Below are 59,529 nucleotides of genomic sequence, written 5' to 3'. Positions count from 1 at the left end.
TTTTAGTTTTTGCTCTTTGTAGCTTATTTTGTTGTCTTTACACGGTGTTGTGTCACTTCAACTTCTATTCTTCCTCTTATTTTCTTTATTTTTGAGGCATATAATGCTTAGATTTTATAATATTATGAAAATGAAAGTTACAATAACCTCGTGGTGGGGGTTGGGGAGGAACAATCCCGAGACATCAAATATTGATTGTGATCAAATAATAATTGAGAGCGTTCAATTTTTAATTAAAGATATCAAGTCTGAAGTTTTTTATTAGACGTCGTCTTAAAAAATAGATAACTTTACAATGCGTAAACATAAATTAGTTAAAATTCAATACGAATATTGTATTTGAGGCAAATAATTAATCCTCTTCTAAGAACACTCATGAGCTAGGGTGTAGCTAGTTCTTAAATAATTAATCATCCTATAAGAACTCATAAAGGATGAAGCTAGTGTTTGAATTCCAAATTCAATTAATTTAAATAATTTTAAGTCAAAATTTGTACTTGTTTCACGAAATTTATTTCGTTTAGAAATTCATGACTAAAATTTCAAAATCATAAACTTCAAATTAATTCAGACTTTACTGCTCAAGATCAAGTACTATAATATTAAGAAATGACATTACAAGTTAATCATTTATGTCAATATATGGAACTTTATACGAAAAAAAATAAACCTTATTCTCACAAAAGATACTATCTATAAAATTTTTTAAGTAAGATCGTACAAATAAATGATAAAAATACTATTTCTTTCGTTTAAAAAATGATGACTTAGTTTGATTTGGAACGGAATATAAGAAAAGAAAGAAGATTTTTAAATCTTATGGTTCTAAATTAAAGTTATATCAACTGTATCAAATTGTCACGTGAAAAGTTAAATTTAAAGTGTTGCAAAAAAAAAATTATTATTTTTGAAAAATACTAAAAAATTAGAGTCATTCCTTCTGAAACAAAGTATATTATTTTGAAAAAAAAGGGACGAAAGGAGAACAAGACGAAAACGTAACAATATCAATTAGTTCATTTGGAGCCACATAAGGAAATTTAAAATTTGAACTTTTAAAGCACGTATAGTATACGTTTGAAAACTGGATTGCAAAATGTCAAAAAAATATTTAATTTATTTTTTGTGACATAAGAGTCAAAAAAATGTTATTTGTTGGACACCTTTAACTTGACTTTGTTGACAAGAAGAATATTTTGCCAAAATTTTATATTTTTAAAAATTCTTCTTACAAATCTCCCTCCTACTAACTTGGACAAAAAGATTTGTCTTTTTTGATATATTTAAACAAAATGGAAATATTAGCATGCTTGTAAGATTTTTTTTAATTTTTTTTGTGTATGTGGTTTCGTTTTCTTGCAGTAATTGATAATGAATATTTGTATGTGTTATTAGTTCGATAGACCTAATCCTACTTAATCATATTACTTAATTAAGAATTATGTTATACGAAAATCTCATTTTATATAATAACTGACTAATATAGTTGGATTGTTATAAATTAATTTTGTCCTCGCTTTACTTTTTTATTATTTAATCATTCTATTTTTTTTATTTACCTTTATCTTTTATTTTTATATATATATAATAACTCTAGATGATCAAAGAGTTGCATTCATCAAAATAATACAACATATCAAATTAGGCTTTGGGAGTTGAAGTTCGTGTGAGAGCACAAGACAAAATGTTGTTCATGGTTCCTATTCTCATGCTTTAATAACTAACCGAAAAGAAAGAAGAATTGTTAGAACCTTATTAAAGTTTGAGATTTTTATTATTCAGTAATATACACTGCACTAAAAATGATTATTAGCGGTAATTAATTTCTAATTATCGCTAAAAATATATTTTTAGCGGCAATTAGCACTTTTTGTATATGTCTCTAAAGTCTTAATGACGTTTAACTAATGACGGTAAATACTTCAACACTCTTTATTTATGTCGATATTTAATGCCGCTAAAAGTTATTTTTGTTGTAGTGATAAAATTTACGATTCCATTCATTACAAACACAATGCTAAAGTTATGAAATGATGTGTAACAACAATCCAAACAAGTTGCTAGAGATTTGATTTGCTTACAACTTTTTATCTTAGAGATTTGATTAATTTGCTTACAACTTTATATCTTATAATTGTGTTCGAATTAGCGTGTATATTTGAGTGTTGGTCAAAGCAAAATTTAAGACTGTTTGTTTCCATTATTAGTTAAGCTTTAATTTTGAACGACAAATAATACGTTAATTGAGGGAAAAAGACATGCACAAATAGACGAGTAAGAATTTTAATAAATCTAAAAAATGGGCCAGGTCATACCTAATCCTTCATCTGTGTTGGAGATTAATCCAATACTCATTATCATCATCACATGCCTATTTTACGTGATTATAATTATGGCACGAAATAGAGAATTCAAAATATAAAAAAGTAAACATGCGTTTGAAGAAATTAACAAGTTCAATATTTATTATAAATGTGAATTTAACTTGATGATGCAACTCTTTCTAAGTTTGAATTCGTTATAAATTTGAGTTTAGTATTAAAGACACGACTGTTGAAAATTAAATATTATATAATCAAAATATATATTGTGACACAAGTGACCAAATGGATGTAAGGACACTTTGAGTTGATTCCCTTTTTGTTTGAGATTTAAGATGACACTTTCCATTGTCATGTGCTTTGGCTAGCTTTAATGATGGAACATCATTAGTCATTAGTGAAGGAGATGGATGGACCTTCTGATTATTTCTGACTGCATGTGAATTCTCCTAACTTGTCCAACAATCTTCACAAAAAAAGTGTTCCAAACTTCCCATTTGTTTTTTTTCCCTTTAAGTTGCAACTTTATCTCATTCTTTGCTTCTTCTCTCCTATCTATTTGGTGTCAATTATCATTTCATATTTATTTTTCGATTGCTTATTTCATATTTACGTTATATTTTTGATGAAAGAAATAATAAATATATCAATAAACTATCGTAAATGAAACGTTCATACACTCAGTCGCACTTTTGGGACATTGGTATCTATGCCATTCACTCTAACGGAAGACTAAATAGTGACAAGTGACGCAATCTTATCCGTCGATAAATGTGGGATCATGGATAAGATTATGTCACGTGTATGTCCGTTAGTATAAAAGGTATATATGCTCTAGTTTTTGGATACAAGGACACCAATGTCCCAAAAGTATGACGGTACCAATTACGATAATTGGGAAATATATGTTTTCTTTTTCCCTATATTTTACAATGAATTTTTTCATTTTAGAATTCGAACACAGTAAATATCGAAAAGAATGGTAAAAAAACAAAAGGGAGTTGGTGTTAGTTTTGGGCTTTCATAATATTGGGCTTCCCAAATTATCTTGTGGACTAGTTGAAGCGAATGAGCTGCTCCAGGCCCATTATGTACTCTTTGACAATACAGGCTAGAAATTAGAATTGGGATTTTCTGAACCCTAAATCCTTCCGATTTTGTGTTCACGTAGCTATGGCGAAGAACAGAAACAAGAAGAAAAATGGCCTAGCTGCCATGGATGTCTCCACTGACCAGACGGTCATGGATGCCCAAGGTAATTGAGTAATTAACTACTGTAATTAAGTGTCTTCGTTATCATTTTATTAGAAAAATTTGTTAATTTCTGTCAATTTACATGTCTGTTTGCTTAAATTCAGCGATGGATACTTCAGAATCAGCTGCTCCAAAACCACATTTAGGTGGATCACTTAGGTAACTTGTCTAATTTTCATAGTTTTATCAATACAGTATACTTAATGATTAGTGAAAGTGAAGAACTTATCCCCAAGTTGAGTTGAGGTGTTCTTTATTTGAGAATATTAGGAATGAGATGCTATGAAATTTTGTTTCTATTTTTATTCTACATTTTGTTGAAATTTTAGGATGTATTTTGAATAACATAATTGTTAGAATGCAAGTTATGTGGCCAAATTCTTTTCTTTTTCGCAGTTGCTATTCAAATTGGTGTTATTTTTAGCTTTGTTCTTGCAATAGATATTTTATTTTGTGGTTACTATTATTTGAGAATTTCTCATTTGTTTAACATGTTTAACATAGTAGGGGTCCAGTTTGAGCAGTTTCTATCCATCTGTTTTCCTAGACATTTTACTCCTCGGATGAAGTTTGATCCCTAAATCTTCTATGTCCTCAGAAAGTGCAACTAGGATTTGAAAACTCGATAAATACTTGCTTCATATATGCTCTATATGCACCTGACTCGGATATTCTATCACTTTAATGAGGAAGTTTCGCCGACTTCCTGAATTCAGATTGATCAGTAGTCCACTTCATGCAGTACATCTTAAAAGTAGGTCTGGATAATATAATTTACCGAATGGTCAATGACTATTTGACATTAGTGATTTTCATTTGTTTTCACATACTATCACACTCATTACTCATATAATGAAGATCGTAAATACTGAACCATCCTTGAGACTATTTGGAGAAAAAACTTTTTATCGAGTTAAGTTATATTCCTTCATAGGGATTCTATTCTCCTGTGATGTAACATATCAATAAGGATTGGCCCAATTTAATGAGCAGTGCAAGGAAGGCGGAGAGTTTATAGATGGTAGACAGAGGCATCTGAGATGTTCTTGTACAAAGAAAATGGAGAGGGGTAGTAACATTGACCTTAAAAACTTGTAGTAGTATTTATATCAGTTTTTGTTTCTACTGTCATGTCGTAGTTTGTCCGTACATGTATTAGAACTTAGAAGTTAGTGGTTGGTTACAATCTATTTATGTATAGCCCATCCACCATAATACATCAACTGCCGGTCATCCCGATTTGCTCAATGTATAAGAAGCTCACACCTCTAACTTCCTCCCTTTATCCATGCTTGTCTAGCTCCAATGTCTTGAAGCAACCCACTAGCCGTCCATAATTGACTCAAACCAAACAATCCCCTTCATTTTAGTGTTACTCTTAGGGTCTGCAAATAACCTTTATGAGTTCTTGTAGAACCTTTTGTCAAATATATGAAATGTAAGTTAAATAAGGAGTGGCAAATAAAGCTCCCTGTACATGTTTCTGGGTTGCAGGCATGTTTACGCTTGAAATTCATGGTCTTCTTTATTATTCCCGTTCCTCCGATAACCTCCATCTCCCATCTTACAATTCCTCACTTTGTTTTTGCTAATGTTGGATGCTTGATATTGCAGAAAGACGAAGGGAGTACAAATGAAAAGGACGAAGAATGTCAGGAAAAAGAAGGCCATGGCAAAGGCTATTTCAAAAAGTGAGAAATTGGAGGAAAGAATCACTAGGAGTGAAAGCAAGATAGAGAGAACTAAAAATGCCAAACAGTTATACGAATGAATGGCTGAATGATATATTTTTCCCTTTTCTGATTACTTATGAATGAGATGATTTTGGTTTGTTTATGTTCTCCCCAACGGCGTATATATCATATTATATATATTATCATAGGTGGGAAGCGTAAAAACTTAAATTATCATTTTACCAAGACTAAATTAAACATCTAATTAATTAAATAATTTATTTTATTTTAAATTGTAAGTTATTTATTAGAATGGGAATGTAGAAAATAAGAATAAATTAGGATTTCTGGAATTTTAAATAAGTACATGAATTAAGATTTTTTTTCATTTTTTTCTAATTAATTAAATAATATTATTCTTTTGATTATTTTTTGACTTGTAAGTTATTTATTAAAAAAAAATTGAAAGAACAACAGTCAATTAGGATTTATAAAATTTTAAATAAGTACATGAATTAATGTTTTTCCTCTTTTAATCTTAAATTAAAGAATATGAAGAGTTGTAGTTAAATCAATATGTACCATTATCGAATTTGAAGATATAATACATAAACATGCATGACCATTAACTTGACTTCAGCGGACAACTAAGCCCTCCAACTTTGATTGTGCACAAGTAGGCACACATATCTTACATGATATAATACACGCAGGACAACACATAAGACATAAATTTGTAATATAGAGTGTCATGAAGGACGATATCTATTTATTAAATTTTATACAAGTTTAAGTGTCTTGTGTATATTTAAAGTTAAACGTCATAATTGTCCGTTGACACCAAGTTTAGAGTCATATTTATGTATTATGCCAAATATAAATTTGTCATCTTTGTTGCACTTTAATTCTTTAGTTATTTCCTTCTTAATTGAAGTTGAAAATATTTTTAAAAAGCAAAATTAATTTTTTGGAGGGGGGCTGACCGGTGGTGGGTGGATGGGTGGGGGTTTAGGGATCAGGTGAATAAATAAAATTTTGAAATTGAAAATATATTTTTAAAATTGACATGTAATTTAGCATTGGAGGAGAGTTTTGGAAATTGTTTTCGTTAATTTTTGAAGGGAAGTCATTTTCCTCAAAATTGAGGAAAATGAATTGATCTGGAAAATATTTTCCAAAACTTTTGTCCAACCAAAAAAAAAAAAAAATTTGAAAACATTTTCCAGAAAATTTTTTCATACCAAACACACTCCATATTTTTAGTGAGTTAGGTTAAATAAGTTGGGTTATTAAATAATTTAAATATATATATATAATTTTTAAATTTTTAATTATAATAAAAATTTGATGTAAGTAAATTTTAGTAAAAAATAATAAAATTATCTGCATGACCTTTTATGAAAAAAAAAATAAATAAAAATCGAGTTTTGAAATTGGAAATGAAAATTAAGTGACGAGTAATGAGTTTTGAATTGAAAATAAAGTTAAGTGACGAGTTATCAACTCACGGGAAAAAATAAAAAAATATCAACGTTCAATCGGCAAACCAAGCTCACTGTTTCTTCTTCTTCTCTCTTTCATGGCGCTCCAGCACTCGCCTATTGGCACAATTACTTCTTCAGCTCAAATGAAGCTGGCTGTTAGCAGTTTGAGGTGCTACGAGCACCTTCGTCCTATCACTATCTCAAGCTTCAAGCGTTTTCCACGAAGAATTCAGGGCAAGTAAATCCTCTTTTCGAGCCTCTCGAGCAATTTGTCTTTCTTAGTTTTTCTTCTTCATTTTCTTAGAAATTTAGTTAATCTGATTACTGTTGAGGTCAATTAGCTCAGAAAATTTCAGTTATTTGGATACAAATTCTGGTGAATGAAGTTTTTCATAATTTTTTGGAAATTTATTTAATTTGATTACTGTTGAGATCAATAGCTCGGAGATTTCAGTTATTTGTATACAATTTCAGGTGAATTCAAGTACTTCAACAGAATTTTTGACTTCTGATACATGTAGTTTGTTCCAATTCGATGCAATAATGTCTGCCTTTTCTACTTTGATCCATAATAAACCAAGCGATTTACTCATTTGATAATATGTCTAATACTGTGTATTATCGACGTACTTTATGCTATTCGTTCTTTTAGGTGCGCATTGTAGTGTGGAGCAAAGGAAGTTGCTTAGCAGAAGTATTTCGTCCAGCAAAGAAAAATCGAAGGATCTCCATGAAGATGTTTTTTCTTTGTCAATGGCTTGCACTAGTGCCCCAATTAGATTCACAATGCTCTCAACTGCTGTCATAGGTATTCTCCTTAGATGATCTTGCTAATCATGAAAAAATTTGGAGAGCTATATTGTGAGCATTGTAGTTAAATTTCCAGGGATTAACATATGCATGTTGTTTATGGCCTATTTTTTGCTTTGCCTTAGTAAGTGGTAACTTGTTCATACCTTGAAACGTGATTACTACAAAGAGCAATGAATATTGAAGTTATACACAAATAGGAAATCCTACACTAAATTATGGCTTACTAGAAAGAGCAACCAATCATTTTTGCGAGAGGACTGCTATATATGCTCCTGAAATATAGAAAGCAGAAGCTATGATCGTCTTGACTTTAGGGGCGGAGAAAATATTAGCTATGAGTCTGGATGGATCCTTTAAATATGTATAAATCTTTATTACAAACCCCATAAATAAAATGAGCTATGAGTTTGGTGGCACGTTTAGGATTCATAAACTTCAAATTCTAGCTTTACGCTGCTCTTGAAGCCTTGCAGTTCCTTCCCTCGAGACTATCAATCGAGTGCTAACGGAGCAAATCTTCCATATTGCTCAATGCCCTCGCAGCACATCTCCTCTCACTAAGGGTAAATCCTTTGCAGTGGAATCAGATTCCTTCAATCCCAAAAATGTCCGAATGGCAATGGAGAAATAACTGATTGACCAAGTCTATAATCGAGGCATAAAATTACTCATGTAATGTAGTTTGGTTTGTATGATTGCCTTCATCCAAATCAAATCCCCTCACTTTCATTGGCCATCTTGAATTACCATTGAAGAAGACTAGACTCACTTGAGTGCCCCGATCACACTCATCACTACTGATGCTTTTTTATTGTAACTTGCTGAGGCGACCTAGCAGCAGGAGTCACTGTTTCTGTTCTTAAATTGATTATGTATTATATGAGCTGTTTCATGAATTTTCTTTTCAGAAAATGTTTGTAGACTTGAGTTGTGACATCTGTCAAAATCATTCAGTAACTGGGGCTTGCATTTTGTTTTGGCTTTGATTAGAATGTTTTGTTTTCTGCTTAGTAAATGCTTTTGCCTGATTTCATAATTAATTCACGCTTAACAATAAAATAACACTAATTATCTGTCTTCACATTTAGCCACAAATTTGGTTGCAACACATACCGCAAATGCTTTGACTATGGATAACATGATGGTGAGAATTCCTTCGTCAACCTTAAGTTTCTTACTATGTTGTTTGGTGTTTTTTTTAAATGTTTTGCATATGCTTTTGTAAAACCATCATGACACGTGATAACATAAGATGACATATGTAGCATCTGTTTGATCTATGCTTCTTTTTCTTTCTTCTGCTCTTACGGATCTCAAATTTATGTTTCATTGACTAATCATGTGCATGTATATTTTTGTATGGCCTGTTTCCCATGAATTAAAGAAATGGTTCCTTTCTTACTACTCTGTTCTGTTTTTTTTCTTTATGAGATAACATTTACTGAAATAACAACAGCAGATTAAAGTAAAAGAGTTCATAGCGAACTTTCTCCTAGATGTTCTCTTGCTAAGCTGAATTTCTTGTAATACTTTCTGCATCAGTTTGTATGTCTATTACTGGCTTAGTGGGGGAGATATGTGCTTAACATCTTTGTGGGGATGATATGCGGAAATTTTAGTCTTCTATTTACCAGTGTTATAGACGACACATTAGTTTGAATCTTGGTTAGATAAGATGTGAGACCCTTGTTCAAATCTCAAAAATTTGAGGGGAGCTATTGAAATTATGTACACTTGGATGGAAGCTTGACCTGCTATCGAAATGTCTTATTCCAGCTAGCAACATGTTGATGAAGCCACTTATAACTTGCAGTGTCGGCCCAATTGATTTGTATTTTCAGTGTTTAATTGCATTTTGTTGAGACCTTTTTTGTGATTCTTTGCAGTTTGAACTAAGTATTCATTTCCTAGTGGAATGTATTTCACATAAAACAGTGGTAAATTTTCAACTGATTATATGTTAAGGGGACTATACTTGTCTTCATTGACTTCAGGATTTCTCTAGCGCTGTCTATACATTAGCTGATGGAAGCATTGGAGATCTTTTTGGTGGCCTTCTGTATTCTGCTGGTCAACAAGCTAATGAAGCTGTTCAGGGCCAGTTGACTGCTCTTAGTTTTACTAGGTCTAAATCTTAATCATGAAAATTTCATCTGGTACTCATATAATGTATTCATAAAATTTGGTGCTTCTGATTCTTAGACTTTCCTCCTTGCAGTTTGGCCACTATTTTTGGTGCCGGGCTTGTAACTAGTCTGTCGCCTTGTACACTCAGCGTACTGCCTCTGACCCTTGGTTATATTGGTAGGAACTTTGAAGTTGAATCTTTTCTCTCTAAATATGCAGCATATATTCTCTCTCTCTGACGATTTTACGTTCTTTTGAAATGATCTTAGGGGCTTTTGGTTCTGGGAAAAGCCGAGTAGCGGTAAAAACCTTACTCTTAAATTTAATTTTGTATTGTTTCTTCTTTATCCTTGCACTTTTGATGTGCATTGTTCGCAATGAAGGAACTTAGATTATAGATCATACAGAAAATTTTGACAGGTTTATATGTGAATCCTTTTACCTCAAATTTTTTGAATCTCATATAAAGGTTTACTTGCGAATCCTGTAAGTGGTGAATGAGGGTTGTTTATTTCTTGATGATGAGTCCATTTATGATTTTCGTTATGATAAAATTCTATCACAACAAATGTTTATTTAACGGATGCCATGATCGACTTCCTCAGTTCATTACACAACTTGTAATGTTGCTTTTAGCTCTCTCCCAACATCTGCTTTTTACTGTCGTGCATCAATATAGACAATTTACTGATAAAAACTAATAATAATCAAAGTTAATGTTTTCTCCATCAAACTATTTTTTCAATTGGTACTTCAATATTTGTACTACTGTTTATATAGAAGTCATACTGATATCTTCTACTCCGTGTCAACCAAAAGGTGTCGTATAGAATATGAAAGGAGTATTAGAAAATAGAAAATTATTTTATGCACAAAGCTTTGCAGAATTCTGCATTTTCCAGTTGGAAATTTACCAGAGGCCAGAGCGTAGAACTAGTTCAATTTTCTCTCTTAACACTTGAGCAATCCTTGTGTACAGGTTGTTGGAGATTCAATTGCATTTGCACTGGGATTGGCAACCACACTAGCATTATTGGGTATTGCGGCTGCATTTGCTGGAAAGGCATATGGGCAAATAGGACAAGGATTGCCCGTGGCTGCTTCCTTTTTAGCTATTGTTATGGGGCTAAACCTGTTAGAGGTAACTACATATGTTGAATGCTTCGATAGTGTAGTAATACCCTTTTACTTCTAAGTTTTTGTTTTGAGACTTTGTTGAGTACTATTGTCTTTATTCTTTATTGAGCCCATGCTAACATTTGCTTTTTGTCTGATATTCAGATATTTTGTTCTAAAGGAATTACATCGCTTGTCGTTTTGATATGTTAATCACTCTTGCTTGCATAAATACCAAAAGAGTGATGTTCTATGCAGTACCAGATGCCCCACATCATCTTTACCATAATGAGAACCTGTGAAACAAAAGAAGAGAGATCCGTCTAGGCATTTCGATAGAATGATGACTGCTACTTTTGGTACCTGGATAGTGAAAATTGTGGATAAAACCATCGGATCTAAGTAAAAATTGTATGTCTGGATTTAGCAAAAGCTATGCTTTTATCTTTTCGAGGTTTCTTGGTATCAAGACATTGAACATAAATACAAGTCATATTAATGATTGGTTTGGAAGTAGGCCTTGTTTTGAGACTGTCCATCTAACCTATGTGCCATATATACATGTATATTCCATTAAATTTGTAGTAGCAATCAACATATTCCATACTCAGATACTCTTCCTCCATTTGAAAAGGTCAAGAAAATCACCAGAAGTGGGGGAGCTCTTTAGATTAGCAATGTCTTGTGTTTCAACTTTTAACTAATAGAGATAACTGAATGATATTGTTTCATCGACATTTGTGAAAGCACTTCATATATTAAATGGTACACAAATAATATTTTCCCTTTCCTTTTGCTTTTTTGGTTCCATGTTAATACTCATGTACTTGTGGCCTTCGTTGTATGACAATGCTGCAGGTAATAGAGTTGCAACTTCCCTCATTTTTTGACAACTTTGATCCTCGCTCAGCCGCTGCTAGCTTTCCGTCCAGTAAGTGTCTATTACTGTTGCCCTACACTCTTGTTAGGACGTAATCTCTGTTTATTTAGGTATGGGAATGGTCTCAATAAGCCGGATATTATGATTTGACATTTTATACATTTGATTGCCTAGGTGTTCAAGCTTATTTGGCCGGTCTTACATTTGCATTAGCTGCATCACCATGCAGTACACCAGTCCTCGCAACCTTGCTCGGCTATGTTGCTACTTCTCGGGTACTGCAAATTTTGACTTTTCGGTTGTCATGATTCTCTTTTAGCTCTTTGGAAAGGTAGTCTTCCAAGAAAAAGTTAACCTACAAAAAGCACCAGCATATAACCACCATCTGTTGATTTGCTTAATCTTGTAGGGAATTATTATGTCATCAGGATTTCTTTCAAACAGAAGTATTTTATAATGCATGCCTTAAATCAAATAGTTCAGCACCTGGCTTTTGGCCTTTGACCATACGAATTCTGCAGTATCTTTATGTTATTTATTTTGTTTATAAACTACATTGGATAGGAATAGCTTCTTAATAATCTTCTATAACAGGATCCAGTTATTGGGGGCAGCTTGCTATTGACATACACAACTGGCTATGTTACTCCCTTACTTCTTGCTGCTTCTTTTGCTGGAGCATTGCAGGTATGTTGTATGTTCCAAATGGTTGTGATTATGATCACAGCAGCTTTTAGATGGTTCATGGACCTCTTGTCACAGCACCCATTTTATGTAGCTCTACATTTTAAATGGGAAGATATTGTTTTAAGAATTCTTTCTCCAATTCAACGCCATTCATGCTGCTTCCTTGTCTTCTGTCATGTTTCCTACAGTGACCGCTCGCTATCTGTGTACAAGAAAAAAGAAATATGCTTTGATAGTTGGGGTTTACTATAGCTTAAGTTAACTACTTTTGCCTAGAGTTGTTGCTTGCATATGTTCATTATAATATTTCACCATTTAAGCACTGAATAACTGCACGTGTCATCTGCAGAGTATACTTTCATTCCGCAAGTTCTCAGCATGGATTAATCCAATCAGGTAATTGTCTATGAAAACTAAATACACTATTAGTAAGAGAAAGCTTAAATCTCTTCTGCAGCAATCACTTCATCTCTATTACCATCTTAAACACGTCCTTTAAGTACTCAGCCAGATATTTGTCTTCTCAATCATTTATTTTGCAGTGGTGCGCTACTACTAGGAGGGGGTGTCTATACCTTTCTCGACAAGCTTTTTCCGGTGACGATGGCTATGTAGACTAATCAGTTATTCACATAGCAATAACTGAAATGGGAATGAGCTCACCTTCTTTTCATTAGTGTTTGAGTTGCGAATGCTCAGGCAAAGCACCAGGAGTTACATAGATCAAAGTTCCAAACTAGTGAGGAAGCAAAGGTACGATTTGTTCACACGACTTCCACTCCTACAACAGGTTGTAAAACCTAGATCATATTTATTGATACCATACTGGATAACATCTTTCAATAGAAATAAGAAAAACTTGAATTATGTATGTATGTAAATGTAACGTCCATGACACCACTTGTGTAAATAGATTAAACCGTATAACCAATACAACCTTTCAATGAACTGTAATTTGTTGTGTTAATCATCTGCTATATTCTTGATACTTAGTTTGGATGAGAGAAGTTAAATTTGACTAGACCCCCAAAAGTAAAAAAGTAAGTATGTTGAGAATAATATGTTAGGAGGAAGCAATTAATAAAGAGATGGGTATCCAGCTTCATGGTTGTATCACAAGTATGGCTTTGGCAGAGCCTGTTGGAGATTGAGTTTGAATGCAATGGTTTAATGAAGAATGGGGGATCATCTGCAAACAAACTTCTTGGACCAGCAAGTTCATTCACATTCATGATTTCATCATAAATAGATAAAAATATTGGTATTTCAATTGACATCCATACTTGGGCTGTGTCCAATTTTGTCAAGCTTGACTAAATAACGACATTCACTCTTGTGTTTGGGTAAATGGTCTCAACACATTGTCATGACATTCCCTTCAAGGGAGTAGAATGACCCTACCAAGACGTTTGTATGTTATTTTCATAGTTTTCATATATAAAAACCTTTAGTAAAAACATCCATAATAATACCAAGTGTGATCTCACTGCTGCTGATTGTGGAGGTAGAGAAACTATTTTTGATAGACCGACTCGAATGAAGCATATAGAAAATAATAAAAAAACAAGGATCACAAGGATTATAAATTGACCCTTGGACGAACTATTATTCCCTACCTCACATTGGTCATGCAGCAAGTCTCATTACGGAATTTGAACCCATCACTTGTTGTGATTAAGCATTAATAGCCTCAACTAACCAAGCTGTTGTTTCTTTCATCCTTCATTCTTATCATCTAGACATATCCCAAAAGATGGTCCTACACTGTTTTAGTAACACAACACTGTTCGATCACATGTTAAAGCCATATAATATCCACATGAAAGAAGTTTAACTGGATTACAGCTTCCTTTAGTTTTTTTTTTTTTTGGGTGAATTTCTCGATAAAAGAAATATGAATAAATAACAAAATGCATTCACTATAAGCCATAAAACATGAAAAAAGAGAGAGCTTCTCTATTTATATGAAAAGAACTCCTAATGTGAGCCTCGATTGATCATCTGAGTATACTGTTGCATCGACTGCTGCCTCTGCAATCTCATATCTTCATTAAACTTCTTAATAAACGCTTCAACTCGCCTGTTCAGCTCGTCTTGACTTAGCGATGGCTCTTTCTTAAGTTTCCCTGAACCACCCGGGGACGGAGTCAGCAATGGCGAGGAGTCAGGGGTAGTTCTGTCATTGAACGTCTCAGATTTCTTCATCTTCTGCTGTGGTGGTGTAACCGGGTTCCGACCACCATGTGTCTCCCACGTTTCCGATTTCCTCAGGTGCCTCGTTAGTGGCATTGCACGGCCCTCCGTTATCGTCTTCCATGTACTCTCCAGCGTGTCTTGCCGTTTAGGCTTTGATACTCTCAATGCTCCCTTTCCACCTGTATTAACACAAATTTAATCAAATCATACTAATTTATCACGATTAAATCACGATAATGATAGGATAATAAAAAAAAAATACATGTCATGTATTTTGGATTAGTTAAAAAAAAATGGATATACACGACTTATTGCTGAGCTTATCGGTGTGGAAATGTGAGGAGGTGTCAGTATTCAGTTACGCAATTTTAAAAAATCACGTATTTGTCGTTTTACGTTAATTTTCCACCGTTTCTTAATATGAATTATTTTTGGAGTTAAGGTGAACAAATCTGTGATTAATAAGCTGCTTTATGCACCATTAAGGGAAAAGTGTCCATTAATTAGGGTCTTAATGATTATATTTAAATTTGAATTTAAAATTTAATTGCTTAGGTATAGGACCACTAGGTTCTACGGTCTGACAAGCACCTAATTATCCAGCAGCCGAACCTACTCCAACGGTAACAATCCCAAGAGAATTTGAACCGCAAGTTACCGTTACCGGCTAATTTCGCCGGAGATGCAAAACAAATTGAGAACTAATTTAAAAACTTCTAACTGTTCCGGCGAGCATAGTAGTTAGTCTGACTGAATTGATACACATAAGGAAAATACAATTGAAAAAAAAAGTGAGGAATATAGTTTACCTTCAGGAGTGGATTTGACATTTCTCCGGTGAGAGAATCTGGCAGAAGCAGGAGGTTTCTCAGCCGAGTTGCCTGAAATGGAATAATCAATAGAGTCCTGTCTCATCACCGGCGCCCAAGAAGATTTCGAGATTACGAAATCGTCCTTTTCAGCAACAACATCGTTAGGCTCCGGATAGGTGTTGAACGATGTACCTTTCTCCGATATGTACGGATTAACTACTGGAAGTTTCTCGACCTTTGCATCATAAACACCAGCAGTAGGATACTCGTAAACTATCGGTCTAGCCTCCGCCTCCATTGCTTGATTCTTCAGCACGGAGCCGTTTAAGTCATGAAGGACCGGAGTATAATAGTCTGTAACCGGCCTTAAATCCTTAATCGGGTGAAACTGGGACGAGTTCTCCGGCGAAACAACCGCCGGCACCGGAGATGAGTTCTCCTCAAGCTTGTTCTGCAACTTAGAAGAGGCTACAATCGTAATGATAATGCAGTTGATAACAAGGTATAGATACGGAGGTTTAAGCCACGAAACGACACCGTTCCAGATCGACGGAACTTCACTGACCGCGAATTCAGTAACAACAGGAGCAGACACCTTTAACATAATAGCAGCAGATAAAACAGTAGTCGAAATCAGAAAAATTTTGATAGATAACATGGAGCTACTTGAACTTTGAAACAAAATCGCCATTTTTTCTCTCGCCGGCGACAAGCTCCGAACGTTGTTATCAGTTTTTGCTTTATGAGTTTGGGGATTTAGGAGAAGAGCTTAATGAGAATGAAGAGTCACACTTTATTTTATAAAAATAGGTAGATAAACGAGCCGTTACTTATAAATACAAAGTTTTTTTCCCTTTTTCATTATTAAACCGTGACAAGTCTGGAAAGGTCCTTTTGGCTTTACACAAAACAATTCATTTTAAGCTAATCTTAATACTACTTTCATTTAATATAGTTTTACTCTATAAAAACTTTTATAAATATAAAAATTCATAACGTTTAAAACTATATGTATATTTCCTTAGAAATATTGATTGTATCATTAAACAAAAATAGATGTCTTTTTTATTTCAAGTGATTAAAAAAAATATTTTGATTTAATTAGATAAGAAAATTTGTGGTAATTTATCTGAAAATTATTCTCCCAACCAGTCGATCCGATCGGCCGGAATGTAAGGTGATTTTCATTTGGCATTTAACGCCATTTGAAGATTTAAAAATGAATTAAAAGAGAAAAACTAGTGTGAACTCTTGAGAATTGAAATAGTTTCATTGGAAGTTACATGGTTTAGTTGGACGATTAATAACTTTAGGAATTTGACTTTACAAAAATGAATTTCCATATTCTAATCAAAAAAATAATAATAGTATTTTAATCATATGTTTCAAGTGAGCTCTCAAAGAAATTTTATTTGGCCAACAATATTTTAGCTTAAATATACCTAATCTTTAGTGAATTTAAATTAATTAACGTTTCAAAATGAATATCGAATATAAAATAGAGAAATAGAAAATGATTGATAAAATAGGTAAAATAAATATATTTTAATGTGTAGGCATATTAAGAGACACAAAAATATACTAGCAAGATGGATAGCGCAGACAAAATTCAATGGATGATATCGAGATAACTTGAGTATGTAATAAGGAGGTATATAGATATTTCGATATAAAATTATAAAAATAAAAAAAGATAATTGAATAAAATATAATATATATCCGATTCGTAATATATATATATATATATATATATATATATATTATGAAAAAAACAATGAAGCTAACGTTGGCTCCGGAAAGTGTTAGCAAGAGAGTGGGCATGTGACCAAATCAGTCGGTGTGCCGCTCCCTTAACCGACCATTCTGGACCATCTCCTATTTTTTTAAAAAAAAAGAATTTCAGTTTATATTATATATGTAAAAAAAAAAATATTCAGTATAATTTTTTTTTATACAATATCTATATACATGTTAACACGTAAAATCCAACATTCTTAAGAAAATTTATTTGTAATTATATTTTAGGTGATTCGAATCTAGAGGGTTCAAACCCTCTTTAGGATGGAGCTAAATAAAATCAAAGAGTTTTAGATTCTTTTTAAAGTAAAATTACTTCTGTTTATATAATAATCGTAGATATTAAATTCTTTTTATCATTTTCATGTATTTATCATTTATGTTTTAACGAAAATTTTAATTTTATTATTAAGAAAGAGTCGGTTAGTGCGTTGTATACTAGCACATGAATAACTTGATGCTCTCACATGCTCAAACCACATATACACACTGACGATATATTATTACTCTTATATTACTAGTCAACACATTTGTGAAACTGTTTCAATTCTTTTTTTTTTAATAAATAGTCAACCATCGAATCGATCCATCTAATTATCTACTTAAATATTTCATGTCCACGTTAATGTTTTGTTAAAATGTCAATACGAGAGATTAAAATATCACTACGTAGTTCGAATTCTAATATAAATTAATATCAATCTTGTCTTTTATTAATATCACCTTCACACATAATCCAACTATATATGTATCAAAATATATATTTAAATAGCTTTGCATTTATGAAAGAGTGTGTCACGATGGTAAAGATAAATAAACTATTTCAATTTATAAAATTATTGTGTTCGATATGTATACAAAATCATTTATTCTAAAATTTCTTTTAGAGTCTGATCCCAACTAAATTTCGATTTAGCATAGTACCAATCAAGTTCCCTTAGTAGGTAACAAGACTATAAAAGTCAATTATAAAGTTGTATTTTAATTGACTTTCTCGTTTTTAAGGACAAGAGTGGCAGTTTCCTTTCAAATACATTACACATTTGAGTTGTGTTTGTATACGAGAACTAAACTTCAATTTCATCCACCAAACTAAGTAGTGGCAGCTACTAGCTCTTGAGCACTCCAATTTTTTCAACTATATTTCATGGCTAAGAGTCTCACAACGATCAAATTATATTTGCTTTAATTTCAAACTTAAAATACGTAAAGTTTTTTACTTGGAATTACGTACACAAATTTAAAACTTTAAAACTCCTTCACAAACTGTAGACGAGTAGATTTATCAGAGTAAAAATAGTACTATTTGTGTAGTGTGTACTGTGTCTATGATTCACTTCGTGGGGTTGAGAATTTCTCGATGGTGATGATCATCGAGGAAAAAAGTGGTACATAAATGTTAATTCATGAAAAACTTCATTCACTTTTTATCTTACTGGAAAGTAAATTTATAAATACCTTGTATTACTTTTGTGTAGGCTTAATATATCGATAATTTTTCAATTTTGTCGATAAATTTTATTTAGACATTTGAACTATGATTTGTATTAATTGAAATTGTAAACACATAAAATAGTATCCTGTTAGACTGTTTAGTTCAATCTTCTTTTAAAAGAAATATGTGTTTTCTTCAAATACTCGTTATATATATATAAGATAACCACTTAAAATATGTCAGGTTTTTAATTATATGAATTAGCCTTAATAAGCCGTAGACCCTCATGCTTGTTTCATGTTTCAGTTAAGGATGATGAACACTTGAAAGATGCACAAAAATAATTTTAAATTTTGTGTCAAAATTTTCTAAATAGATGGATTCAAGTATTTAATCGAAACAAACTATAATTTGAGTTTGTAAATCTACTAGGATGTTGATATATTGAGCTTTTTGAGTGTAAAAACAGTCATATATCTTGTTACCGTCCATCAAATGGATAATTGACACGTGTTTTTCTACTTACCATTTTCCATGGGCAGATATTTGAGTGGATTAGTATTTTGAATAAAGACTTCAATTTGTAAGGTAGTCTTACACATTAGTGTAGTCTAATCAACTTCAAAATGCTATATAAAATAATTATTTCCCGTTGAATTTATAACAATTTGACAGTGCTAATCTCTATGGGAGGATTCTTTAATCATCTTATTCCAAGATACAAATAGAATACAGTAGTATATTTTAATCAACCCCAAAGATGGAACTAAACATATAATTGTTAATGCTAAAGAAGATCACTCAGAATATTAGAATTAGAAACATGAATACAAAGCAGTAAAAGGTAGGAAAAGAATCGAATACCATCCAATCTTGAGAGCTTATTTTTCCAGATACAAAAATACAAATCAAGCCATCACCTTAAAGAAAACTCAATATTTGGTCCTCTACATTTAGTTTACAATCTCCAAAACAGGAGTAGAACAACAAAAGCTAATTTCATGTGGGAAAAAAAACAATTTGTATACTAATAGCTAGTATGCTTCCTTGTTGGTTTTTCAGCGTTTTGTGAACATACCCTGTGTCAAAGATGAAAAGTCGAATTCTTTTGTTGACTGTGTGGAGCTTGATGATATCGGGGTAGCTGCTTGCTTGCTTGGTCCTGGCGGCACAATACCGTTGCTGGAAGTGTTCTGTCCCATTGAGTAGAAGCTGCAGAACAAAAGATCAACTATGAGCATCAAAAGATGAAAAATTAACTAGCACCCAAAAATTTGTTCCTCCTGGATACGATAGATAGCACAACTATCAAAATTTGTTCAACTGATTCAATAACCTACATCAGTATTAAACTAAGTCAAAGATGACTGGCAACTGAGCTTGTCAATGCAAATTGATCATACACCTTCGGAGATGTAGCTGTGGATTAAAAAAATACTGTTCAATGGGGTCTGTCCGCAACCCATTATTAACAAGAGGAGTAAGAGGAGGGATACTTTAAATCAAATGGAAGAAACAGTTAATGGATACACTACATTGAGCATTAAGGGGTCATAATTTAAGAGATCTTAATGACAAATAATTGGCAGGATAGATGTATAGGATTAAGTTGTTGAATTTATAGACCAAAAATTAGGCCCTCAAAGAACAGTTGAAGTTCTAATTAACTAACAACGATCAGAGGTTAATACCTGGATGCTGGAATTGGCACAGAGTTTCCAACTACATGTGCTGGTCCCATATTGCCTACCTAGTTTAGAAGAAAAATAAACAGCTTTGAGTAAAGAAACTTAAAGAAAATTTCAATAGTTAATCAGATATCCGTGTGTTTTTTTCTCTTTATCTTTGATAAATAGTACTCGTGTTATACCTGCATATATTTCTCCAGCTCAGTCTTACCAGCTGCTGGCTTTATCACTCCAGGGAACTGATAGCCTAAATTTGGCCAGTTCTGATTTACCATATTGGTGCCATTAGTGCTTTGTTGTGCATTTACAGGAAGTCTTACAGCACCACCTGCAGCAGCCGCAGCCATCAGTAAAGACTGTTGTTGCGCCAGCATAGCAAGTTGTTGTTGATGTATAGCAAAAGGTGACACAATATTGGACTGTAAATGACAACAACGTTATTAGATAAAGGAGGAAAGATAGACATGACCAAAAATCCAAATTCTTGTTGTGTTGCACCTTGTCGAAAAGGCTCATTATATCGTTTTTAGCATCTTTCTGTGGCTTCTGCGATGAGGCAGAAGGCACAATTGATGGTAAATCCTTGAATAAATCTTCAATTCCAGAAGCAGCAGCAGATTGAGACTTCTTCTGATCAATGGAGTTTGTAACTTGAGCAGCTGCAAAGGCACAACTTACTTAATAAGAGATAATGAGCAACAATAGGTAATATGATAACTTGAATTTAAATGCCAAGAAAAATTACAAGTTGTTGATTCTTAACTGGAGTATTTGACCTTATCATAGCTTTATATGCCATAATATATGAACTTCTAATATAATTATTATTTCATATATTTAACTTTTTTCACAGTTACATATATTTTGTATGATGATGACAAAAGTTCAGCTGAGTATTCATTTACATTCCCAACTTTTTTTGAAACTGTGGTGTAGTTATTGTTGATTCTCAAACTACTTGTCTTCTCTCAGAAAAAGAAGTAAAACACTTGGAAAAATATGGACCATGCTAGTGAAAAAGACAAGTACACCCTCTAAATGTTACAAACTGGAAGAGAAGAATCACGTTTCAAACAAAACGGAAACTTGACATACACTGGAAGCCTGCCCAGGAGTTATCATCGGTAGAAGCTGCTTCTGAGCCATTGTCAGTTGGACAATCCATAGAAAGCATGTCAAATAGATCAGTAGCATAATCAACTTTAGGAGGACTGGCAGCTTCCGGAACCTGCTTAGCTGGTTCAGTGACTGCAACTGGCTCTGCTTTCTGACTTGTCTGGTTAGCAACCTGACCTGAAGTTACCTGCAAGGTGTCAAACCTATAAGAGTCTATTCTAATCCAGAAAGTATCCAAACTAACTCAGAAGAAACAGCAGCTAGCAGCAGTTATACAGAACTACAGAAGGACCAACAGGGGCCATGAATACACCACGTACATAAAAACTAAGATCTCAAGTATGTAATAGCTAAACAGTATGAACAAGAGCTGCTTAATTCATTAATCTGAGTAAAGAATCAATATTCAACACAAATACACTTAGGGAACACTTGGTAGAGTGTATTAAAAAAATAATACATGCATTAGCCTTGTGTGTTGCTAGTACCTTGTTTGGTACTCTTTTCCAACCTATGTATAACTAATGCTTGCATTAGTTACACACTCTATTGTGCATTAAGATGTGTATTGCTAATGGCATGAATTTCTAACAATGCAATGCTTTTAATGCATGCATTAACTCAATTAAACACCCAATTGCCCCTCAATACCTTTGTTATATCTTTTCCACCATAATAGTGAAGGGTATCTATGAAAATATTTCTTTTAATGTAATGCATTCTATTTTAATGCATCAAACCAAACAATGCATAAAAATAATCTATGTATAATTAATGCAAGCATAACTAATACTGAATTGCTAATGCAAGCATTACTAATACACTCTATTTTGCATTATATTAATACACTCTACCAAACGACCCCTTACAGTGAACCAATAACTCAAGAGCTAACGGCCCAATCAGCTCACATACATAGGCAAGTCGGGTAGATAACCAGCAAAAGAATAAGATTTCATTCAAAATAGAACATTGAAACAATAATACTACACCTGGAAGGGAAAGTAGCATGGACAAAAACAGTTTGACGAATAAGTTTAACATACATGCTCTGGTCCTCTAGGAGGCACTGGTATACTGACTCTAGCAGCAGGTACATCTTGCTTCACTTTCGAGGCTTGAATATTTTTCCTCTCGTCAGATGCACATCCTGAGCTAGCTGCATGTATACGCCCACTTCTATCATTGTTTTGTTGCCATTGCACCGAAGCCCTCTCTTCTTGAACCCTGGAAGGTGATTTTTGAATCCCATCCTTAGGGACCCACCTCTTCTCTTCATATCTTATCAAAACACAGGAAATGTCTTGAATAAGCATCAAATACTAGATTGAGTGAAAGAAGACTGCATAAAGGTACTAATTGTTAGAGAATTAGTAAGCACGTACTTTGCTCGGATGAAATTCTCAATACCAACTCTATCATAATTTGGAGGCAGCTCTGCTTCCCAAAAACTATTTGACCTCTCATTTCCCATTGCTATATCAACCCAAAGAGAAAAAGAAGGGTAATAAATAATTATCTATCAGATCGAAATCGAAACAGTGATAAGTATCAGAAACAGAAACCTTACAATGGATAAATGCAACTTGTTCAGGAAGCCATGTGTCTAGTGTAGCTGATCTGACCTGCAATTTCAGAGAATCAGAGAACAAAACCAAAAAATGGAACAATTAACAATCGCTCAAGAGTAAAATGAGTCATTCTTCTAAAATATAGATATTTTTTTTGACTATGTAAAAGATGTGGGATTATATCCCATGTACAAGTGACATAACAAATAGTAAGAGAACATACAAAAAGTATAGTGTTCTACAAAAGACGTATCTTCTATGGAAATAAGAACCTCATGAGTTCAACTAAAAATGAGAGGCGAAACAGAAGTAGATTCAAACTACAATGAGCCAGTAAAATACAACCATTTAAAAATAGAAGGGAAAAAAACTAGCCAAGGTTGAAGGAAGATGAGAGAAATTCTGTCACATGTCCAAGTCAGGAGATACTTAACAACCACACATTGACAAAAAGTGCGCAATAAATATAACGACCATGGATTTTCCTAATGCTAGCAGTTGTCAGTAAATCTCCCTCCCCCTCCCCCGGGATGGAATGGCAAAAAGTTTCACAGACTTTCTTCATCTTAACGATAGTGGGTAATAGTTGAATGACTCCATTCAGTCGACATATGTGCATAACATGTTTGTAAAAAAAAAAAAGGATGAGATTGGGTAGATGTTAGAAATTATTCCTGTATCATAGTCATAAAACACAAAGATAAGGAAATGAAGAGTGATTTTCCAACCGAAGTACATAACAACTATTCCTCCAATCAGAAGACAATGCAATAAGAGAGGAAGGTAGATATACGTTGAATTTCAGTAGTAGAGTCATGAACTAATAGATATGAAATGTTCCTCATCCTTGTGATAAAAAATCAACATATATTCATCAGGGGTGTCCCAGGTGAAAAAGGAATGAGTTTTGAGTCTTCAGTCGTACTTAGTGGTTCACAGAATTTTAACTCAGTCAAGAATATGAAGCAGCACTACTACAGCAGCAACAACAGGGAGCACTAAAGTTCACCATAACCTTTACTATTGCAATTTCTCAATTGTGACAAAACTTTTGACTGCAAGTGCCCACCACCATTTAAGATTTTTTAGTATATGTGGAACATCTTGGTTATGATAAGGGATATATCACCTTTGATATGTGCACCCCTAGGCTTCTGTGGATCCCAGAGCATTGCATGCATATAAATATTCCCAGGTTCACGCTTGCCCATCTAGGACCCCTGCATTGGAGCAAAAGAAAAATACAGTAAATACAAGGATTCCAAATACATAAAGCCAATTCTGTTCAATTCAATGCTCTATTAACAAGCGCATCCGAGCTTCACTTTGTCACGTTTCAAATACATCCTAATACATACTTGGCTTTGCAATCTGCACATTCCCTGTTCTCGGGCAACTTAAGAAGTCCTTCTAGTATCTGTCAACAAGCACAGCAATGAGTTACTTCGAATGTGCATGCACACATAAACCACCAGTAAGTAAGCTACGAAGAAATCATAATAGAACCAAAAACTGCAACGATGATAATCATCCTTGTGGTTTTCTTGTTGTGGTTATTAGTGTTTTGCTTGGATTAGAAGAAACTTTTGCTTTTCTTCCTACAAGAATTCTAATACAGCTTTGGCAATTAAGAATTCTAAATTCATGAAGAGGAAGCTTCCATTGAGCTTGCTTAAGTTGCTTTCATACATCCTCTAACTTATAAAGAAATTATCTTTCCTCCTCCACCTCTCCATCAGAGAGCTCTGGATAACTCATTAACTCTAATGATAGAGTCACTTCTAACTAGTAATTTCAGCCGGAAAAAAGTTGACGAATGATGAAAGGCTTTAACTTTAGGTTCTTGATTCCAGCTATATGCATGTTGGAATCAATTTAATGCGCTAAGAAAGGAATAAAATGTCAATAGTGCCATGGTACTATGAACAAATTTCACCTTAAGTCCTTAAATAATTAGTAACAATAAGAAATGATGTATATCCTTAAAACCCGTCTCTTGGATGTATCATATACAACTAAGGGATGTTTGAGACTAATAAGAAGGTGATGGAAGACAGAAACCTACACACACTCCCTGACTATCCGGCGAGGAAGGCACAGTAGAACTTTTGAAGGAGTGAAAGACAGAGATGGAAAGGCAAAGGAGATCTCTTTACAAAGAAGAGATTCCTCTTTGTACAGATAGATTTGGACAGCCAGTGCTAACCCTTACGGAATATTGACACTTTCTTGGTGTCATGTGCAAAGAAGTGATTCAAATTATCAAGATAAAGATAGATTACTAATAGTAGTGGAGAGTTAAGGTACACAGCAAGGTGCTTGCTTTAAGTAATTTAACAACTGACTATGTTTGGAATTGCACTAACTAAATCTACATGTGTCCGTTTCATTTTTTTCTTTTATCCAGTTGTCTAAGTAAGTGTCTGTTTTTCTTTTTCATTTAGGTAAAAATGAACATCCAAAATTATAATTTCAAGCACCTGCTTAAACCAGATTATCATTTCAGTGCTCAAATTATCACGAATAAAACTAGCAATAGAAGTTCAATTTTAGGAAACGGAGCAAAAGGACCTGATAAGCCCCAAATCTCAAATATTAACTGATAAAAGCATATAAGATGCATCAACCAAACTTAAACCAAGGTGCTTGCTTTAAGATATATTATCTTTGTTAATAATAACGGAAAGTTGAGGTACAAAGCAAGATGCTTGCTTTCAGTAATTTAACAAGACTGTCTGTCTCAAGACCTATCACAGTTCTTCAAAATCTCTTATTCAGGTAGCACATGAGTTTAAAGATCCTTTTTTTAATCCAATTGTGTGCGTAATGTGTAAATATTTGTTTTTCTTCTTCTATTACGAAAAAATGTATATCCAAAATCATAATTCCAAGCACCTAGTTGAACTAGATCAGTATTTCACTGCTCGAATTATCAGAATAAAACTAGAATAGGAGTTCAATAAGAACACAAGCGTTAAAAGGATCCAATAAGCCCCAAATCTCAACTATTAACTGATAAAACCATGTAAGATGTATCAACCAAACTCAAACACTAGCCAAACATCATCAAATCTAACTAGATCAACCACAATAAACTGAAATTCAAAAGAGAAATCATGAATCGGAACAAAAAATACCTTTCTATGCTTCGCATTAAGCTCTTTAGTAACATTAGCCTTCTCATTCATGATGACGATAGCAAGGGTTTAAGCGAATTAACCGACGGAGAGAGAAGCTATCGGAAAATAAAAATCGCCGATCTGATTCCTCCCCTCTCCGACGCGTAAATATCTATCAAAAGAAAAATGCAACTGGATGAGGAAGGAGGAGGAATCGCAGCAGTGCCTAGTTGATTTTGACTTATTTATTTGTTTGCGAATTTCCCTTTGTGTTTTCCGTGTGAATTAGTGGAAGTAGGTCCAACATGAGTAAATATTTTTCAGAGTAGGTTCACCGTTCATAATTCACGTGACATTATTTGATTTTATGTTAAATTAATTAAAAATTATAAAATGAAACGAATTAAATAATGTCATGATTTTATGAGTTAAACTTGTTATTCATCTCAATTGTCATCCTTTGACAAACTTAATTGATTTAGTTAACTAACTTTACTGTTTTTGATGGTTTAGAAGCTGACTTATGACAGTTGAGTGCAAACTAATTTGAATAAAGATGTTTTAGGTTGAGAAAATGATATAAAAATGCACCCAAAACATAGGTTAGGTCTAACATAATCATTTAGTTATATGAGCTGTATAAATAGTGTTATGATTAGTGATTTAGTTGTTAGCTGTCTAATAGCTATGTTAACAAAAATCTCTTTTTGAAAATAATATTATTTTTAAAGTTTACTAACGTATTTATTTTTATTCTCCGTTAAATATTTAGCGAAATGCTAACTTCATAATTAGGATTTGGGCCGGGTCAGCCCAAGCCCAGTACGCTGAATAGCTACCGGAAAAGGGCATTTGGGTCTTTTGGTCATTGTCTTCTTCTTGCATCTTACTCATTTCTAGGAGCTCGGTCACTCGGTCCGGCAGACTCTCACGGCAGAACGATACGATGGCGGCGTGGACGGCGGCGGCGAGGCAAGCAGCGAACCTATCTCGATTCTCAGCTTCTAAATCAGTTAGCTCAACGAAGCAAGGCGCTTTACTTATCCAGCGGCGCGGCCTTGCCGGTGGTGGTGGTAAATTAAACTAATTCTCCTGAAATTTATGAAATTTCAATCCGTTCGCAAATTTACTTTCTGCGAGTGAAAGTAATAGTAGATATCCATGGTGTTTGCTTATAATGTTGTGATTCACAGTCATTGGAAGTTCATATAGGCACTTGTCTTCCTTATTTTCTTTTTTTTAGTTGTTTTGGAAATTGAAAAGTTTTTATGCATTTTCTTTGTTTGCGCTGAGTTATGACTATGTAAGCTCGCCTGCAAAAGTCATGTACTAATCTCATTGAGCATAATAATAGTTACTTGGTACTGTTGTACATGATCAACAGTTACAAATGTTTTGCTCTATTTGCTGTGTTTTTTTCATTTATTTCTCAAGTACTGTTGTCTTTTTTGTTTTTACTGATTTGGATTTAAACAAAGTGAGCAAGCTGAAGTTTTTATACTACTGGGCTGAGCTTGTAAAATTGGTAAAAGAGAATGCATGTTCTATGGTAACCGGAGTTTCCAAAGTTCCATTGCATTTGTTACACACCTCAAAAAACCTTTTTGTCCAATCTAGCAAGATAGAAAATTGTGCACTTCCTATCAATAAAATTTCTACTTTACTTTTTCTACTTAATTCAATATGCAAATTAGACATTTTGTATTGTTTTTTCTTCATCCTAAATGGCTTACGACCATCTCCATCTTTCTATATATTGCTTCCAAGTTTGACTTGGAAAGCGGGGAAAAGGTTATGTAGAAGAGGTAATCAAAATCCTGGCTTTTTTTGTGCTCTACCACTAAGAAAACAGTGCAAACATTCAGCTTGGGGAAAAAACAACAACAGTGCAAGCATATGAATGCCACTTACAATTGATTTCAGATGAAGTTGTACTATGAAGTGAGATGATAACTAGTATTTTTTCTTTTCAATGCAGACCATCATGGACCTCCAAAGGTGAACTTTTGGCAGGATCCGATGAGTCCGTCTAAATGGAAAGAAGAGCATGTGAGTCTTTCAGACCTTTGTGATGTATTTTCTACATGTTTAAATTATTATGACTTTTCTAGGTTGTTGGCTTTGACATTATCAGCTTGCTTCACTTGAAATTTCTGCAATTTGCTATGAAACTTTGAATGCTAGATGTCAGATAGAGAACTATTACCAGTACTTCTAATTTTCACCGATACATGGTTGACAACAAGTTAAAGTGGGGATTGGAGTGCCACTTTTGAATTGGGGATCCAGAAGAGCATAGAGAGTATTCACAGTTCACCTGTGATTGTGGGAAATGATTTTCTCTCTACTACTTATTTCACAATGAAGTTTGACTCTATCTTTTAGACCACTGCAGAACTTACTCCATATCATATGCAGTTATGGCCCCAGCATATGTCTGTTCAATATCTAGAAAGTTTTACTCATTTTTGTAGGTTCCTTTCATATCTATTACCATGGTTGGGCCTGTTTTGGATAGGCTCATCAAAGTACGTATTAGTATAGATTAGATTGACAAAATATGTACTTTTGGCAACTTCAGCTTCTAGTTTTGATTGTGAATCACCAAGGTTTGGAGTCGTATCTATAGTTCTCGATGACTTGAAGTTTTTTAAATATGGTGCAATGTTACCTGTGGATATAACATGAGTGAATTTGTCAAATTGCTATAAAAATTCACACTGTTTACTGTTGTTAGTGTAATTTGATTTTATTGTTTTGGTTGTAACTTGGAAATAGAAATTCTAGTCTCCAGTAACCACATCTCTGGTCCTTGTAGTTTGTGATCGTCTCTCTTACTGGTTGGGGGTTGGCCTTCTATGGAGGTTATAAGCTCTTCACAAAGGGAAAGAAAGAGGAGAAGGAAGAGGTATATTCCTCTCACGCTAGCAACTTCATTCAATTTTTTTGCTGTTGCTGGTAGTGTTAAAGCATATGTTCCGATGTCATTATCTCTTATACGCCCATATTAAAAATGCCTACGAAATATTATACTGTATCTATTATTATGAAATAAGAATGACATGATAATAGAAGACCAAATGATCAACCATATCATATGGTTTTACTACATATGCTAGGTAAATCTTACCTTACCTTGTGAAGAAAAAAGGTATATTTGAGTTAACTGAACGTAGCAATTTTGTCACGTGTACAGAGTATATAGACATTTCACCTTGTACAGAATACTATTCTCAAACTGTTCTTCAAATATAATGTTTTCCATATCTAATATCTGATCTGATTTGCTTCATCTTATGACAGAAAGTTGGTGAAGGATCCCACTAATATTTGACGTGCCGAATTGCCTTGAATAAAGAAAGAAGGGCTATGTGGTCCTCAATTTTTGCCATGATGAAATGTTACAATGACTTTTCCCCCATTTCCTCCACTTCCCTTGTTGGGACTGAATTGCATATGAAATACTGGACAATCAACTATGTAATTTCTTTTTTTGCTTTTTGTAGAATGTTGGTTCATTTAGGAACATTTTGCCTGCTGAGGATATGATGTTTCTTCTTTTTGAAACAACTTTTGCTACCCATTTGCGTAATTATCATGAGTATGTTGAAGAAACCGCAGTTTTCTTTATGTGTCGTTCTTACCCATTTGAATGTCTATGTCTGGGTTGATGGAGCTTAATGAGTCAGATGCAGCAAGCTCATTAGCTTCGTCAAGCTGTTTCTATCTGTTGTGCTTTTGGTCATTTGGTGCCTGTTTCCAAGTATGTTAAGACTATGGGAGATGGTAAAATATTACCTATTCATACAATTCTAGCTATTGAAGGTGAAAACCAATGACAGGAAAATAAATGTAATAAGTTGGTAGAAACATGGAACACTTGATGGTTTTTACACAACATTAAGCTCTAAATTTGTTTAGAAAATCAACTGGTAATACCAAAGCTCTACTAGATTCAGTTTATTGCTCCTACTGTCATAGAGAAAACGGCATCATCTGGCTTAGCTAAAAAGTAGGGAAGCGAGGATAAGGTGTGCATACATCTCAACCTTCAAAGATCCCACTTGTAGAACTACAAATTACACGGGGTATGTTATTGTTTACTACATCATAATACAATCAACAGATGAGAAGCTAGAAAGTATTTTCACAAACATGATAAGCTTATCCAATGCTATACTATAGGGCAACTGCAATCAAGTATAATAGTATCACACACTTTTTTCTAACATAATCAGCATTATTCTATAATATGTTGATCATGTGTTCGCGACTGTACAGTCATGCATGATAACCTATGCTAAATGTGGTGTTCTTCGGTATTTCATAACAGCACAGTGCTTGTGAGAAGCTTCTCTTCATACTGATATGGTATGTTCTTGTCTTCTTCCCGTTCAGCTGCTGCTGCTGCTTCTCATAATCCCTAGACGATGATTTTTATGAAAGAAGAAAAAGAAGCAGCCTCATACATAATAGGACAAGACCAACAAAGGACTGCTAAAAGAACAAATCACCATCCATGTTGTTATCTTGGGAAGCTGTATAATGTCTACGTTCAAATCAATTATATACAGCAAATTATGTCATACCAGAAGCCAACGATAACAACTATAGTATAGGTCAATTCTGAACACCCCACCCCCCACCCCCTCCCCGTGTGAGGATAGCAGAGATAGACAGAAACACAGATTATACACCGTGTCCAAACAGTTCTATTATCGACATCGTTTCTACACTGGTAGCCTATGGAGTCATTACAGACTAACAACAAAACGATTGTGCATGGATTTTCTTTCCAAATAAAAAGACAAATTTTGAAGGTACAGTTTTATTTGAACTGTTTTATCCATCACAATTCACATGCATAGGCAAAGATGCAAAAATAATCTGAGTGTTTTACCATATGCTACTGTATGACTGGAGACCACTGCCTAGTCCGCGTCCTTAACTTCTGCTTCTATATCAACAATTCCGACAGAGGAATTCTTACCTGTAAAGTAAATACATGAGGTGAAGTAAGTTCTAATCCAGATATATTATGGGACAGTCCTAGGATCATGATTTAAAACCCTAATGGCCTAAAATTGCACAAAATTTGGCAGTATTCCGCGGTCTAGCAGTTAAATCAATTCTTATGAAGATTATTTGAAGTTTATCACAGAAACGTGTGATGAGAAGAAACATAAATGAAGTTCGCTTGGAATTTTAAGCCTTTTAAATGCTTTAATCTTAAGTAAATATTTGAATCCCCGCACTCATAGAGTACATAAGGATCCCAAAGAAGTTAGAAAAGAAAGTTTTCTTTCTTGAAGGAATTCATAACTCTCCAGAAGGAGAACTGCAAAAGTCGAGCTTATTTACAGGAGAGGCAGCATTAACTTCATCAGATGAACGATATTCCAAAAAAAAAAAAAAAAGAACTTCATGAATGATGAGACTGTTAGTGCCCTTATTATGCACCAAGTTTAGGTAAATGGATTATGCATAACCAGTAAATGTTTTAATAAGAGTAAGAAAGATGAACCTTTCTTAGAACGAGTACTGAAACCACCGAATGCTTGACCAAATGTAGTTGACTGGTTAGAGAACGTTACTGGGTCTCTCACGAACTTATTGCCAACAACTGCAAATATGCATGGAATATCTCAAATAACAAGCTTAGCTTGCATCAGTTACTAATGATATAACCCACATCAATGTTTGAACAAAGATTTGAAATGATAAAAAAATCAATTTACATCAAGGAAGTTCAAGATAACAGAAAGAAAAGTCAAACACATCCAACACTCTCAAGATGTTAATTATCGCCTAGCAAAATCTGAGTTGCATTCAAGTGCTTAACAACCATTAAAAAATATCTAACATGTATATAGTCCAAGGATTCAAAAGACCACGATGGAGAGAAATAGACGAAGCTCTACTTATATCGAGGACTGGGAGCTCGATACAGTAAGCCTAAGTGCAATTCAAACAAGCCACATGAAGAGCTGTGAACTTCTGATGGTTTACCTTGCATATATGCATTGGGACAAAGGAATAAGATTATGAGGTGGAGAACGCGAGGTAAACAGGGTACATAAATTTTATTTAGGGTCACATATGAAACGAGCTATTTGGTAGTTGAATTTCGATAAATCTGTTCTGTGTGCAAATTCCACCAGCTCTCTTAAAAACAAATATGAGAACAATAGTGTAACTAAATGAAACAAGAGTGCCACCAATTGATCAGCTATGAGGAAGTTGGCAAAACAAGGGAGACAAGCCAACTAAGAGAATCAATTTTAACCTGAGAATGGCTGAGTACAGAAAGGGCAAAGCTGAACCTCATCATTTAAAGTAGACCTGCATTGGGTGAAAATCAATGCTATGAGTAACTAACAAAAACAACCAGCCCCCTGGCTTCAAATATTTCTCTTAAACAAGGTTCCATTTGATCTTACTTGAAAATTTGAAATTCATTCCCGCAGTTTGGGCACTGCACAGTAGAAGAAATCCATAAGCAAACTCAGAAAGGAAACATGTGCCGTAAGAAGTTTGATAGTTGTTTAGATGGACCCAGAGAACTTTCATTTGATCTGCTTTAATTTAAAACAATATTTATATTTCTCATTACTGTAACACCCTAAGGAGTGCACCTGCAACAGAATAATCCTTCCATACACACATTGTAAAAATATATGAGCACGAGATAACCCGTTGTTTGTCACAAATAGTAGTTATTCCAGAAATTATGTTTGCCAGTTAAGCATTTAACGAATGAATACAATAGAGCAAGTTGGATGATGCAGAACTTGACACATTTTGAGATACTGAGAAGTGCTAAATCGATTTGCAGCGATAGAGTTGCATTTTTTGGATGAAATTGATGCATTTTAATTGAAGCCTAGCAATAGAAGTCCTTGATGCGATGCAGTACATGACACATGTCGAGATGACAAAATCTATAAAGTCTAAAAGAGTGCACCTCAAGTTGAAAGGGGAGAAAGTGATCTCATTGGGATCCGTACACTAGAAAAGTTTGAATACTGGATTCCTTTAATGTAAACAATGTTTCAGAATGCAATCCAACACTTCAAAATAATGGATGAGATATATTATCCACATAAATTTATAATCAGTCAAACTACTTAAATCTGATATTTCACAGGCAGAGTAGAAACATATGCAATTCTCGATACAGGCATTTGAAATAATAGGATATATGTGGTAAAGTGAAGAGATGCAAGTTTAGTTCCCTTACAGCGCTTTGAACAATATCTCGTCCAGCCCACCAAATAAAAGCTCCCAAACCTAAAATTGGAAGTAGAACTGCAAGGAGCTGAGAACCAGAAAATGAAAGATAACTGTTAATATCTAAGGTATGTCGTGACAAGATAATCATAGCTAATAAATGCAAAGCAGCAATACAGAGATTGACTGTATAATGAAAAAATCGTACATATGTTGCAAATTAATCCTTCAGATTTAAGCACTTCGCCAACAACGATAACTTAAAATAAATTCTAAATTGCAGTGAACACAAACACCCTAAAATATAAAAGGGTAAGCATCATCATAGGATAAACATGTTCCATCCACTGTGTTAACTTATACAGTACATGTTAAGTATCAGAACCAGCAAATGAGAGTTAAAGAAGTTTCTGAACTAGCATCTCTCAATTAACTTGTGATATCTGAGATGAAAGTCATTCAGGAAAAGAAAAAAGGTGCACCCAAGCTATGGCATATCATACTCACAAAAAAACTAATTTCTAACAACTCCATGTAAACTTAAATATAGACACTAAATCTAATAAACAAACAACAACAATTAGTACATCTCAATCCCGGACAAGTTAGGATTGGCTATATGAATCTCACTTTTTCATTTAAGCTCATTTCATATCATCATTATTATCAACAACAACAACAACATATGGGGCATGGGGAAGGTAGTGGGTATGTAGACTGACCTTGGGAGATAGAGAGGCTGTACCCTTGACTCAAGTAAAAGCAGTTCAAAGAACGAAGACAACAAAAGCGAAGAAGCCAAGATAACATACTAAAGAACACATGACAAAACATATTAAGAAGGAACAGTCCCTACAACTAAGTAATACCATAATCAAGTGCAAGAAATATTAAATAGTTTAGAAATGAAATAACAAGAACACATTGAGTGATGCTACAACTATTAGTATGGAAGAAAAGTGAGACAACTCTCAACCATCTAACTAACCCTCCACCCTAATCACCATACTCACTAAATATATCATAGCTAATAACCAAATGGAACACAAATAGAATCCAAATGCTAATACGCCAAGCTAAGTGTATACTTGAGAGAGAAGTCTAGAAAAAAATACCCAAACAGAAACAATAGCATCCAAGATCCAACCTAGCTGACCAGTCATAGTAAGATAAGTAAGCCCAATTGCTAAAACAAGATTACTCAACACTCTCACAGTCTCACTATTATCCCTCCCACCACCCCCACCATCACCAATCCCATCCAATCCAAAACCTTGTTTAAATTTCACAAAAACCATTCTTTTCTCACAACCCCATCTCTCCTCCTTCATAAAAATCCCATTTTTATCTGTCAAGATTGAGTTTTTCTCCTTAAAAGCACCTAATTTATACCAACTACTACAAATTGACACTTTTCTTGCACTTAATTTAGTGAAACAACAACTGGGTCGCTGTAATTTCAGCCCAAGAAAGTTTGGTTTTCTGTACAAAGCATCATGTGGTGTTTTTAAGGGTGATAAATTAATGAGAATTTGAGCAAGTGCTGTCATGGTAAAGTTCAATACTTTTTACAGAAAAAAAGGAAGTTTATGTCAAGCGGTTCATATGTTGATTAGAATTTCGAAAACAAAAGGATAATAAAGACTCCATTTTTTTTTGCTAGTTAGTATAGTTTTAGCCAATTTGCAGAGCTCTATTCTCAACAAGATTTTTCCAATCATACGTGGCGTAGAACACCTCGCTGGTAGGATGTGGGGCCAGATTTTATGTGTATATATATATATATATATATATATATATATATATATATATATATTTTATTTTTTTTATTTTTTTGTCTATAAAAACATTATTTTTAGGGAGAATAACAATTTTAGTGGTATTTGGTAAGGTGCTAATTATAAAATAACGTAATATATGGATATTTAAATGGTGAAACTTTTAATAATTATTAAAATCATGACATTGATAGGTAATAGGGGTCAAAAGTATAGATTTTTTAAAAGGATAAATATATTCAATTTAATTAAAACAAATATTTATCAGAGGAACAAAAAGTGTTACAATATATAATTAGAGAAAATGAAAAATAAAAGAAAAATAATCTTTATGCGTAGATATTTTTCAAGTGTTTTGTAGACTTAATGTTCGAACTAGAAGCCTTTAATTAACTGAGGAGAGTCTCATCCAAGTGCGCCACATCCTTCGTTGAATATGTGTTATGTATTGCTATCTACTATTGTAAATAAAATCATCAGATTTTAGGATTATTGAAATAAAGTAATTTTCTCTTTATATTTTGTAAGACTTCTATTATACGTCAATTAGTAAGTTTTTGTTATATTACTTTATTTTTTAGAAAAATAGGATTCTCTTGCTTTCAACTTGTTTATCTGATTTGGACTTAATAGGAAAGTAAATTAGAACGTGATAATTTATCGCAAAACTCAAAAGCTTGTTGTAGACAAATCTTTGAGAAGAGAGAAAAAAAAAGAATTAAACTAAATAGCCAACTAGTCGAAAATATAATTATATTCTAAGACAAAAAAAGAAAAGAAAAGAACCAACTACTGATATGTTTCTCTGTTTTATTTTTCAAATGAAGTATTCATTGCCTCAGAATGAAAGGAATTCAGTGCTAATTAACACTCACAAAATGTTCTAGTTGATCTGTAGTAAGAATCTATTATAACATCGACAAGCAAATCCAACATAACATACAAGCAATATGAGGAAGTGAGTGATGTCTGAAGATAATTTTTTTACAACAAGACATGTTGCATAATCACTCATTCTTTTTATCTCCAGAAGTAGCATCTTCTGAAGCAGTTGTAACAGCTTCTGCGCGATATGGCACTGCACTGTATGCATGACGCATAAGGATAGCGAAGAAAACCATCTCCAGGATCACTAGTTCATTCTGCATACCTTCCTGAAGGCGCTCCACCTCAAGCCAGAAATAGTGAGATTTTATTATGCCTAGTGATACCAGAATACTAAGCAGAATGCCCTGCAGAGTGGTACAAGTTTTCGTTTTTAGCATAATAAAACTAAAATGTAAAAGCAGATATTAATATTTCATTTTCATACCATTAGGAGATTTGGAGATATAGTACATTCGGATGAGTTGCGAGTCTATTGAAAATAACCTCTCTATCTTTACAAGATAAGGGTAAGGCTGCGTACACGCCAACCTTCCCAGACCCTACTGTGGGATTACACTTGGTTTCGTTGTTGTTGTAGAACATGCTAGCAGACTTCATAAAGAAATTTAGCGCTAATGGTTATTTTTATACCATTAGGAAACAACCTTCTCTCTACTTTTACAAGGTGGAAGTAAGGCTGTTCACCACACTCCCTAGACCTCACTTGTGGAATCACACTCGGTTCATTGTTGATGGAGAACATTCTAATTAATAATTCAGGTCCCACAAAGCAAATAGCAGCAAAATTTGAAATCCAACATGTAAATTACAAGAAAGCAAAAGATAAGATTGTAAGGAAAGGTGAGAGACGTACCTGCCAGAAGACGAAAAAGACAATTCCTTTGACACACAGGAACTTGGCTAGTGGCTTGTGAGGCGCCAACTCCTTCGCAAACACGTGGTAGAAAACCACAAGAGAGTACAACGCCAGTGAAACGGATATGTTTAAAATGATGGTAAAGGTCCAGCTAACCCAACTAGGGTACACTCCAAACATTTGTAAAACAATCATTAAAATAGAGCATACAGGGCGAATCACAACAAACTGCCATGTCCAGTTCTTGAGAAGCTTCAATGTATGGTGGTTCAAATGAGCAGTGTGAGGCTGCAGTGACACAACAGTTAGCTTGTGACTGAGTACCATGACAACACTAAAACTGTATATGTAAGCTTCTATGAGGCATCATGCTTTTTGGTCTCAAAGAGAAAAGAAAGAGAGCACTGAAATGGTGTACTTGTAAGCCTAACATCTGAGTTTGTAAACATACTACACAGTAATGATACTTTGTCCACGTAAACTTAGTAAGCAACTCAATGCAGGAGTGTGCCTATACATCGGTGCAAAAGGATTGAAATAGTGCAACTCTGTGCTTAACAGTATATATACTCTATAAGGCATGCTGAACGCAATGTAATTTAGTTTTCATCCTTGTTGGCATCATCACAATTTTTTCTCATAAGCATGCAATGTTGATGATATATAAGAGTGATATGTACACATAACTTTAGATTACACGTTGTACCTGGAAGAGTGTCATTGGGAATGAGTGGTGAATCTGTCTTCCCTTAATTTCATCAGGGACTATGTTTTTGCTTATGGATATATTCAAGTAAGTGTACATCAACCCCAGGAACTTAGCCATCACCTTATCACATAGAACACAAGTGAGCAAAGAATTCTGACAAGAACACAACTCAACAAGTGACGCTTGATACACGCAGAAAATGTTAACTTGGCTATACTTACAATTGCTTCATAACATTCTTTGACAGATTCCAAAAAAGTGAAAAAGGGTTTGCTTCCCATGAAATCGACCAACCCAATGAAGGAGACAATAGCATACAAAGGTGCCATGAGGACGATAATAATTATGGCCTTTTGCTCTTTAGGCTTCTTCCATGACGTAAAATGTTCTGTCACTAGCTGTATGCTGAAATGTAAAGTCAGCATAAGACATATACTGGATGCTATCAGTGTGACTTGCCCACGATCCAGATCCAATTCCATATTTGTTGTTAGCCAACAAGAAAACCAAAATCAAACCTGCACAGTGGTGTAAAGACTTATCAGGACTAAATTGCACATTTCGAGTTAAGCTTTTATATTTCAAGAGAAATGTAGGGAAATAAAATAGACAAGAATTTCATTTGTATACAGAAGTACAACTTTCATTGTTACCCAAAATTCATATCTACTGATTTATTTAGATAGCCACCAATCCACCATCATTTAATTCATTCCACCAAATTTCATTTCTATTCCTCGACCTTCACTCATGTCAACAACCAGGATATATCACCACTTCCACTTGCAACAATTGAGAAACCCAAATGACAAATCTGTAACACTGACTTCTCATACAGACAGTTTTAACCCAATTATATCATCATTCGTTATCTGAAAGGTTATACTTGCGAGGACAACCCAGCTTTGTCTTCGGTCTTCAACTTGATGTTCTAACAAGAAGGGCAGATTGACTCATTCATGACCTAAACTAACCCTTCAGAGGCACTCAATGTTCCCAATCCATCCCATTTTGGATCAATAATTGGATATAGCTCCGTTAACCAATCAATCTAAATTAAGCCATCTGGTAAAACATGACTTAATAGTGCTCGCAGTTCTTAATTGGCACCCAATCAATGATAAATTACCATAAAAGATTTCTTTTTTACATGCTAACAGTAATAGAACAAATCCGTTAGTTAGCTCAAGATAGAGTTAAGATAAGTGGAAAGGTTAAAATAAAAGAGTACTACTTATAGACATCAATACTTAGTCCTTGCTACAATGAGAAATATGAGGAATCCAAAGTATCATAGTATCTATCACTAGTACAACGACAAAACAGCATACCCTGTGTAATCCCATAAGTGAGGTCGGAGTAGGATGTACGCATCCTACCTTCCGGTGTAACCCCACTAGTATGGATGATATTTTAGCTAACAGTGAGTAGCTCAGTGTGTAACTTGTGGGTCTTTTGCCCAAGAACAATATGAAATTACAAACTAAGCTAATCACTCTGCCTCACCTCTAGTTTCCTCAGCTGTTGACCTTGTACTTTTATGACCTTAAAATCATCAAAAAGACAAACCCTTTACAAATCACAAGGCCAATTTGAACTCAAACAAGCTATATTGAAACTAGCTAGGCTACAACACAATCATGGTTATTTCAAGATTCACCCAAGAAAAAAACATCAAGGATCCAGCTGCGGCACTAAAAAACCGATGCAACATTTTCAAGAAAAGTAAAAATTTGATCTTTCAACAATATTGTAATCTAAACAAGTAAAATATCTACATAAGTGACTTCTTATGGTTAATCCCAACAAAATACATAATGATTTCAACATAGAAAGTATAGCTAATGAGTGTAGGAGCTAAAGAAGAGAGGAAAAAAGGGTAAGAAAGAGAAAGACAAGTACTTACAAAGTCTCTAGAAATGGGCGTCAAATGCAATGAACAAATTGTTGGGATTCTTGTGAATAATATTCACCAACCAAACCACTGACCCTGTAGATCGTACAAGTTAACTATGGAGAAAATGATTACTCTTTATATTCAAAAAAACAATTGCCACGTTGAGTTTACGATATTATTACTCCATATGATACGCTAAAAGGACAGTTGATTTATTTGGACCGAGGTTTAAATACTAGATGAATTTTTTCATATGCTACATATATATATTTATAGGCAATGTGATACTCTAAGCTCTCGGTTATGTAGAGTCTGGAGAAAAGTTTACCTATAAGAATTTATTGTATGCAATTTTATATTATATTTCTACGAAAGGCTACTTTTACAACACGACTTATAGATAGAAAATTGCTCCCAACACTATGATTATAATGAAAAAAACGTTTGACATAGAGGTAATTCACTCGTCTCTTACGCGGCTTTGTTAAGGCCTTCATTTTTGACAAAATTATTTGAAGGCCTATGTTTTCTCTATTGGGAGGCTAAATGCTAACACTTTTGCTTCTAGCTTTTTTAATAGATTTTAGAAAGATAGAGAAAACTAGTCCCATGAAAATATGACTTTCAAAATAGTAAAATTAGCCAATTAAATAGGAAAAATTGTATAAAATAGCAAATTATTAATTTCAGTTAAATGTTAGACAGTGTATTTTATTATTTGTAATTAGCATCATATATCACATTTTTTGTTATATAACTGTATATACAATTAGCCATTATCGATGTATAAATGTATAAAATGTGTTTGTGTTTGTATGAAATGAGAGAAAAGTATACATACAAATACAAATAAATATATTTTCGTCCTACACAACTTATAATCATACAAATACAAACCTTATTATACAAATTACAATGTATATATGAATTTATATAAAACTAAGCAATTCGTATAAATTTGAATCTTGTAGCAGATTATACAAATTAAAAGCTCCATAACAAACATAAAAAGTGCTATGAAAAGTAAATATGTAAATTATAGCTATAACATACGAATATGATTTTTATGTTTATTATGTGTAAAAATTGCTATAAATATTCAATGTGAACATTAGTATTTATTCTATTTAAACTAAAATTGAGCGTATTTAAAAGATAATTATAAATTTCCAAGTGAGAAACGGACAATTGTACGTGTGAATTTTACGTGTGATTTTGGAAGTTGAGAGTTGTGGTCCACCTAACTGATTGAAGTTTCTATTGGCTGAGCCTGGAGATAGTGGGCCCAACATCTAGAAGAACATTTAACACGTGGCACCGAACCACATGCTCATGCACGTGCCGATCCGACTTACTCGGAGGGCCCACAGTTGCCGTCCCCAGTTTCTGATACACGTAAAGGGTTTTATGTATCTGTTCAATCAATTTAACCGATTTTAATTTAATACGAAATTTAAAAATATCTTTAATCATGTGCTCTTAAAAATATCCTTAATCATATGCTCTTTAAATTATCATGTGAAAAGCTGTTAAGAAGAAAAAGAAACATTTCATTTCTAAATGGATGCAAAAGGAAAATAGAATAAACAAATTTGAAACAAAGAACTAGAAATTGGTGTTAATAAAATTAATTTTTCAGTATTTTTTTATTATAAACTATATATATTAAAGAATTCTTCTACACATTTAACATCAATAAAATATATAATTTTAATGTCTGGTGTATCATTACATGCCTAGCAATGTTATTGGTCAGTGCCCATAATGGCACGAGGATGCACGTTCAATACAAAGACCATACCAAAAATTTATTCAACTGAATTATTAATATCACACGTATGGGGAGAATTAATATTATAGACCACTTATAAAACAAAAGATTTTGAAAGAAATTTCATCCAATCACGTTGTATACGTATGGAAATCAATTCATATAGTTTATGTAATAGATAATGAGCTCTCTTAATGAAAATTCTAGTTTCAGCAATAATTTTTACGTTTCAGAATAACATTGGAGACAATTCTAAAATTGACCTGCCGGTCTTGATAATATCGAGTCAACAAAACCAAATCATACGACTAAGATTTGGACAAAGTAGTGTATCCCTAGGCATTATTAATTAGTTCGACAATATTAAGACTGATAAATACAAAAATAAAAATCTTTCATGATAAATCCATACAAGAAAAGACATAGCTAAGAATATAGTTCATCTCCTAGCAGAGACAAAACAAAACACTAGGAAACTATTTGCCTAAGTTTGATGAACAATATAACTTAGTACTTGTGCTGATGGAAGACGATATATGCTCGATGTAATCGGGTGTACAAGCAAATATTAGTAGTCATGCAGAAGCACAGCAGGTGGCGCATAAATTACAACAAAAAATAACAAAACGTGAACGGAATCGAGCATTATTCTGTAAATAAGTATGAGTTCGTCTATTAAGTTAGTGACTATTTTGAGCATATTGATGAGACAGAAAATTTTACATCAATGTTCAATTAATCAGACTATGATGCCTGGACTAAACTTGACAGCATCAAACGAGGATCTGTTTTCAAAAGTCCATTTGCTTGGTTTATGCTACTAACCTAATCGTAGAAAATTGGATCAGAAGAAATCATTAAAATCAGGGAGTTAGGTGAAATATTTCAAGTACAATAAGCTGAGCATGATGAACAGATTAATCAAATAGAATAAGCATGATAAACAATGAATTCATCATCATTTCAAGTAGTTGAGCACCTAGGAAAATGAAGCATGTTTTAACAAGAAGGAATTTGACTGACTGACATGTCTTTTAACACTCGGGCATCTTCAAAGTAATCTGACCATATTCTCTGATGCAAATTGGAAGAGGGGATGTATCTATAACCTCTCATATTCCTCTTTTTGAAAAAACGTGGACATGCCTTTGAGTTATATGCAATTTTTTTCCTTTCCTTTTCCGAGAAACAATATCTATAGACAGAAGTATTAATACCGAGACAAACAAATCCTTACCACTGGATTTCTTGTTCTAGTACTCATGTCCAAGCAATCCTCTTCACCTCCTTTTGTTCTTGTATATGATATTGTGTGGAGCATCCGATATCATTCGCATGGCCTGATGAATGAAACAGAAATAACACATGACAAATCTTTTAATCAAATAATGTTTTAGAAAGAAAAGTCAAATCCATTGAAGCCATGTCAAAATCATAGTCGAGGGATACCAAAGCTCATAGTGATCTTTGCAGACTTGACATATTCACAGTTCTTTGAAAGACCCAAGGCTTTCGTAGTGCAAATCAGAGGAAAAGTGTTATCTTACCTACTCTACAAAATTTGTGCAGTTGATGAAGAATCTCTCTTTTGGCCACAATTTACGTTGATGATACTCTGAGGAACTTGGTGGAAAAAATTGATTTGTGAAGGATATTCACCAATGTATGATCTTTTCCAGTTTCATAGAGATTTCAAAACCTCCCCCAGAACTAGTCCCCACTGCGTCCAATGAGTGCCACCCTGCAATTGGAAATTCGAGTGAGAAAATTGAATCTCCCTCAAATTCGTTGAAAAAACGAATAAACATATACCTCTTTCCCACATGATCAGTTACATAAACAAACATATATGTAATTACTTCCATAGAAAACTAACTAATAGTCACAGAAATGGCAGAGATTACCTGACAGAAAACAGAGAAAGGCTCTCTTAGTGGTCCATCACATGAGAGCTCGCTAGTACTTCCATCAATGAAGGTTCCATCAGCAAAAATTACCTAATCCATGAATAACATTCCAAAAATAGGCTGAAGGTAAGTTACTCAAGATAATACACTCTAGTAAAAAAGTAATTAAGTTGTGCTTCATATATAAATTATACTACAAGAATTCAAATGCTGAGCATACAAAGGAAAAGAAAAAGGACAGGTAGAAAACCAAGACAAAATTGCAGACATCAACCTAGACTCAAAAATTAAACCAACTATCCAAGCTCGAAAAGTCAGGACAGAAGCAAGCTTGCTTCTGATTCATTGCCACAAGTCCACAACTCCCTCATCTTCTATGATTCCAACGAATCCAAGCAGATAGAAGAAGACATTAAAGAAATGTTTCCCAGTATAAAAAGAAAATATTTGCTCATATTAGATTCCGATCGCAACTAATTCTACATGAGCTTTAAGGCATGATAGTTACAAAGAGTTTCCTATGTCATAGCTTTAACAATTAACCATCTTCAATAATGTTATTTCCACTACACTGTTAACACAATACTAACAAGAAAAAAGAAATAGTTCCCTTCAAGTACAGCAAAACTAATTCCCAACGAACTGGTCATACCTCAGATGCATAGCCAGCAGTTGCACCTGCAACAGGCCTGATAAAAGAGCTGACAGGAGAACTTCTCTGAACAGCCTCGCAAAAGGAAAGTAGATTCTCACGATTTCCAAGTTGTACAGCCTGACAAGAATAGCAAAACTTAAGTGTCCAGTTGCACGTATAAGTGTGAAATCCAGCAATGACTGCTTTAAAATACCCGCACACGTCTGAAAGCACCATTATATACTTGATATAGTGATATAATTCATAGAAGAAACACAAAGATAGTAACAATGCTCATTGAATGAGGAAGTGTGATTGAATGGTGGGTGGTACACTTTAGGACCATTTTTGCAAACAGATGGGCATTCTTCGACAGTAAGCAATACAAGGACTTGCATATGCCTAGACAAATGCAAGATGTGACGAACAAACCTGCACTGTGTCATGACGCTTGATCCGGCAAAGTGGCTGCACTTTATAACCTTTAGCCGCCATGACTTCAGCTATCAGGAAGCTTCCCTTGCAACAGGAGTTAGGAATGCATATAACCAGGTGAGGCAGAAGTAGCAAAAGATTATTACCATATCAAAACTTTAGCAGAAAAGAGATACCTTTATTGCTTCACCAACCATTTGAGGTGAGAGGAATAAACCCTGAAATAAAGTTCTCATTATATCACCAGGGGTAGAACCGCAATCAACTCCAAGTCCTGGGGCCGAGAGACGGGCAGCTGCTGCTTCTACCCATTTTTTCCTTCCCGCAACATATCCACCACATGGTGCAATCGTTCCACCCGGATTTTTAATCAAACTTCCAGCAATTAGGTCAGCACCCTGCTCATCCAAAAATCAACATCTGATATTTTCACATGCAGAACTTTAATGACAAAAAAAACTTTACATACCACCATAGGAGGTTCGATGTCGTCAACAAATTCACCATAGCAGTTATCTACCATGACCATGCAGCCTGGGTTCTGCATCTGCGTCAAAGAAGAGAGTTTGAAGGCAGAACTATCTTTTCTCATAGCCAATGTTAAGACATCCAAACACCAATAAGTGAAAACAACAAAAAGTATTTATCCCAGTGTTACAAACACAAACCATCAAGGACCAGGATGACATCAGTTATATAGACATGGCATCTTATGCCTGATAAAGGGTATACTTTGAATAGCTTGTAATCTTTGGCACCCTTTCAGTAGCCAAATATTTGAGAGTTTGTTATTGGAAATAACTGTTATCATCAAGGACGTGGTTTCAAAAGGTTTACCTTGATTATATCAATTGCTCGACCTATCTCAGTGACACTCAAACTGCGACGCCAAGAATAACCACATGATCTCTGTATGAGTGCACACTTAGTGTGAGGTCTTATAGAGGTTTTAAGTGCATCCCAATCAAGCCCGCCATCCTCTGCAAGCTGCGATATGTCCAGATAATGTTTGTTATTCTCAAATTCTGAAAAATTAAGTCATATGGACCTAATATCTAACATGCAGATGCAACTTACTGGGACTTCCCGGTATTCTACTCCAAAATCTTTCAAGGAACCCAATCCACCAGAGTCCCTTTTTCCAATTACTTCCTCCAGAGTATCATAAGGTGCACCAGCTATCGCTAACAACTGAGACAAGTTGATTCAAGTCATTTTCAGTAAAAATAATAATTTTTCGAAAATGGCAAATGCGTGAAACATAAATGGGTATGGACAATAATAATTCATGAAACAGAGTATTGTGATAATAACAAGTATAGAATAACTATACCTCATCCCCTGGTCTTAAGAAAGCGAATAAGGCACAAGTGATTGCATGAGTACCTGAGAAGAACTGAAGGTGAAGTGCGAAAGTAGATTAAGAAAATATATCCTCTTTCACGGAAATATGAAGCTACCCAAAAAAAGAAAAAAATTGCAAACCTGTGATCGAACAATTGCAGACTCAGCACCAACAATTTCTGCAAAAGCCTGGTCCAAGGCTTCACGCCCACCAGCTTCTTCATGACCATAGCCAGTGCTACCACCAAAGTGCTGATGCAAGCATATTTTACACTTCTTAGTGCTAACAACATAGAGTGCGTACTAGTTGCCACTATGACACTTGACCTTGTCAATGTCATTACTGTCGACGAGACCATTCTGGTTAGCCGTGCTCGGTAAAAATATTGTGTACCACAGAACACTTAGAAATAGGATCTCAAATTCTGAATAAGTTGGACAGTGTAAAAAATACGATGTAATATAATGCATTAATGTTGTTCCACTTAAAGGGGGATGATGTAATATTTTAACTAGGATGGAAGAGTGTCAATGACTGTCCTTATGTTTCATTTGTTCATAAACCTAAGGAACAGAACAAAACAAATTGTTGATGGATTTGAATCCCATCTAGCCATGACTCAACTCCCTCCACCCACATCCCCTAAAAGAAAGAAAATTGTGTGCTAATACTTGTACATGCATTATGCTTTCTTCAGAGAACAGAAGGTATATTGTAAAATTAAGGTAACATGTGTTTTCTATTTGTTGACATTCAGTCTCGCCACATCACATACAATAATGTTTATTGGACAACGCTAGTTGAACAAACTTTTAGCTTGCTTCCAGTCATGGTAAACTATAGTAGTTCTTATCTTTTTCTGTTTTTGATAAACAACAAATAATAAAATACTAGTCAGAGCACTCACCCAAAAAAAAAACCTTTTGACTAGTTTTTCAGTGATAAGATATCATTCACGCATGCAGTAGAATAAAAAAGATCATAGTCATGGTACTGGCAAAACATGTAGGCCCCTCATGACTTTTTTTTTTTGAGATTGTCAAAATAATTGAATTCATGAGCTTTTTATTTCCATCTGACCCTAGAGAGTATATCCTAAGGTAAAGGTTGAGTAAGGTTCTAAACCATCAGTATTCTAGGCCTAAAGCTCCATATGATCATTTGCAAGGTTGGTATAGTTCACAGGAACCGAAGAATATAAAGAAATCTTGCAACGAAAATTGATATATTTGAAGATTCATTTGCTCCAAAGATAAAAATTCACATGTAAATGATGTCTACAAGGTACAATTTAACAAATTTTGGAGAATGAAAACTTACATGAGACCCAACCTTGACCCTTTGGAAAGCTCTCAAAACTCGCGCAGTATTGCGTGCCACTAAATTGTCAACTTCTCTGAACTCTTTTGACAAAGAATCAACAGCCTTATTAACCTACACATTGTAGATCCAGAAAATGCAATCATGTTGCATTCATTTCTCAATAAATAGACTCATCCCAAGCCCACAATATCAAAGCCAGAAATCCAGGATTTTAAGACAGTGAGCGCCTGAGCGGTGAGGTACTGCATCCACCACAATTTTGTGGTGGTAAAGTGAGAACAAAGCGTAAACATATATTCTCTCCGTCCCAACTTATGTGGAACTTTTTGCTTCCCGAGAGTCAGTTTGACTAAACTTCAAAGCTAAATTGATTAGATTAACTCATTATTTTAAAATTGAAATTTAGAGATTCGAAAACTATAGCAAATACATTTTTAAAATGCTAAATAAAATTTACATAGTTTGGATCTCATGAAGTGAAAACTGCTACATAAATAGGGTACTGTCCAATACATCTGCCACTATGGCACTGTTCACAAGTGGTGGAGCTAGAATTTTTGTTTAGGTAGTTCAAAATAGAAAGAGGTAAACATATGAAGAAACAAAGGATTCAACATCATATATATATATATATATATATATATTAACGGGAAAAGAAAAGTTGGACCCTACATATAGTGCAATTTTTTGATGAAGTGGTACCCTGCCTCTGCCCTGCTGTCCACTTGAAACCGAAATTTTGTCATAGTTTCCCAGTAGTCTAAGTTATTTAATGTATAATTTGCTGGTAGATATACTTTCTAAATTCATAAAGATCAGGCATAATACATAAACAAACACTTAAATGTAGCCTCAGCTTATAAGTAAGAACTCCAAGTTTGAGAGTGCTTATCTAGACACCTCAACTTGGTCTCAACTAGTAACTACACACTCCAACTCTGTAGTGTAGGCACTCCACATTGACATAACACATAAATTTTGGAGGTGCCTGGATGATCATTTTGTAAGTTGGCTTGTTCAACTCATAAGTTGATGTGTCTACATGCGGACTCTCAAATTTAGAATCCTTATTGCCAGTTAAGGCCAAGTTTGAGTGTCTATTTATGCATTAAGCATGAAGCATGAAGCAATACTACATACCAGTGGTTACAATGGTGCAAGTAAAAGTAAGAAAACGAAATTCCTACACAGAAATTGATGTAGCTGTTTCGTTTATTCACCAAAATCAAAATTGTTTAACATTAACTTCAATTATTTTAGTTCTGAGAAAACAACAGAGAATTTCGATATTCAGTTCTACCTCGGGAACAAACGGGGAATCGGAATGATGCAGCTGAGGAACTGAAACTCGAGAGCTCGAACGCACTGCAGCTTTAGCAGAAGTTACTCTCAGAGTATGCGTAGGATAAGCAGAGGTGGCACAGCATAAGACCGCCATTTTCGCAGAGCTCGGAGGGAAAATGGATATGGAAACTGGAGAGTGATAGAAATGGAACTAATCCATATAGGCTATAAGGCTTGTTGGGCTTTTTATCCAAATTGGGCTTGGCTTATTGGGCTTATCCACATAGAAAATTAGGTGCATATAACCACTTTTTTAATCCCAATTTTACAAAATTGACTAGTATATGAACATGTTTAAGCTTATTTAACACTAGAATTACATTATTATAATAATATAATTTTTCATTAAAAATAATTAACTTAAGCATTTTCAATAAATGACTCTTAAAAATAGTACATGAACATTTTGATATTCTTTGAGTCGTTTGGTAGAGTGTATTAGAAAAGTAATTATATATTAACTTTGTGTATTATTAATTGGAGTTAGCTTCTTAAATGGTCACTCAAGTATTGTAAATTGCATTCAAATATCACTTTTATTTCATTTAGGATATATATATCTCAACTATCACTATTTTCCTTCAAAATATACTTAAACATTTCCAAAGTATTCTCTCCTAGCTTTAGATTTAATTATATGAATTATCATTGATCATTAAGAAAGTAAAGAAATTATTTTGAATCTTGTAGTATTAATTTTAAAATATGTATAATTGCTAAAATGTTACTTAATCACGTGATTTTAAACATTCAATATGAATAGTTATAATTAAAGAATTAGCCAAAAAAATGTTTATTCTTTTTGTTTTAAAATAGACTAAAAATAAATAAGACTAATAAATTGAAATGGGACATACATAATAATTTTCCACAAGAGAACCTATAAGAATTCTATTTATAGCTTTAAAACGCGGCACATCAAATTTTGGGACCTAAAATAGATACCTCGTTTCTAACCCTAGAGTCGGCCTTATAAATAGGTCATGGAGGCGCCGCAGTCCATCTATATATTTTCATTGACAAAAGTTGATACTCAATTTCTTCATATAGATCTGATAATTCTGTGTAATCAAAGATGTGTATCTGGGTTCGTCATAGTCGATCGGTGTTTTCATCGACAAAAGCTGAATGTCAACTTCCTTATGGAAACCTGATGTTTTAGTGTTATCAGAAGGTGTCATACGTGAAGGCGCAAATTTCATCTGTGTTCTCATTGACAGAAGTTAAATTCAATTTTCTCGTGGAGACCAACGTTCCGTGTTATAAAAGGTAAGACTGCTTTTTTACTATTTGGATCTATTTTAGTAATTAACTTTTTTTTATTTTAGGTATTGGTACAAAAAAAAGTTATTTGCACAACATAGAAATATTTGTTATTCTTGTATCACTATTTATTCTTTTTTTTCTTTTATTGTTTATGCACATATAAATAAATATATCTTGTTAACAAATTGTTATGCATTCATATAATTGTATGTAATTGTCTTTCAATTGATGTTCAATGTTAGAGGCATACATATTAATTAATAGATCTAACAATTTATGTCACATCCCTAAAAAGGCTTCTCCTTTTCTTTTTCTTTTGATTTCTTAGACATTTTGTGTCTAAATTCTAGAATGACATGTTTATACTATTTTTTTTCTTGGTTTTTAAATAGTTTTAGAAATGTTTACCAACAAGGAGTTAGATAATTTCATGGGTGTCTTAAGCAAAAAGTTAAATTGTGTGGAGATTGAATGTGGTGTCACTAATCCCAAATATGGTGATTCAAAAGGAATTAAGAGTTTTTTTTTTATGCATACTTGTCCACCCAAGTCTTGAGAGAGTTCAGATGTGAACTTGAGATCACTGTAGAAGACCATAGTTGTTGTCTATCTTATGGATTCGCTTGAAGGTCTGTCAATCACAGGGATTCGCTTGAAGATATTTGTTCACGCTTCAAAAGGTATTTATCGAATTAAATTTTAGCAAGTTTATGTGTTCTAACACGATTGTATATTCTAGCATAAATGATATTGAATATCTATTATTCACGTAGACAATAAAATTCTTGTATGCTTTCACGATGCATATAGTTTTCCACAATTTAAATATTTAATCTTAAAAATTATTAAAATACTATATCTAACCCATGATTAATAATAGGATATATACACGTACAACTTATTCTACTAAATTGTCCCCTCAAAAACTTGTTTCTACTATGTAATGCTAATCATCCAGAATTAACTCTAGTTATGAATTCAACATTTGATCAAAAAAATGTTATATTTATGTTATGAAATCCACTTGATTATATATATAAACAATTTACTCAAACACTTAGTAATCTAAAATGTAAAAGTCCATAAACTCAAAAAAATCAAATGTATATTTGTTAAGCCATATCTTTTTCTTTTTTTTTTTATAATAAGCAGTTACTTATTTGATATATAATAAAACTATCACCGATCGAATTTATTAAACATGTTAGGGAGAAAGATGGCAATGCAAAATTGGAAGAGTCAAATTTTGGGTGATTAATAAGAAAGGGTGCAAACAAAATTTATGGAGGACATGTTTTTTGAAATATCACATTGATACATTTCATAGGCCAACTCGTGGAGGAATTATACATCGTAATTTATTCGTTGCACTAAATATAACAAACAACGTCGATTTTTTAGACGAACTAAAGAAGAATGAAAATATCATCACGATGCTATTGCTATGAAGGATTGAAAATGCTCTGATATGCCTCAAAAAAGGTATTATTTTTTATATATAATTTTTTTCCGTATCAGTATAGTTTAACTTATTATAATCGATGGCGTATTTTATTTATTTATGTTATATGAAACAAGTTTACAATCTATTTCACGAAGCATTCACAATCTAATAGTCTTTAGAATGTATTTTTTTTTTTTATAGAAGTACTTTTGAAGCGTGATTTTTCCCTTTAGCCTTTGAAAAAAAATTGTGCTAATATTCAGTTTTTTTTCCTAATTCATTAAAAAAAATGGCCAAACACATCAATTTTTTTTTTTTTAAAAAAAAACACTTTATGAATTTAAAATTGGCTTCCCAATAATATTGTTAAAATTTTTGGCCACTTTTTATTTTCAAAGAATGAATAGCTTAGTAAAGGAGTAACAATAATTCATAAAATAACACATGTATTTTATGATCATGTATATATATGCTTGTATAACTTGTATATATGTTAATTAGTATGTCTTTCAACTCTACTACTACAAATTTTTTTTTATCATTTTTCAATTATTACTATCATTTCCTTGAATAATTTGTAGAGTAAAATTTGCATATTGAAGATTATATTTTCATTATTTATCATAAGTTTGATTTACTAGTGATACATTTTCTTTCTTTTTTAAAGGTTAAATTGCATGAAGCTAAAGACATATGAGTCGAAAATTGTGCAGGAGTTTGCCCAAAATCTGCCAAGTGCAATGGTTGTGTTAGGTGTGTTTGCTTCAGTTGCAGTATGTGTACATTTGAAGATTGCAAATGCCGTGCATGTGTCGACTTTTTCAAGATCAAATGTTTCTTCGTTGACGTGTCTACTTCTAACCGAGGGTATTTATAAAACTTTTATATTTTCTCTATTTTAATTTCTTTGTCTTTTATATATTTGAAAATTACTACTATATAGAAGACTCTAGGAGCTAGAGCAGACGAAGAGACAGACAACATGCTTCTGGCCGAAGGTATTTATAAAATTTCTATACTTTCTTTGATTTAAATTTGTTTGTCTTGTTTACTACTAGTTAGTGTGTTTGTTTCTGATCGAGGATATGTATAAATTTTTTATATATTCTCTGTTTTCATTTGCTTCTCTTGTTTTTTTAGTTTTTTTATATATTTAAAAATTACTATATAAAAGAGTCTAGTAGCAGACAACCTCTTCATGAACATTCCAGTTTATAGTCGAGAGTGTTTACGAAAGAGCAGACACCTCTTCGTCAACATTCCTGCTGTTTTCGATCCTTCTCTCTTTATATATTTGAACGAAAGTTTATAATTAAAGAAGAAATATATAAATTGACACACAGCTGACATGCATACAATTAGTTTCTTTCATTTTCAGCACTTTGCTTGTACAAGTTTAATCACTCCTTTAAAAAGATTATACAACTTTGACTACAAAAGAGAGCAAAAACCTATTTAGCCTACAAGAAAGTTTGCACTATCTAGGAGTAGAAAGCACAAGCATATAGAAAAATATCCACAACATAAACAACAGCACAGAGTAGGAAGGCTTGAAACTCCCAAACCAGATGCAAAACGCGCGTTCATCGATCCTTTTTCACACTCTGCTGCCAGATGCACAATATATACCTACGAGCAATACATGAATACAGTAATATTGAAGAAACTTAGCTTATATATACTCAAGGTAACTGACTGCTACTTTCGCCTGCCTTCTGCTTGGCAGTATAGCTTCGACTCCTTCTACCTTTAACAATTTTAGCAGCCAAAGTATGGCCTTGAACTCCTAGTCCATTCGCTCCCACTAACTTTAACCCAAGACCTTCAAGCAAATCTAACAATTTGCAATTGTTTCCCTCCTTCACCAACTGCAGCTCATGTGCTTGCTCACGAGACACAACTGTATAAAGCTGCAGTGATGGATTTAATAAATGTTGAGGCATATTGTCTACCTCTTCTGAATTAAGCTCGTCGTTGGATTTTCCAAAAGTAACTCTCATCAGTCCTAAAGAATTAGAATCACAAGTGAGGGGATCAAATACAAATAACAACTTCCCGAATGCTAGATCTGGCTTTTCAAACAACTCTTCCAATGTATCATTGCTTGGTCGAACATTCTTTGATACAGTTCTCCTTGGATTGTTTTGCCTCGCTTTCATGGATTGGGAAATGTGAGAAGCTTCTCTTAAGCCACTCAAATAGGCTCCATGCATGGTGGCTGGATGTTGTCGAATCGTAGCCTCTCCAGCAAAAAACAACCGACCTCCGAGATTTTCTGCAAGTATGTCATAATCACTGCCAGATGACTGAACACGAACATGTGAATATGAGCCAAACGAAAAGGGATCACTTCCCCATTTTGTGCATATGGATTGTATAGGATCAGGCACGCTTATTCCCTTTTGCTCATAAATGCCTGTCGAAGTAGCCATATGAAAATCAAAACCAGATTTCAGGTTCTTCCTCAAAGAACAAAAACAGGGAAAAGAAAATTAAAAATCTATCAGTCTAATATAAATATAGATGATACGTTCCTAAGGAGACCTCCTAGTGGTTAAATCATGACAATAAGGTTGGAATCCCAACTACAACAATTGGTGTGAACCCATTTTCTCCACCCTCCATGAGCAGGATCACATGGGAAGCCTGTTGTTTGTTAGCTGGACAGGCTGATTGGTTGATTAGTCAAGGAGCGTGTAAGTTGACCCCTGGAAAAAAATATAAAGATACAAAAACAAAGAAGGATGATACCTTTGAGAATGTTAATCACTCGATTAATTAAAGTGGACGGATCTGTGCTTTCGAAAAGTTGAGCAGCGTCACCAGCAACAAGTGCAATAAGTACTGGACCCCCAGAAACAGTATGGTAACTGTAAAATAAGAAGTACTCTCCTCGTCTGTGGCTATGATGGTTGAGGCAACCGAAGGTATCCAAGTCTTCGCCCCAAAAAATATGAGGAAATACCATGGCAACTTTATTCAGCAACCCAAATCCTAGCCTATCAATAGCTTCAAGCTTCTTCTCAGGTAACTCTGGTTCAAATCTAATTGATCTTCTTTTTAGTACCCCAAGAGGAACAGTACATAGGACCATGTCTGCCTGAAAAAGTTGGTCCCCAGCAATGACCTCAACTCCTTCATTTCCATACTTAATTGTCTGAACAGTCTTTCCATAGAATATAGGAACTCCTTTACACAATGCCCTGATCATAGCTCGATTTCCACCAACAAGAAAACAATGATCACCATCCATTTCATAAGGATCGTCCTGATCCCAGTAGGCAGCAGAGAGTTCCGAAAGGCATCCAGCATTTGCATATTCCAAGTTTGCAAAATGCCAATGCAAAAGTTGCTTCTCCTCTTTAGTTTTAGCCACACAATATAATCGTCTAAGTGTCTCCAAAACGGAGCCTAACGAGACATCAGTAGCCAATCCACTTACGATTTTTCGTAGTTCAGCAACTTTGTCTAGTAGCTTATTGAAAATGAGTTCAACTGTGGAATCAACTACTGAATCAACAGGAGCACCATCAGGCTTGTATAAAGGACACTTATCTCTAACACTGTGAAGCGGAATGGAAAGTTGTCTAGCCAAAACTCCCAAAGGATTCGCATGGATACCAGTTATAACACTGCCACCAAGATCCACAGCAGCAAACTTTCCCTTCCATCCCATTTTCTCAGAATAAACTCTCCCTCCTGGTCGGTTCCTACCTTCAAGGACAGTTACCTTGAATCCAAAAGCCATCAGTTGCCTTGCTGCAGCCAAACCAGCGAGTCCAGCACCAATGATAATTACAGACCCTTCTCTAGGTTCCTCAGGAAGATTAGATTCAAATGATGATGAAACCCCGAAATTTATATACCCGTTACTTAAAAGAAAATCATATGCTATGGCTACCAAATGTTCATACTCAACACTTATAATTTCCCTTATCCTTCCTTTGTTCAGCCAAATACGCACATTCTCCCTCCATTTTGCGAGAATATGATTTCTGACAACGATGTAATCGTTTTGCTCTTTCCCATCCAATTCACTTACAACTCCAGCCTTTTTTTCTTCTTCAAGAAGGTCATCAATTGGGAAGCCCAAAGAAAGAGCAATCAAGGCCTCTTTTTCAGTTTCTTTCTCCAAATCTTTCTTAGTTCTAATCTTCTTCCCCACCGGACTACCCAACTGCTCATCTATGATTTTATCCATCACAGTCTCATCATAATTCCTAGAAGCTAACCTCCTTCTCACAGGTCTCCTTGAGACTGAACCCCCTGAATTTGGGATTTCCATTTTCTTTTCCATTTCCCCAACAAACTGCTACTTCTACAACAATGTTAAACTAAACTCACCCTAATTATAGCCTTAATTCACTTCAAAATTCCATGTCTCGGCAACCTGATACCAATTCAACATACACAAATACAAAACAAAAATTATTTTCCAGAAAAATTGAAACTTACACTAAATTAGATACTAAAATTGATCATGGAAAGCTAGTACAAAATGTAACAACCAGATTGCAATTTTCTACGCAAAAGGCGTCACAAAGTACTTCAAATTCGAATTATATCATGGGAATTAGGGATTCATGAGAAACAGTGAGGGATTCGGGTTTTTGTTTCATGACAAAGAAAACTTACAATTTCGAGCCCAGTGAAGATCCTGAAGGTGTCCGGAGAAGCAAAGAATTCACGGTGGAAAGGTTTACTCCGGCGATATTTGAATTTGGCGGGCGAATAAATCAGTTCAAATTGGATTTAGGTGTTCAAAATCTGATGCAAATTGTTATTACATCCATATATTTATCCCATTTAACTCATAACCGTTCGTAAGTTTGAAAAAACTGACCAAAACCGTCCTTCAGTTAACTTTTTCTTCTATTTTAACGGAGCTTTCCGTGTCATAGGATATGCCAATATCTTCTGTAATGTTTTTGGGATATTATTATGTTGGATTTAAAAAAGGTGTGAATGAAAAATGAAGAATTGTAACTTTTATAAAGAGTTGCGACTTTTATGAAAAGTTGTGACTTTTATGAAGAGTTGCGATTTTTATGGAAAGTTGTGACTTTTATGAAAGGTGACGACCTTTCTGAAAGATTGTGATTTTTCCAAAGGTTTGTGACCATCCGGTAAGGCACAATAAGAACCTTTTCGCACTATCCTTTGTTTTCTATAAATTGAGGGATTTCCTCTCATTTTGAATTGAATTCATGGACTTCTTCTTCAACTACTAAATTTAGTATTCTAAGTGTACTTTACTGCCGTTGAGTGGTTCACTGACACCGGAGTTTTTGGTATCTATACTCTGGTGATTGAAATCATTTTACCCTGGGAGGTCATATTCCAAATCAAACCTCGAATACTAGAGGGGAATAATTTCTTTAAGGGGACACTGTGAATTCAGTGGACTTGATCTTTTTCCTATTAAAATTTTCCAGATTCTGGCACGTGTTTTACAAATTTTAGATTTGTGAATTAATTTCAGTTCTTCTATTCTTCTGTTCTTCACTGGTTCATTAAACTTGGTAACTTCGTGTTTCTGCAAAGTTTGTTGGAATCAGTAAGATTCTTTAGATACATATTAACAACAATTCCTCTTTAGGAAAAATATTTCGTATATTTTTTAAAAAAATCTGTTTCTGATTCTAGTTTCGCTACTAGTTTTAATTTCTAGTTGTGAAAATGTTCTTAAACTTTGTTTTCTTACAAAGATGTTCAAAGTTTTGTTCTAAGTATGTTTGGAATACAAGATGAACAACAATCTTAAGGAAATTAATATACTGTTAGTATTTTTTGTATTCTAATGATTGAGAGAATCTGATCATGGAAGTGGAAGATAAATGCATTACTTCTCCATAATTCGTTGCTTTGTTTAGCAAGGTTGAAGTGAGAATCTAACAATTTTTTTTTATGGTATTCTGTTTAAAGATTACCAGGTAACCTTCTTATTAAATTATCTAAGGAGGAAAATAGTTTCTAAAAGTTATCATCTTTGGTTTTTAATTTTTTTTTATGTGTATCTTTGGAAAAAGATCTGCAAACCATATGTTGTGGTATGAATTTTACTTCGCAAATATTGTTGCTTTTAAAATTCTTTAGTTTGCAAAAATGAGAGATGCATATTTTTTATTTGATAAAATAGTATGTCAAAATGTTATAGTTGGAAAACTATTTGATAAGAAAAACATTTCTATGTGATAAAGAATATGTGTTATTCTGTTTGGAGAATTTTTTTTTTTTTGTAGTTTTGTACTCCATGAGAAATGTTAATGTGTCTCATTTTGTAGACTAAAAACTTTTGTGATTTTATACTCTGGATAAATTGGACTATGCAATTGGTTTGAAGAATATAAAAACTTCACATAATAAGTCAATGTTGTACTTTTGATTTTCTATAAACTTCAATGTAATATAGAAATAAATTGTACAATTTCTTTTTGTCCTTATTGTTAGTATTTAAAATACTAAGTGGTATGTCTATTTATGATAGAGAAAAAATACTAGTGAATTAGAATTTGTGATTTTGTATTTCTATGGAATGAACTTTAACATTGTGTAAACATTGCCAAAGAGAATTGCAGCACTATAATTCTTTCGTAGAATAATGTTTCCAACATTAAAATATGTGAAAAAACTATTTTCAAATACTTGAAAAATATTTTTGAGATCACATTTGAAATGTGGGATTATTTGCTTATGATTAGACTTGGTGTCTAATTTAACTTTGGAGCAAAAGATATGAAATTTAATGATACTTTTGTATTATGTTATACCCACAAAATTCTTGGAGTATATTTGATATTGTGGTTGTTGAGTTTCCCTATTACTAGTTTATAGTGTGACTAATATGAAACATCCAAATTATATATATACTTGTTCAAAATAATTGTGTTCTTTTATGAAAAAAAAATCACTTAAAATGTTGTGATTTTTCATGAAAAGATATGTCTATTATAATAAAGTTATTTGCATAAACATGAATATTGGTGAATAGTCATTTGTTATGTTTTTGTAAAAATAACAGTTGAACTATATTGTCTTTATTGAACCCAATGAAACTTTGTTCATAGGTAGTTCTTTAACAATCACATTGAAAGTTATGGAAAATGTCCTTCTGAAAAGGATATTTGACAATCTAAACAATGTTTATATCACACAAAATTGTAAGAAATAGGAACAAAATATTAGTGAGGAAAAAGCTACCTCGCGAAGAGCTTTTCAAACTCAATGTTTTTATTTGTTCTTACTTGCTTGAGTCAATGTTTGTGACATGAACACTTGGGGCATGTCAATTACAAAACCTTGTAAGAAAAACTGATCAAGTTAGAAGTTTTGCCTAACTTTGAGTGCAATAAATAAAAATGTCAAGTTTTTGTGGAATCTAAGTATGTTGAGCATTCTTATAAATCTGTTGAAAGGAATTCTAATCCCTTAGAATTGATTTACACTGACATTTATGATATGAAGTTAACAGCATCTCATGGTGGGAAAAAGTATTTGTTACTTTTATTGAGAATTGCATTAGAAATGACTATGTCTATTTGCTAAATGGTAAGGATGAAGCAATAGAAATGTCTAGACAATGTAATATCGAAGTTGAAAATCAGTGTGAAAAAATATATAAGAAGTGATAAGAATGGAGAGTATAAATTTCATTGTGCAGAAATATGTTTGGAAAGTGAAATATCAAACTACTGTCATATTCACCTCAATCTAAAGAAAAATCGAACGTTGAAAGAAATTATGGAGGCATAATTTATAAGTTCGGGTTTACACAAAACTTGTGTGGAGGAACTATCCTTACTGCAAAAGGGATGAATCAATGTTTTGTCCTTTTAGAAAGAAAGCGATTTTGTTTGATCAGAATATGATCTTTTCCATATGAGAAATGGAAAGAAAGGAAATGCAACTTGAAATATTTCAAAATGTGGGGGTATCTAGTCAAAGTCCAAGATCCTATTCTTAAAAGAATTAAAATAGGACCTATGACTGTGGACTGTAAAATTAGACTTGAGTAGTTTAGAGAAGGGTCTAAAAGGCCTAGAAAATGAAAAGGATAATGTACTTAATAAAGAGATTCAGAGTCTTAGTAAAATGTTAAAGGACATTTACTTCCTTCGAATATGATTTTGTAACTTTTTATGTGTCTTCTGTAGACTCATCCTTTGGAAAGATGGTGTCAATAAACAATATTGAAAGTTAATTGATCTTCTTCAAGGAAATAAACCTTTGGGTTCAAAATGAATCTTTAGAAGGAAAAATACCAGTTGATAGAACTGCTGAAAAATATAAAGCAAGACTTTGTGTCAAAGGCTTTAAAAAAATAAGATTTTGATCTTGTCGATATATATACTCGTTAGTAATTAGAATTACATCCATTCGGATGCAAAAATTATTACTGTAGTATATGACCTCCAAATTCATCAAATGAATGTGAAACAACTCGAGGGTTTTGTGGTACCTGGTAAATAAAAGAAAGTATGTGAACTTGTTAAGTCATATTATGGAAGCATCAAAACAATGACATAATTCAATCAAACCATGTCAGCAAATAGATTGAAGAATGATGGAAGTGATAAATGTGTTCACATTAAACTTGTACAAGCAAAGTGCCGA

The 59,529-nt window shown here is 33.6% G+C and overlaps 9 protein-coding genes and 1 long non-coding RNA gene across 18 annotated transcripts; 4 read left to right on the top strand and 6 right to left on the bottom strand.

Annotated features, from left to right (window-relative positions):
* The first annotated feature begins 3,378 nt into the window (after positions 1-3,378).
* LOC101268412 (uncharacterized) lies at positions 3,379-5,411 on the top strand. The gene is made up of 3 exons (XM_010326044.4): positions 3,379-3,576; positions 3,680-3,734; positions 5,190-5,411. Exons 1-3 carry the CDS (start codon positions 3,495-3,497, stop codon positions 5,344-5,346), a joined length of 294 nt encoding a protein of 97 aa, XP_010324346.2. The 5' UTR covers positions 3,379-3,494; the 3' UTR covers positions 5,347-5,411.
* A 1,307-nt stretch (positions 5,412-6,718) lies between these two features.
* On the top strand, positions 6,719-13,303 carry LOC101268704 (cytochrome c-type biogenesis ccda-like chloroplastic protein). 2 transcript variants are annotated; one of them, XM_004244140.4, is made up of 12 exons: positions 6,719-6,966; positions 7,385-7,540; positions 8,634-8,689; positions 9,540-9,670; positions 9,764-9,849; positions 9,942-9,973; positions 10,652-10,813; positions 11,647-11,719; positions 11,843-11,943; positions 12,263-12,355; positions 12,705-12,751; positions 12,898-13,303. In XM_004244140.4, exons 1-12 carry the CDS (start codon positions 6,828-6,830, stop codon positions 12,968-12,970), a joined length of 1,149 nt encoding a protein of 382 aa, XP_004244188.2. In that variant the 5' UTR covers positions 6,719-6,827; the 3' UTR covers positions 12,971-13,303. The 2 variants fall into 2 exon arrangements, with proteins under 2 accessions (XP_004244188.2, XP_010324347.1); XM_010326045.4 differs by having other exon boundaries at positions 6,760-6,970.
* A 945-nt stretch (positions 13,304-14,248) lies between these two features.
* LOC101243730 (uncharacterized) lies at positions 14,249-16,239 on the bottom strand. Its single transcript, XM_004244141.5, has 2 exons — positions 15,361-16,239; positions 14,249-14,730 (listed from the first exon to the last, which is right to left on the bottom strand). Exons 1-2 carry the CDS (start codon positions 16,052-16,054, stop codon positions 14,333-14,335), a joined length of 1,092 nt encoding a protein of 363 aa, XP_004244189.2. The 5' UTR covers positions 16,055-16,239; the 3' UTR covers positions 14,249-14,332.
* Positions 16,240-19,434: 3,195 nt separating this feature from the next.
* On the bottom strand, positions 19,435-26,307 carry LOC101244017 (probable ADP-ribosylation factor GTPase-activating protein AGD5; the record flags this gene model as incomplete). Of its 2 annotated transcripts, none has more annotated exon segments than NM_001322401.1 (11): positions 19,435-19,807; positions 20,287-20,345; positions 20,466-20,702; positions 20,782-20,942; positions 21,379-21,586; positions 22,446-22,680; positions 22,785-22,875; positions 22,970-23,024; positions 24,100-24,190; positions 24,329-24,387; positions 26,108-26,307. In NM_001322401.1, coding segments are annotated over 11 exon segments (1,401 nt in total).
* Positions 26,308-26,761: 454 nt separating this feature from the next.
* On the top strand, positions 26,762-29,704 carry LOC101244601 (uncharacterized). The gene is made up of 4 exons (XM_004244144.5): positions 26,762-27,162; positions 28,068-28,138; positions 28,908-28,997; positions 29,393-29,704. The coding sequence occupies exons 1-4, from the start codon at positions 27,036-27,038 to the stop codon at positions 29,414-29,416; spliced, it is 312 nt and encodes a 103-aa protein (XP_004244192.2). The 5' UTR covers positions 26,762-27,035; the 3' UTR covers positions 29,417-29,704.
* A 386-nt stretch (positions 29,705-30,090) lies between these two features.
* On the bottom strand, positions 30,091-35,058 carry LOC101244304 (uncharacterized). Of its 2 annotated transcripts, none has more exons than XM_004244143.5 (7): positions 34,435-35,058; positions 33,330-33,407; positions 32,530-32,564; positions 32,376-32,431; positions 31,614-31,712; positions 30,990-31,079; positions 30,091-30,512 (listed from the first exon to the last, which is right to left on the bottom strand). In XM_004244143.5, the coding sequence occupies exons 1-6, from the start codon at positions 34,867-34,869 to the stop codon at positions 31,021-31,023; spliced, it is 762 nt and encodes a 253-aa protein (XP_004244191.2). In that variant the 5' UTR covers positions 34,870-35,058; the 3' UTR covers positions 30,091-30,512; positions 30,990-31,020. The 2 variants fall into 2 exon arrangements, with proteins under 2 accessions (XP_004244191.2, XP_010324348.2); XM_010326046.4 differs by having other exon boundaries at positions 30,091-30,161.
* Positions 35,059-35,870: 812 nt separating this feature from the next.
* On the bottom strand, positions 35,871-39,869 carry LOC101244889 (uncharacterized). 4 transcript variants are annotated; one of them, XM_010326047.4, is made up of 6 exons: positions 39,457-39,849; positions 39,057-39,095; positions 37,772-38,068; positions 37,548-37,670; positions 36,839-37,129; positions 35,871-36,329 (listed from the first exon to the last, which is right to left on the bottom strand). In XM_010326047.4, the coding sequence occupies exons 3-6, from the start codon at positions 38,030-38,032 to the stop codon at positions 36,105-36,107; spliced, it is 900 nt and encodes a 299-aa protein (XP_010324349.2). In that variant the 5' UTR covers positions 38,033-38,068; positions 39,057-39,095; positions 39,457-39,849; the 3' UTR covers positions 35,871-36,104. The 4 variants fall into 4 exon arrangements, with proteins under 4 accessions (XP_010324349.2, XP_069143654.1, XP_025887937.2 ...); XM_069287553.1 differs by having other exon boundaries at positions 38,204-39,095; positions 39,457-39,575; XM_026032152.2 differs by having other exon boundaries at positions 38,882-39,095; positions 39,457-39,575.
* Positions 39,870-41,738: 1,869 nt separating this feature from the next.
* Positions 41,739-48,346, bottom strand: LOC101245382 (uncharacterized). The gene is made up of 14 exons (XM_069287551.1): positions 48,163-48,346; positions 46,860-46,973; positions 45,680-45,790; positions 45,528-45,590; positions 45,272-45,385; positions 45,032-45,181; positions 44,664-44,741; positions 44,371-44,592; positions 44,192-44,278; positions 43,778-43,897; positions 43,123-43,215; positions 42,766-42,959; positions 42,456-42,558; positions 41,739-42,043 (listed from the first exon to the last, which is right to left on the bottom strand). The coding sequence occupies exons 1-12, from the start codon at positions 48,298-48,300 to the stop codon at positions 42,900-42,902; spliced, it is 1,350 nt and encodes a 449-aa protein (XP_069143652.1). The 5' UTR covers positions 48,301-48,346; the 3' UTR covers positions 41,739-42,043; positions 42,456-42,558; positions 42,766-42,899.
* An 800-nt stretch (positions 48,347-49,146) lies between these two features.
* Positions 49,147-52,224, top strand: LOC138337265 (uncharacterized). Of its 3 annotated transcripts, XR_011210842.1 has the most exons (5): positions 49,147-49,475; positions 50,023-50,152; positions 50,681-50,954; positions 51,584-51,783; positions 51,860-52,223. It is a non-coding gene; the product is annotated as an uncharacterized lncRNA (long non-coding RNA). The 3 variants fall into 3 exon arrangements; XR_011210843.1 differs by having other exon boundaries at positions 51,630-52,224; XR_011210841.1 differs by having other exon boundaries at positions 51,584-52,222.
* A 92-nt stretch (positions 52,225-52,316) lies between these two features.
* On the bottom strand, positions 52,317-55,759 carry LOC101245271 (lysine-specific histone demethylase 1 homolog 2-like). Its single transcript, XM_004244314.5, has 3 exons — positions 55,552-55,759; positions 53,668-55,306; positions 52,317-53,332 (listed from the first exon to the last, which is right to left on the bottom strand). The coding sequence occupies exons 2-3, from the start codon at positions 55,211-55,213 to the stop codon at positions 52,599-52,601; spliced, it is 2,280 nt and encodes a 759-aa protein (XP_004244362.3). The 5' UTR covers positions 55,214-55,306; positions 55,552-55,759; the 3' UTR covers positions 52,317-52,598.
* Between the last annotated feature and the right edge of the window lie 3,770 nt (positions 55,760-59,529).

Source organism: Solanum lycopersicum, chromosome 7 (assembly GCF_036512215.1).
Source record: "Solanum lycopersicum chromosome 7, SLM_r2.1".
In the NCBI taxonomy this organism is placed as follows: domain Eukaryota; kingdom Viridiplantae; phylum Streptophyta; class Magnoliopsida; order Solanales; family Solanaceae; genus Solanum; species Solanum lycopersicum.
This window is presented reverse-complemented; position numbering and strand designations above follow the sequence as displayed.

Bases quoted from the DNA above. Each gene is read 5' to 3' on its own strand.
- LOC101268412 (XM_010326044.4), top strand. From the start codon at position 3,495: ATGGCGAAGAACAGAAACAAGAAGAAAAATGGCCTAGCTGCCATGGAT. The intron at 3,577-3,679 runs GTAATTGAGTAA...GCTTAAATTCAG, and splicing joins GACGGTCATGGATGCCCAAG to CGATGGATACTTCAGAATCA. The intron at 3,735-5,189 runs GTAACTTGTCTA...TTGATATTGCAG, and splicing joins CATTTAGGTGGATCACTTAG to AAAGACGAAGGGAGTACAAA.
- LOC101268704 (XM_004244140.4), top strand. From the start codon at position 6,828: ATGGCGCTCCAGCACTCGCCTATTGGCACAATTACTTCTTCAGCTCAA. The intron at 9,671-9,763 runs GTCTAAATCTTA...TCCTCCTTGCAG, and splicing joins ACTGCTCTTAGTTTTACTAG to TTTGGCCACTATTTTTGGTG. The intron at 9,974-10,651 runs GTAAAAACCTTA...CCTTGTGTACAG, and splicing joins CTGGGAAAAGCCGAGTAGCG to GTTGTTGGAGATTCAATTGC.
- LOC101243730 (XM_004244141.5), bottom strand. From the start codon at position 16,054: ATGGCGATTTTGTTTCAAAGTTCAAGTAGCTCCATGTTATCTATCAAA. The intron at 14,731-15,360 runs GTAAACTATATT...GTGTTAATACAG, and splicing joins TGTCAAATCCACTCCTGAAG to GTGGAAAGGGAGCATTGAGA.
- LOC101244601 (XM_004244144.5), top strand. From the start codon at position 27,036: ATGGCGGCGTGGACGGCGGCGGCGAGGCAAGCAGCGAACCTATCTCGA. The intron at 27,163-28,067 runs GTAAATTAAACT...TTTTCAATGCAG, and splicing joins CGGCCTTGCCGGTGGTGGTG to ACCATCATGGACCTCCAAAG. The intron at 28,998-29,392 runs GTATATTCCTCT...ATCTTATGACAG, and splicing joins AGAAAGAGGAGAAGGAAGAG to AAAGTTGGTGAAGGATCCCA.
- LOC101244304 (XM_004244143.5), bottom strand. From the start codon at position 34,869: ATGACAGCACTTGCTCAAATTCTCATTAATTTATCACCCTTAAAAACA. The intron at 33,408-34,434 runs GTATTTTTTTCT...TCTGGTTCTCAG, and splicing joins ATGCTATTGTTTCTGTTTGG to CTCCTTGCAGTTCTACTTCC. The intron at 32,565-33,329 runs GTAAGGGAACTA...TCTACTGTGCAG, and splicing joins GAGATATTGTTCAAAGCGCT to TGCCCAAACTGCGGGAATGA.
- LOC101244889 (XM_004244145.5), bottom strand. From the start codon at position 38,032: ATGGAATTGGATCTGGATCGTGGGCAAGTCACACTGATAGCATCCAGT. The intron at 37,671-37,771 runs GTAAGTATAGCC...CTATGTGATAAG, and splicing joins AAGAATGTTATGAAGCAATT to GTGATGGCTAAGTTCCTGGG. The intron at 36,330-36,838 runs GTACGTCTCTCA...ACCACTCTGCAG, and splicing joins TCTTTTTCGTCTTCTGGCAG to GGCATTCTGCTTAGTATTCT.
- LOC101245382 (XM_069287551.1), bottom strand. From the start codon at position 48,300: ATGGCGGTCTTATGCTGTGCCACCTCTGCTTATCCTACGCATACTCTG. The intron at 44,279-44,370 runs GTATCTCTTTTC...TCCTGTTGCAAG, and splicing joins TGGTTGGTGAAGCAATAAAG to GGAAGCTTCCTGATAGCTGA. The intron at 43,898-44,191 runs GTTTGTTCGTCA...TATTCTTGTCAG, and splicing joins AGCGTCATGACACAGTGCAG to GCTGTACAACTTGGAAATCG.
- LOC101245271 (XM_004244314.5), bottom strand. From the start codon at position 55,213: ATGGAAAAGAAAATGGAAATCCCAAATTCAGGGGGTTCAGTCTCAAGG. The intron at 53,333-53,667 runs GTATCATCCTTC...CTACTTCGACAG, and splicing joins AGTGATTAACATTCTCAAAG to GCATTTATGAGCAAAAGGGA.